This window comes from Chionomys nivalis, chromosome 9 (assembly GCF_950005125.1).
Source record: "Chionomys nivalis chromosome 9, mChiNiv1.1, whole genome shotgun sequence".
NCBI lineage: Eukaryota > Metazoa > Chordata > Mammalia > Rodentia > Cricetidae > Chionomys > Chionomys nivalis.
In genome coordinates this window covers 6,743,556-6,815,644 of record NC_080094.1, presented here as the reverse complement: position 1 = coordinate 6,815,644, position 72,089 = coordinate 6,743,556, and the positions used below count along the sequence as shown (strand labels likewise).

Here is a 72,089-nt window from a genome sequence, read left to right as displayed (position 1 = left end):
CAGGGTGAACGGACAGGGAAATATACCATTTCTACACGAGGGAGTAGTACTCGGCCACGAAGAAAAGCAAAACTACATCATTCGCCAGAAGGCAGAGCTGGAGATTATCATGTTTAGGGAAATAAGACAGGCCCAGAAGATCAACGCTCTGTTCTCTCTCATACATAAAATTTAGTATTAAAAAGGGAAAATATGAAGGTAAAAAGCAACATCATTTAGAAGATGAAGGGGTTCTAGCAAGAGGGAGGAGAAGGGAAAAAAGTTAATGAACAAATATGTTCAGAGTACATTATACACATGTATGCAAATGTCATCACAAAATCCATAATTTTTTATTAATATATGCTAATAAAAAGCTTGAAGTTATATGTACAATTATATATAATATGTAACATTGAGTATATATACTCAATGTAAATGTAGTACATAATATATATTAGTTTTAACAAATGATTCATGGCTTATATTCTTATTATATATCTATCTTGTGTTGATGTAGAACAACTCAGGTCATCAGACTTGGTAGCAGACACCTTTACCCACCGAGCCATCTCACCAGCCCCACTGCCATTACTTTAGTGTGTAAAGAATGTTTACAGTGACTGACAGGCCCTGCCTCTCTGGCTGCAGCCTCGCGCATCTTCTTGGTCACATCTCTTGACTGCGTGAAGAAGCCACGTGCAGCTTTGGAGCTACGCTATAAGGTAGCTGCGCATATGAACTCACGACAATGACAGCACGCACAGGGCCTGCACGAGCTCACGTCAGACAAAATCCCAGCATGGAAGCAGGGGATCACAAAGTCCCACCCCTAGCTGAGGAGGCCTGGGTCACTGAGTGCTTCTGGCTGAGGAAGAAGTCAGTTTTCTCTAAGGGCGTGGCCCCGGGTAGGTCCAGCACAGTCCAATAGAAAGAAGGTTCCACATCCAAGGACACAAAGTTGGGTGGGTGGGGAGCATCTTGGTGGAGTCAGCGGAGAGGGAACAATGATGAAAATACATTGTATGAGATTCTCAAAAAAACTAATTAAAAAGCAACAGATTTGTCGCAGTAAATTACCGAACGCAGGTTTAATTAATCAAAGGTGTGGCACTAGCTGCCTTGAACCGGTTTCTCTGCCTCTTGATTTGATGGAAAAGGACTCTAGAAGAGATTTAATTGTAACAACTAATTAATCTGGGGTTGGTTTCTGGCTTCATCCTTAACTAAAACAAACTCACAACATGCCTTCGCCCAAGCAGCAACTGTCATATTAACAAGAGGATAATTCCGGCAATTTGAGGACGTTGTGCAAACAAGTCAGAATGACTGTTAAACCTCTGCTGATGTTCAAACACACTTCATCAGACTTATCAAAACAGCAAATCAAGCCACCACTTAAAGAAAATGGCTGGGATCAAACAGCGGCTCTCATTGGAATATTCATTCACTTTGAAGAACACTCGGGAAGATTACTTTTAATCAGCTCTAGGACACTCTAACCTCTGGGGGTACTGGGTGAGTGATGTGTGGCGGCGCAAATGAATGTAGACAGATTATATAGATATATACAGCTTTAATAAGGAAATAAACTTACAGGACCACAGGTTCCCGCGGTGTACCGGAAAAGCGGAGCAAAAGAAAAGGGCTGCTGGGCTCACGCCCGGCAGATTTATCCGTAAACATTAGCCCGAGGCGAACACGCCCCCAATGGGTGGGGCTATGTCCCTACAGTGATGTCATCCTGCTAGCATGAGACCAGTGCCTTCACTCATGAGATGCAACATTTGTGGCATAGGTTTGCCCGAGGACCAAATGAGAGGTGTTGTCCTCCACCAAGTACGGATAGCAAACCTGGGTCCTCCTTGCCATTTTTATCAAGAAAATCATTGATCTACATTCAGAAGTATGATTAGCCTGTCATATAAGTGCCCCAAACAAGCAGGAAAAATTCAGTGTGCTCAGAATTCCCTAGGAATGAAACACAAGGGCTGGAGAGGTGGCTCAGTAAGCAGTGCTTGCCAGCAAATGTGAAGGTCTGAGTTCAGATCCCCAAAAGCCACATAAAAAGCTAGACATGGCAGGATGGCACCTGTGATCCCAGAACTGGGGAGGCAGAGACAGGAGGGTTCCTGGTGCCTGCTAACCAATCAGCCCAACCAGGTCAGGGACTCAGGTGCAATGACAGTCCCCACTTCTAAATGTAAGGTATAGAGGGATAGTAGAACACTTGATGGTGACCCCAATATTAACATCTGCTCCCCCACACACACAGAGTGACAGAGAGTGAGAGGCTCATACAAATAAAAGTGAGAATTTGTGACAAGGAACCAGACTCAGCCAACATTTTTTGAGTAAATAAATATTAAGTAGGGTTGTAGAAAAGAATCATGGTGATCAAAACAAAAGTAAATGTATGTATTGATCATTTAAACTAACATGCTGCAGAAATGAAGCTTTGTTCCAGAGCCCGGATGATGCAAGCTGTCTGCTTCTTTTAACTTGACTTTTGAGTGGGAAGAGGAAATCTATTCTATCACTTTATTTGAAAAAAAAATCTAGTCCAGGGATTAATAAACTACAGGTTGTGGTCAAAATCTAACCTCAGTCTCAATTTTCAAATAAAGTTTTATTGACATGCTGTGCCCAGTCATTTATTAGTAGCTGCTTTCCTGAGAGAACACCACTATGGTTTGATGGAAATAGGACTGTTTGCTCTAAAGAGCCTGAAATACCTATCTCCTGGCTCAGTAGAGAAGTTAGCCAGTACCTAGACTAGAGATTGGAGGTTCAGAAATTCAGAAGGCAGGAGTGTCTAATTACAAACTAGCTTTATTTCTATAAAAGAATAAAAATAGACGCTGTGAAATATTAAGACATCAGCTTGCTTAATTGCAAACATCTGTATTCTTAAAGTCAGTGAGCAGGTCCATCCAGAAAGAGACTTTGGATTTTCTAAAGCTGTTTCTCTTCCTGCTTCCTCTTGCACTGTGCTCCTGGAACCCCACCCATATGGATCTGTCTCAACCCCCTCACATCACCAGTGAAACTGCTGCTTCAGCCTGGCTTCCATCCAGGTCCTCTCGCAGACCCTGCTCACAGACTGGAAGCACTAAAAATGTAGATAGTACGTATTTAATGAGAGCAGAGACGTATATGCTCATAGATGTACTGTGTCCATTGGCTAAAATGTTGAAAATCAAGAACTTGGTTTTGTTTTGCTGAAACAAAACTTCACTCTGTAGCCCAAACTTGCCTTGAACTCACAGAAATCTTCCTGATTCTGATTCTGTTGGGATTATAGGCAACTCTACCACGCTCACTATCAAAAGCTATTAATACAAGCTTGGATTTCTCTAGTATTTATGGTATTTGCAGCCAGCCACCCCGGTCTACAAGTCTTGTTTTTATTCATTTGTGTTTTCCAAATTGTTCCTTTATCTGTAGCCTTTTCACCCAATCAGACAATTGTGTACACTGGTAAGGGTAATAATTCAAGTTTGCTATAATGAAATCAGAGAATATTCCTTTGCATTGTGAGACTTTCCCACTAGAGACAGGACATACACTTGTCTACTCAATCCAGAATGGGAAACCACAGCAGACCAAAGTGATGATTATTGTGAAATATTTGTTTAACTGTGTAAATATGCGTTGTATTTATTTATGCTGCAGAATATTTGTTTAATTACATAAAGATGTGTTGCTGTTTCACCTTGCCTGCCTAAGCACTTGATTGGTCTAATAAAAAGCTGAGTGACAAATAGCAAGGGAGGAGGTGGGACTTTTATGCAGGGAGCATATGTAGGAGCAAGGAAGAAGGAAAAACAGACAATCAGGAAGATGCCAGGAGTTAGCCAGATAGGCATGGAGGAAGCACAAAGTAGGACATACAGTGTGAAAGATAGGTAAAAAGCCCCAAGGCAAAATGTAGGTGAATCGAAACAGGTTAAATTAAGTTAAAAGAGCTAGTGAGACAAGCCTAAGCTAAGGCCAAACATTCATAATTAATAAGTAACTGTGCCTTTTGGGAGCTGGTTGGCAGCCCAAAGAAAATTTCAATTACAAATTCCACCCAATGTGGGGCCCAAATTTCCACATAAAGCCTGAGAAATCTTAAAAGAAATAAAAATGGATACGGTTCCTTTAAGAGAAACTGCTGTGCAACAGAGCATTTCAGCAGCCAGCGTGCTGAGCAGAAACAGCAAGATAGGTAAAAATGTCTGCCACAGTGTAGGCACCAACCTCCTAGAACTGGGTCCGTTAAATGCAGCTCCCAGTTAAACTCAGGTCTCAGCCAAGCCCCAGGCTTAATGCTCACCTTCACAGATCTGAGGAAGGGGTGGAAGGAGCAGAGCCAACGACCACAGCTACACAGTGAAGGACCTAGGTGCTGCTTAGCAGTTTAAGGTTTGGTTCACATGGTCAGAAGAAGCTATAGGTGCACAGTAAAAAAGGTCCAGACCAATAAATAAATAAATAAGCTTTTAAAGAGGTTGCAGTGTGTGTAGGTGCTTAAGAAAGAAAAGAAAATGGGTATAGATAGTGATAGGAAAAAGTAAATAGTTTAAAAATAATTAAGTAAAGTATTTAAAGAAAGAGCAAAGCAATATAAAATAAATAAGCCAGATAAAGATGGGAAATACACAGGGAGTCTGGATCCCGTTTGGTGTTTTGTTGACTTTGAATTTTTGAGTGCTGATGAATAAATGCCAGCTGCTGAGAGACATGGGATTGTGCAAGGAATTGCTGAGTTAAATCAGCCTGGATACTTTGAAATGCCATAACTTTAAAAGAGAATTCAGAAAATTCATTGTATTGAAAGAGAAGTTGCGCTTTTGTTACCACAGGAAATAAAAAAAAAAAAACTGTGAATTCTTTCAAAATGTGTAAAGACCAGATTTGATTGGGGGAGACCCCTGAAAATCTTGGCTACTGACGTAAAGAGATAAACCTAGAGAACTACAAGACAGGTGACATATGCTGATCCTTGGCATGGGAACATTTCTGAGATTGGATGAAACATGATCAATCTTGCTAGCTGCAGAATCCTCATGACTTCTTATATGGCATCCTTTCATATGGTATAGATAGAGGTCTGGTTGTAGGATCCCAACAAACTTATCAAGTTAACAGATGTCTTTTACTTGCTCAAACATAAAACAAAAAGGATCATGTACTGGCTTATGTACAATGCACAGTCCATGCTTGTGTTAACGCAGATGTGTATGCTATCTTTGAAAGTTTGTATGATTTCAGAGCAAGGTGATCAGACACCAATGAAAACAGGTGGGCCAGATGATCCAGCCTTTCCAGGTGCCTCTGTTACAGTTTCCTCAGAGTTCTGTGTTCAGAGCAACTTCAAGGCTGCTGGCTGAGATAGTCCAGCCTCACAGACTGTTCTAGCCAGGACTTCAAATAAGCCTTTCTTTCCCAGTACACAGAGACTAAACAACAAATGTTATAGCTAGTTTTCTCAGGACTTGACCATTATCTCAATTTTCTCAGGGTCCTCTAAAGATGCCATCACCCCCAGACAACAGGAAGCAGTCTAGAGAAGACAATGCCCACATTTTCAAGAGGTGGTTTATGGTCATTCAGTGGGCTACTGATGTTTGTCATCATTTAGTGGGGATATAGTAATACAGGATAAAAAGACAACTGTTCATCTCAAATAGTTTACAATGGTATGAGTTTTTGTACATTGATACAAATTTAAAGTTATTTTGCTATACCATATATATGTTTCTATTCTTGTTTAAGCTATTGTACTTATGCAGCACATTTTAAAATGTAATATAAAGTTCTAGACCTTGAAAGTTATTATTACAAACTGTTTAGGATAATTTAAAAATGCAGGTTAGTAGTTAGTCACCTATAACAATCAAACTTGTAGTCATGTTAGGCATGTGTTCAAGATTAAACATATTTTAGATAAATGATCTTCAAATGTTTTAGAGACCACAGAATATGGCATTTAAGATGTTTAATAACCTGAGGCTTTTCATGACAGTGAGATACATCTGCTCCTGGCAATCTACTTCATAAAAGGGTCATGGGCATCAAAGGACCTCCATTTGTTGTTTGCTTTTATTGTTGCAAAGCTAGCTATCTTGGGCAAGAAATTTCCCTTGTCTCAACTGTTGGTGGTATGCTGGACAAACTGAACAATCAGGACACAGAGGAAAAGGACTGCTGAACTTTGCCAAGACACAGTGTGACAGTCCTTCACCTTCCTGCTTCACAGAAAAGTCATAGGCCAAAGATAGATGTCCCAATGTTGCAGATGAACCTTGGGTGACTGTCCAGCTGCTCCTGTCATTTCTATAATTTGGAAGTTGCTCACTTTGTACTTTCTGTTTATCCAGCTAATATTATATTCTTCAATTCTGATAGAGTTGAAGGCAAGGTAATATAGTTATGGTTTTCCTTGTTACCAAATACAGAAAAGAAATTTACATAAGAGATGTAAAGTTTATCAGTTTGAGAAATAAAAAAGCTTAAAATTTTTATCTAAGAAAATGCTTTGAAGTCTAAAAAGATAATTTTGGGTTGATAATGCAAGTTAGGATAAAAAGCAAGTTAGGTACACAACTTTGGACTCACCAAGGTAGGAAAAATGATGGAATATTTTCTCTGAATTTGCCAAATGCAAATGGACTGAATGTTGTAAATATAATTCTTACTTATTGCATATAGTCTTATTATGTTAAAGTTAAAGCCTTCCTTTTTATTCAGACCAAAAGGGAAAAATGTTGCAGAATATTTGCTTAACTACATAAAGATGTGCTGCATTTGTTTAACTATGTAAAGATGTGTTGCTGTTTTACCTTGCCTGCCTAAGACACATGATTGGTCTAATTGTAGACTAAGGCTGCTCTTCATTTCCCAGCTGCCCAGACCTGAATAATCAGACAGAAACTATATTAATTACAACACCATTTGGCCTATTAGCTCATGCTTCTTATTAACTAACTCTTCTGTCTTAAGCTAACCCATTTCTATTAATCTGTGTATCACCACAAGGCTGTGACCTACTGGTAAAGTTGTCCAGCATCTTTCTCCTTTGGCAGCTACATGATGTCTCTCTGACTCCACCTACTCTTTCTATATGTATCCATTCTGGCCTGGCTATATTCTCCCCTGCCATAAGCCAAAGCAGCTTTTTTCATTATTCATTAACAGCAACACGTATACAGAAGGACATCCCATATCGTCTAATAAAAAGCTGAACAACCAATAGCAAGGGAGAAGCTACAGATAGAACTTCCAGGCAGGGAGGGTAAGTAAGAGAGAAGAAAAAAGAAAAAGACATGACCAAGGAGATGCCAGGGGCCAGCCAGACATGGAGGAAGCAGGAAAGTAGGACATACAGAAGGAAAGAAAGGCAAAAAAAAAATCCCAGGGCAAAATGTAGATGAATAGAAAGAGGTTAATTTAAGTTAAAAGAGCTAGCTAATGGGACAATCCTAAGCTAATGCTGAACATTCATAATCAATAAGTGTCTTTATTTGAAAGCTGGTTGGCAGCCCAAAGAAAATTTAACCACAAATGATTGGCCTGAAGCCTGAATAGGTGACCAATGAGTTTATTGGGGTTGCTTAAGTCAGGATGGATGACGCATTACTTACAGCAGTGTGGTAGTTTGAATGAAAATGGCCCCACAGACTTATATGTTTGAATATTTGGTCTCCAATTGGTAGAACTGTTTGGGAAGAAATAGAAGATGTGGCCTTGTTGGAAGAGGTGTGCCACTGGAGGCGGGCTTTGAGGTTTCAAAGCCTCACACTGTGCCCTGCATCCCTCTCTGCTACCTGCCTGAGGATGAAGATGTGATCTCTTAGCTGCTCCAGCTGCCATGCCTTTACTGTAACCTTCTGAAACCACAAGCCCAATTGAAAATTTTGTTCTAAAAGTTGCTTTGATTGTGGCGTCTTATCACATGGTGTTTATCACAGGAATAGGAAAGGAACCTATACAAGCAAGGAAATCAGACACATCACTGGAAAGCCCACCCCAACACAACTGATGGGTCGTGAGCGCTAAAACTCTGTACCCTGGAGCTTCTGTACCTCTCTCCATAGCGTGGGGAATCAGTCTCCTCCCCGGCAGGTGTTTCCTGCTTCTTTAACCTAGAGGAGGGGCCCAGACAGGGAAGTCTGTTTCCTTCCTCAATCATGAGCCTCTCTGCCTTCCTTCCCAGAAGGAGCATTCCAACTGGGAGGAAGTCTCCATATGACACCTTTCTCTTCCCCAAGAACAGATAGAAATGGAACTCTGGGAGGCATATTTTTTCAGAAAATAGACGATATTATCTCGCACAGACTTGACACTATGTGAATTGAGACCATGGGGTCAGAATGCCTGGAAAAAAAGCTTTGATCCATCCAGAAATATCTACCATGTCTGGATTGGACCTCTTTTGTTTTCTATGATCCATATCGAATACTTGCTCTGGTTATGAAAATCTTACACAAATGCCACCTTCTCAATTGATAAACACCATCAGCTTTAAAAGCCACGCACCCTCAGTTCTTTACCATGTTCATCTTCTAGGCCCTGGGCCAAGACATGTACAGGGCAGAAAGTGGGTGCTCCAAGTGGCATCCACAGTGGGGGTGAGGGTCTGAAAGCTAGAAGAGTCGAAATGTGAGGTACTGGCTGCTGAGGGCTGTGAGGGGTGGGTCTGCTGGTTACTTACCAGCTGGGTGGCACTGTGAGTTTCCTGCTTCAAAAGATTAATGCGGTAGAAAGGATGGGAGAGGACAAACAGAAAGCAACCATTTCACGGCTCTCTATTAAAACAGCCCAACCATGACGCGATAAGGGCTCCGACCCGCTTCTGGAGAGAGAAAGCCGGAGTCTGAGATTCTTCAAGGAAGCGCCCCTTTCTCTCATTTTCTCAGTCCAGCCCTTGATGCTGTAAATCTGTGTTTTACCTCCAACAGTGAGTCCAGCTTTTCCTTCAGCCCCTCAGAATGGGGTCCTTTCGAAGCCCCTCCTCCTTCTCCAGGCTTGTGCGTGGCATTTGCTTTCAGAATGGCCATATATTCCAATGCCTGACTAAAAACGCTCTCACGGGCTCCCAAGCCGAAGTGAATTGGCGCTTCCGAGCAGGGAGCATTAAGGTTAATTACCTAATAATTTACTACACTGAGTGCATCTGGAGACATTTTGATTCCCACTAATTGTGCACTGAGCAAAGCAAACAACACTTTGTCCATATTCCAGCTGTGAGAGCATGTCAGGCCAGCCGCTCGTGATGTATAAAGCCTGTTGCCTTCCCTGTGAGCGGAAGGCCACTTGATGGGGCCCTGGAAAGACCAACAGCTTTTCAGTCCCTGTGGATTGGTTTAGTAAAGATTTTCCCTTAATAGGTCCATGAGCCGACTTGCCTCGCCACATCCCTGAGTGTCATTCAGAGGACCTGTGTGATCCAATTGACACTGATGGGTCCACCCAGTCCCAGAGCTCTCTGTGTCCATAACATGCTTGGAGCCTCCGGAGTACCTGCAGGATGGGATGCTGGAGCTGGGGTACAGTAGGCAGAGCTGCTTACAAGAGAGACCAAATCCAGGCACAAAGCCCAGATCATCCAGGGGCTCGCCAGGAGCAATAATCATGCAAAGCACCCACCCTGCATCTAACCTGCAGCAACAGTACTGCTTTATGGAATTACCCTGAGGACCAAATCCAAAACCTCCCTCACCTGGGAGCATTTTCAATTTCCCCTGTTTGTTCCTACAGTGGTGGTTCTCAACCTGTGGGTCTTGGCCCCTTTGGGGGTCATATATCCGCGATCCTCCATATCAGGTCTTAACAGTAGGAAAATCACAGTTATGAACTAGCAATGAAGTCATTTTAATAGCTGTGTTAAAGGACTGCACCATGAGGAGGGTTGAGAACTTCCATTCTGCAGCACTGCCTTCATGTCTAGACGCAGGATGATTCCACTTCTGGCTTCAAGTATGAATGATGGGTCCAGGCATGGTCACAGAATGCAACTTGTCCCTGGGCACGGGATGAAGTTAAAGACAGACGGTTTTCCCAAGCGAGGCCAACAGACTGGCTGACTAATGCTCAACTCGAGTATTTTGTGTTCGCTTTCAGGAAAGCGAGTTACTCCCTTTAAATTCTCAAAAGCATCCGGAGCCAGCTCCTAGTGAGTGGCTTCCATACCACCACAGGAGGGAAGTGCTTTCTGAGAGAGGCCAAGCAGAGGAGCTGAGACCAAACCCTGAAGAGGTTGAGACTCAGTCCATAAGACAGTGTGTGAGTGTCTGGTCACGGCCATACCGACAGTCAGCCATACCGAAAAACCAGTGATTACCTTTCGTTCTTGCCGCAGTTTAGGTGGGGCTGTCGAACCTGGCAATCCAGAATCCTACCTTGCCCTTTACATAGAGTGTTAATATGGTTTATGACACATAGAAGCATTAAATAATAGTTATTGGTTATTTTAATTGGTACTAACTACTGATAATGAAAAACTCCAAAACTCATCCCTACTCAAGCACTGTGTTTAAGATGCATCTTATTTTTATTATTATTTATGCGTATGTCTCTGTATGAGTGTGCAGTGCACTTAGAGGACAGAAGAGGGCGTCAGATCTCTTAGAACTGGAGTCACATGTAAGCCATCTTACCTGGGTGCTGGGCCCTGAATTCTGATCTTCAACACATGCCTTAACTGTTGAGCCATCCCTCTGGCCCCCAAAACCCATTTTTAATTGGGCAAATTACTTCAAGATCTTTGAAAGTGGATCGAATTTTTATTTTCTAAAAAGATTCAAAATAATGCAGATGTCTCTAATTTAGAACGTCTCTATAAAAATGCATTCTATAAAAATGGAGAATTATATGTAGCAGCAGCAATGGGGGATCAGAAGAGGGGGAGTATATACAGAGGACCATGACCTTCTGGCTAGGCACTGGGGCTCAGAAAGACTGTCTCTCCGGGTTCTAGTCTTTTATTTTTCAACATAATATTGATTCTTTGGAGATCACATCATGTACCCTAAACATTGAGTTCCACAGTGTGCTGGGCCAATGCTGGTCACCTGCCTGGCCACTGTGTTACCACTTATTCTTGAGACAACTATGTGACCTTGAGGAGTATCTGGTCTTTCTCTGTGACATTACCAGGACAGCAGACCCCACCTTACAAATGATAGGTGTATTCAATGACATAATAAATGTAAACACTTCTGACACTATAGCCTGAGCCAATAGTGAAGTCTGGCAAATGCTTGCTAGGATTGAACCCATAATCCCAGCACAAAGGAGACTCGGGCAGTAGGACCATGAGTCTGAGGGCAGCCAGAACTACATAGTTTGAAACCCTATAAGTGAGAAGAAGCAGAAGCATAGAGAATGATTCAGTGCACAGAAATAAAACTCATCTGAGGAAAATAAAATACACAAAACAGAGCAGAATATACCCTTGGAAATTTCTTGTGGAAGATAGGAGACGCTGAGAGATGGTCCAGCAGTCTGGCTATAGTGGTTAAAGACTAGGAAACCCATCACCACAGAGTGACAAAGTCACTTAATTCTGTAAAGTACAGACTGCTGTGAGGAACAGGGAAAGAATGTCCTGCAGCTCAGTGCGCTCTGATGCAGCAGGATCTGGGGGACACACTTTAAGCAGAAAACTCAAATGACAGTAACATGTGTAAAAGAATACACACCATTTTGTCTCCTTCCAAAAGCTACAAGAATATGTACTTTTAAAATGTCTTGTGAGAGCTGGGAGATGACTTAGTAGGTAAAGTGCTTGCCTTGCAAACACGAGAACCAGAGTTTGGTCCCCAGAACCCACATAAAAACACTGATATGGTGGCATGTGCCTATAATCACCATGCCGAGGAGCTGAGGAGGTGAGACCAGAACACCCCAATACCTCTGGCCTCTGCAGGCCCCTAGACATACCTGTACAAGGCACAATTAAAAATAATTTTTGAAGTCTGAAATAATAAACGAGGTAGCCAGTAACTGAGGGAAACACTGAAGGTTGACCTCCATACACTTACAGACACAGAGGAACATGAAACATACATCACACACACACACACACACACAAGCTTTGTGGGGACACACATACCACCACCTATGGTCTAAGCCCTAAATGGAGTGTGGAGTAGAAAAAGCAGCTGCACACACTTCTGTTTTAATTTTTTAACAATAAAATCCAAGTGCTGGTCATGAATTACTTATGCAATTAAACACTGACAACAGGGAAACATTGAAGGCAGCTAAGAGTACCTGTGCACTGTGCACCATGCTAAGGCAAGCAGCAGTAAAGAGAAAAAGAAGCTCAAGATTTACCCACAGCATAAAACAAAGGAGAAGAAACAAGTTGATAGACTGAATTATTTTTTTGCTGATGTAATTTTTACTTTTTTAATCTTACTGCATTTAGCTGGTGGTGTCCCACACACAGAGCAATTATCTTTCCTCAAAACACCATCACTCTGCTGAATGATCTCCTCATGCACAAATAATGCCTGCTGGAATTATTGTGTCTTGTGAAGAAATTATCATCAACTTTCTTTTCTCTTTATAAAAAAACTCTTCACAATGACACTGATGAGTGCTGTTGTTTTATGTGTAACACCTTCGCCCAGATGGAATCCACAGTCTACATCAAACCCTTGAAGCATGACCTTCGTGCTGGAAACACCTTGAATGAGACAGCATGACATGCAACACAGGAGTTTTCTGGGTTCATGCCGTGTAGACAGCTGTACATGCCCAGACATTTTGTGTGTGCTTAGTGTTGGCTCCACCCCATACGTTGCCTCCTTTATTTTTTTCAAAGTTTGGTTCACTTTTTATTTCTTCAGGTTTTTTTAAAATGTGTATTTGAGTGGTGCAAGCATGTGTGAACACATGTGTGCCCATAAGCTTGCCTCTTAGTGCATGTGTGGAGGTCAGAGGTCAACTTTAGGTGGCTTGCTCTGTTACTCTCCATATTTTTTTTAGATGGGGTCTCTCACTAAGCAAGGAGCGCACTGTCTTGGCTAGATTAGCTGGCCAGTAGCTCCCAGCAGCCATCTGTCTCCATCACCCACCCACCCACTAGTGGGGTTACAGACACCCACTGCCACAGCTGGTATTTTATGTAAGTTCTGGAGCTCTGAACTCGGGTCCTCATGCTTATTCAGAAAGTGCTTTAGCCAATGAGCCATCTCCCCCACTCTCCTCGTTTTTAACAAGCAAGCAAAATAGTTTATTTCAGCTTTGTGTATGCAGACCTTCTACTCTGCTCTGACCACCCCATTAAACCCTCACTTATCCCCCTAGCTCCCATTCTTTCCCAATGGCTGTCCCTTCTACCTTCATGCCCCACGTTTATAATATATCTAATATAATAACATATATTAAACCAACTGGGGAAGCGTTGTGATGTGTGCCTTTGAGGCTAGCTTATTTCTCTTAGCTTAATATTCTCCAGTTCCATTATCTCCTGCTATTCCCTTGTGGGAATCACATGAGGCCTCACCCCTCTTCCAAGCCCTAGTTCCAGATCCCTGAAGCACAGTTCAGCTTGTACCCACATAGGTGACTTTGGACCCATAGACACAGACCCTTAGTAGAAATGGCTTCTGTCTCCTGGATGGTCTTGCCCTGCTCATGCCCTTAGGTGCCAGAGCTGGACAGCAAAAGCTCCCTCTTTAGATCAGATCCTCTTTTATGGGTTCTGATGACACCTGCACCTGCAGCATCCTCCCTGTAATGAAGCCTGTCGATCACAGAGTGCTCCCATGCAGCCTCCTCACTGTGGTGAAGCCTGCCATTCACAGAGTGCTCCCAAGCAGTCTCCTTACTGTGGTCAAGTCTGCCCATCACAGAGTGCTCCCATGCAGCCTCCTCACTGTGGTGAAGCCTGCCATCGCAGAGTGCTCCCTTGCAGTCTCCTTACTGTGGGGAAGCCTGCCCATCTCAGAGTGCTCCCATGCAGCCTCCTTACTGTGGGGAAGCCTGCCCATCTCAGAGTGCTCCCTTGCAGTCTCCTTACTGTGGGGAAGCCTGCCCATCTCAGAGTGCTCCCATGCAGCCTCCTCACTGTGGTCAAGTCTGCCCATCACAGAATGCTCCCATGCAGCCTCCTCACTGTGGTGAAACCTACCTATCTCAGAATGTACCCATGAGTCTTTGTTTTTTCTCTCTCTCCCAACCTTTCTCTTCCATTTCCCCAAGCTCAGTAAATGACACTAATGTCCTAAAGGTGGCAGCGTGAGAGTTATTCCTGACAGGTGTCTCCCTATTATCTCTACAATTCCTTGTACTCACAGACCCTATTGGTATGACCCCTAACATTTTCTCCAATCTACCTCTTCTTTTATCTACACTGCCCCCCAGCGGCCACCATCACGTCTCACCTGGTCCAGGGTAGGACCTCCTCATCAATTTCCCCTTCCATCCTTGCCTCCTATCCACTTAAGTGCCACTTGTAGATTTAAGCCTTTGATGGCATCTTGCTATACTCAGGTTAAATCCCCTCAGGCCCTGTAAGATCGGGACCAATGTAACCCCAAACCATGTTCAAATCCCTGCACCACTCAGCAGCGTATGGCAACCACAGGAGTTTCCTGCTTTTCACCCTTTCCTGCCAGAGCCTCATTCTCCTGAAGTGTTCGTATATTTGGCCCCTTTCAATCTTATACCATTCCTCACTTCAGCATCAGCTCCGAGTGCAGCCTGCCTTGGCCACACCCTCTTAATGAGGCTCCTCACACTAGAGAAAAGCTTCATTATCTTGGTATGACATATCACAAGCACAAAATCCATGACTTATGCATTAAAAGAGAATGGAAACTTCTGGGTCTTAGTTATAGCTGTTGACCCAGATGATCTCACTACCTAATGCTCGGGTAAGATGCAAGAACATTGTGGAACAGATCAGAAATGTATTTATGAATTTCCATGATGACATTTAGCATTTTAATGGGATGGTAGGAGTGATTTGTAAAAGGCACAGAATTAGACACCATCCACTTGACCTCGAACACCATTCACTGACCTTGAAGAAGCTGTTTTATGAAAGAGAAAAAAAATCAATAGAATAAACAAAAGCAAATACCATAAGCCAAGGTATTTGCAGGCTGGTTTAAGTATTAAATCATGTCCTTTAGTTATGATGGGTTGACCAGATGGACTTCTCATGAGTAATTCAAGCAAATGGCTTGATGCTCTGAGTTTGAAAGCAGTGGCATGACCTAAGTTACAGAAGTAGACATAGTAAGCTCTTGAAAGTTTATGACTAGTTTCGTGGACATCTGCTACACTAAGAGCAGAATTCAGCAAAAATTACTCAAAACTACTTCCACAGTAGAGTTTACGGCACTGAAGTATTGTTAAAAAGGAAAAGTCCCTCCCCGGGAATGGAGGTCCATGTCTATAATCCCAGCACTTGACAGATGGAGACAAGGGAGTAATAAGTTCAAGATCATCCTTGACTGCATGAAGAAACTGAGACCTGGGCTGCATGAGATCACTTCAAATAAACAAAAGAAAAGGAAAGAGCCCACTTGTCTACCAAAAATCAAGGCATTTTATTCCCTCTTTAGTGTCTTTGCTACCCAAGAGCACTGATCACTTCCTAGGTCAGCCTGAACTTGGACTGAGACATGGCTCACTTGACTCTTCTCGAGGCTGCAGAGAAGGAAGGAAACTCTTTCCTCAGACCAAAAGACTGCAACTCTCTCTACCTCCTATCCAAAGGGTTCTTCTTCCAGCTTATCCTTTTCAGACTTGGTCAATTTGAGATCATTAAATTCTTTCCCTAAGTAATGACAAACTGAGACCTTGGGAGACAGCTGGTACTCCCCACCAAACCTCAGAAGTCTTACCAGTCAGTGGCAAACAAATGTTGTTTGCCTTTCTACCTTTTTTACTAAGGCCCAAGACCTCAGGCATGCTTGATTGACAGATGCATCCTAATGCAAATTAACTGGGAGAGGGGAGGGAAGCAGACCACAGAAGAAGCAAAAAACACAATTGCAACTATTTAGCTGCTCAAATTTTTTTTTACCTTAAAATAAGTTTCTACATACAGGTAAAGGAGGAAGCAATGCTCCGACATTCCTGGCCTCTTATGCATTTACAACTGACTATTTTTTTCCACACTAGACCATCATCCGATTCATAAGAACTCAGATGAATGAACAGAACATTCCAAATGCATAGAAGGAAGTGAATTTGATCCAGAGAGAAAACACTATTTATTCTCAGTGTGCTCAAAGGTGAAGGGTGGGGCTGACTCTTCTTGTGGTCTCAGTGTGAAATGTCTCCCCCATAGGCTTATGTCTTTGAACACTTGAGCACCAGCTAGTGGTCCTGTTTGGGAAAGTTGCGGAAGCTGGAGGAAGTGGAGCCACACGAGAGAAAGAAGGTCGCTAGGGCTGGGTCTTGATGTTTTAGAGCCTGGCTCCACTTCCTATTACTTGTCTGTTTCCTGGCTATAGATGCAATGTGACTAATCAACTTCCTCTGTCTCCACCGCCATGGCTACCTAACCAAAGCACCATGCCTTCCATGATGAATAGTGTCACCTCAAACTGTAAACCAAAAGAAACCCTTTTCCCTAAGTTGTTTCTTGGTAGGTGTTTCATCACAACAGTGAGAATAACAAAAGTCCAAACTTTCTACATAGGAAAAGAGAGACCGCCATTGGGAAGTATGCTTGAGAGAATGGGGCTTGTGTTGCCTCTGCATGCAGTTGCTCTGCTTTGACTGAGATGGTTTTCTTATTTAAGCCCACGAAGTTATCAGAAATTATAAAGGGATAATTGGTTCCCCTTCCCATCCACCTCTTTGCAGGATTGATAGGAAAGAGGCAACAGATAGATGTGTCTGGATTGAAGACGTACATTGGAGAGGCATGAAGGGAGGAGGGAGAATAGAAGGCTATAGACAGAGGACCACATGAGGTGAAAGCCTAGGGTAATATGGCCACCATAGGGAGGGAGGGAGGGGAGATACCAGACGCTCTCCGGGAAGCAATTTAGTAAGACATTCATGTAGAATGAATGAAACTAGGTTCAGTTAGAAGGTGATGGAGATGAGGGAGTCAGAATTCTCCAAATCAGTGGCCAGCAAGCTAAGAGTGCTGTCCAGCAAGTCAGGAGGAGGTCCTGGCTCGAGGGGGGAAGTCAGCAAAGAATCTGTTTCTCTACCTGCCTCTTTAGAGGTTCCAGAAGGACACACAAGTGGGAACTCCCAGGAGGGTACTGGAGATGTAGGAACACATCCAAATAGAGGGAAGGGCCTAGTGGTTGTTAAAATAGCCTTGGCTGGGACCTCCCTGAAGTGTTGGCACCTCCTAAATGTACTGTTCTCTCTCCTTTCTCTGCAAGGAACTGGCCAAAGTTCAGCACTCAGAGGCTTCCGTGCCTATCAAATGAAGACAAATGCAGAGAGACAGAGTGGGGCTGGCAATGCTGGTGATGGAACTCTCCCATTCAGCTCAGGCTGGACACTTGCCTCCCACCTCTGTGATCTCCCCGCCACTCAAGCACATCCATAGGACTGCAGTAGTCTATACAGACTGTCCATTTCTCCGCAGTCTGTAAACCCAAACTTAACTCACAAAGCAATGCTACTTTAAGTAAACATAAATAGAATCACTGATTATAAGTAGACAATAATGGTACAAAATAGAGCTCATGGGGTAAAGATATTAAACTGATCTGACTCCTACACTCAGTAGACACTGGTCATTTTTATAAATATTTGACTTATGCAAAATCCTTTGCCTTGGCGTCCTGCGTTCCTCATCACCAGAGCCCTCCCGAACTGAGAGGAATCCCCTCGAGGCATATTTTCAAATGCAGAAAACTGAAACCAAATCCATATACTCATGAATCTCCTGTGCCAACCATCCCCAGGCCACATCGTTCCAGGGCCAGGTTTCAGACACAGGGCCTGCTGAGGTTGCTCAAGCTAGCTGCTGCCAAACCTGGGTCTTCCAGGAGCTCCCATGGCCCATTGTGAACTCCTTGGAGTGGCATCTCCTTGGAGTGGCATCTGAAGTCTTCCTTGACCCATCTGAATGGGATCAGCGTCATCACCCACCATTCTGGGCACCGTTCTAAGGACTCCATGACACTCCCTGCTGCTCGGAAGCTCTCAGGGTCTTCTGTAGCAAGAACTTCAAGGCTACTTCGGCTAAAGGCACCCACGTTTACTTTGGTGGCAGCTGCAACAGATGCCTGGGGGTAACTGAAAGGAGGCTAACATTAGTTAGCTTGTCTGCCTCCATTTCTACCTGTCTTCTCCTCTCCTTGGAGCTGAGTCATTCTGTCCTGCAGTTACCACAGTTTTCAGAAACATTAGGCGTAACCATACAGTGAAAGCAAAACCTACCCCCCTATGCAGACCCCTCTAGGCAACAACCGCAGCCCCTGGCATGCTAGACAAGCCCTCTCCCATCCAAGAAACCTTCCAGGCACAGAGAGTGGCTCTACCTGGAGTTCAACTCTCCAGTAGCTTTCTCCGTTCCCGTACTCACATCCAGCAGGGACCAAATGCCCATGTGGCTACTCCCAATGTCCCTACCTTGCTTTGTGTCATTCTTCCCTGCTCTGTCTACCCCAGCGACGCACAATGACTCCGTAACTCATAGGGGCTCTCTAGCTCCATGCTGGCTTCTACCTACCAGGCACATAATTTGTGTTTGCTGGGTCACCCATCCAACTAATGAACCACCATGATAGCATATTGCTTGTGTGGTAATTAGGCCTGTGTCACCGCCTCCCCGGGGAGGTTCTGCACTGTATCACATCTGAATGTCCTTTAGGCTTCCTAATGGCTTACATCTGGCAGAGGCTTAATAATTTATTTCACCAAGCAAACACCCTTCTCCTTCATCACCATTTATTAAGTTCCTACTCCATACCATTTGACAGGCCTGCTTGAATCAGGAGCATAGGAGATGCAAAACTGAACCCCCTGGGTGCCCTTGGACATCCCAAACCATCACCTCACCCACCTGCTAAAATTTCACTTCAGAATGCCCGTGATGCACATCCTCTTGGCGTCTCAGCAAAAGAAAACAGAGGGTAAGTTCCTGGATGGTTCTCATGATTTGTTTGTGCTTCATACAGGAGAGCACAGGTCCTGTCACTTGAGCTGCAGAGGTCTGGGTGACCACAAACCAGTACTCAACCCACTTCCCCTGAGAAGCCCCAGGTACTCACTATGCTCCCAAGCGGTAATAGTTTAACACCCTGGTCTGAACAGGAAAGTTATTTTCCTGAAACATTTTAAGTCGATGTTACACAAACACGATTCCTTCTTGGCTGGAACGCCTGGGTGTGTTTTGGGAGGATGTTTTATCAAGTGTGTTTACAGCAAAGGTCTCTCTCCAAGCCTGAGATGGCCCTTCATATGATAAAAGGAATTCCACCCATGAGAGCATGTGGGTAGAGGCTCTTCGCCGTGGGTGAAGCAAAATGAACTTGAGTGTGGACAGGGCGGAGGGCTCCAGGGTCACTTGTCTTGACCCTGCTGACAGCTCTGCCAGCCTGCGCTCTCTTTGAGCTGCCTCTCATAGGAAACCAGCCATGAGGAGACCCTGGGAGGTAGAGTTGCTTTTTGGTCTGTGTGTGTTTGTTTTTGTTTTTGTTTTGTTTTGTTTTTACTGTTTGTAATTATTATACACAGTACTAGGTTTCACTCTGGCAGTTTGTGTTGGCTTTGAGCTCCTCCCTCTTCTTCCTCACAAACCCTTCCCCCAGCACCTGTACACCCCACACACCACCCCTTTTGCTCTCCTGGCACACGGATTCACCACCCTCTCTCACTCGCTCAGCCTGTCTTCCCCACCTTACCCCCCTCAGGGACGGTCCCTATTACTTTCTAGTTCCATGACTTAAAGCCACAGGCATACATGCCTAAATATTAAAGCTGGCATCCAAGTGTGAAAGAGGGTTTATCTTTCTGGTCTGGATTACATCACTTAATACAATAATTTCCAGATCTACACATTTCCCCCCCAAAAAAAAATCATAATCAAGATACAGAAGGAGGAAGAAGAGAGCCAGAAAACTCTAGCATACCAGCCAAACCCTGCCCCCCACCCGCTGCCTCTCTTTTACATAATCCCTCCAGGAAGGCAGCTACACAGTTTGTTTGTGTGTTGTTTGTCTGCAGCTTGGCAAGAGTTTCCTGTGGCTTCCAGACACCCACACAGACACTTTGAAACAACAAAGTCTATTCCCAGATCAGGGCTTCCAGTTAACCGCCCCTTCGGCCTACAGCATCGCCTAGACCCCCACCCTCACCCCTTCCACCTACAGCATCTCCTAGGCCCCCTACAATCCTGGCCCTGTTGAAATGTTGCTTCCATAATGGGATTTTCCAGACTGGTCTCCATAAAAAACGCAGTTTCCCTAACCTTTCTGACTTCCAGTATGGCCTTATTTTTACTGGGAACACGCCTCCCCGCTGACATATGTCTACCTATTGCCTATAATATGCACACGTGTTCTGCAGCTGCTTGCCATGTGACCCACAGCAGAGTCTAGGCTAGAGTGTCAACAATTATTTCCCAGGCACCCAGCAGGGAGTGTGAACCTTTGAGACCCTCAAATGGGCAAGGGAATGGTGGAATGTTTTGGTCGAGCTACATCCCTAAGGCCTAGAAAAGAATTCGGTATGAAAGAAAAGCCTTTTATAAATAAGAAAGGAAGGAAGGGAGGAAGGGGGCTGGGAGGGAACGAAGAGACTGTCGATATTTCCCCAAGTTCAGAATTTAGGAAGAATAAGAATAGAACAACATGAAAAGAAGCGTAAGTTGATCCCGAATTTCCTGAGAAACCGCCATATTGCTTTCCAAAGTGGTTGCACAAGTTTGCATTCCCACCAGCAATGGATGAGTGTACCCCTTTCTCCACAACCTCTCCAGCAAAGGCTATCATTGGTGTTTTTTATTTTAGCCATTCTGACAGGTGTAAGATGGTATCTTAAAGTTGTCTTGATTTGCATTTCCCTGGTCGCTAAGGAAGTTGAGCATGATCTTAAGTGTATTTTGGCCATTTGAACTTCTTCTTTTGAGAATTTTCTGTTCAGCTCAGTGCCCCATTTTATAATTGGGTTGATTAGCCTTTTATGGTCTAGTTTCTTGAGTTCTTTATATATTTTGGAGATCAGACCTTTGTCAGTTGCAGGGTTGGTGAAGATCTTCTCCCAGTCAGTGGGTTGCCTTTTTGTCATAGTGACAGCGTCCTTTGCTTTACAGAAGCTTCTCAGTCTCAGGAGGTCCCATTTATTCAATGATGTCCTTAGTGTCTGTGCTGCTGGGGTTATACGTAGGAAGTGTTCTCCTGTGCCCAGGTGTTGTAGAGTACTTCCCACTTTCTCTTCTATCAGGTTCAGTGTGTTCGGACTCATATTGAGGTCTTTAATCCATTTGGACTTGATTTTTGTGCATGGTGATAGATATGGATCTATTTTCATTCTTCTACAGATTGACATCCAGTTTTGCCAGCACAATTTGCTGAAAATGCTCTCTTTTTTCCATTGTATACTTTTAGCTCCTTTATCGAAAATCAGCTGTTCATAGGTTTGTGAGCTAAAGTCAGGGTCTTCTATTCGATTCCATTGGTCGACTTCTCTGTTTTTATGCCAGTACCAAGCTGTTTTCAATACTGTAGCTCTGTAATAGAGTTTGAAGTCAGGGATGGTAATGCCTCCAGGCAGTCCTTATTGTATAAGATTGCTTTGGCTATCCTGGGTTTTTTGTTTTTCCATATAAAAATTGGTTATTGTCTTCTCCAGATCTGTGAAGAATTTTGATGGGATATTGATGGGGATTGCATTGAATCTATAGATTGGACCCAGCAATACCACTCTTGGGAATATACCGAAGAGATGCCCTATCATACAACAAAAGTATGTGCTCAACTATGTTCATAGCAGCATTGTTTGTAATAACCAGAACCTGGAAACAACCTAGATGCCCTTCAATGGAAGAATGGATGAAGAAAGTATGGAGTATATACATATTAGAGTACTACTCAGCAGTAAAAAACAATGACTTCTTGAATTTTGCATACAAATGGATGGAAATAGAAAGCACTATCCTGAGTGATGTAAGCCAGACCCAAAAAGAGGAACATGGGATGTACTCACTCATATTTTGTTTCTAGCCATAAGTAAAGGACACTGAGCCTCTAATTAATGATCCTAGAGAAGCTAAATAAGAAGGTGAACCCAAAGAAAAACTTATAAGCATCCTCCTGAATATTAACCTTCATCAGGTGATGAAAGGAGACAGAGACAGAGATCCACATTGGTGCACCGGACTGAAATCTCAAGGTCCAAATTAGGAGCATAAGGAGAGAGAGCACGAGCAAGGAACTCAGGACCACGAGGGGTGCACCCACACACTGAGACAATGGGGATGTTCTATCAGGAACTCACCAAGGCCAGCTGGCCAGGGTCTGAAAAAGCATGGGATAAAACCGGACTCCCTGAACATAGCGGACAATGAGGACTACTGAGAACTCAAGAACAATGGCAATGGGTTTTTGATCCTACTGCACGTACTGGCTTTGTGGGAGCCTAGGCAGTTTGGATGCTCACCTTACTAGACCTGGATGGAGGTGGGTGGTCCTTGGACTTCCCACAGGGCATGGAACCCTGATTGCTCTTTGGGCTGACAAGGGAGGAGAATTTGATCGGGGGAAGGGGAGGGAAATGGGAGGCGGTGGGGGGGAGGAGGCACAAATCTTTAATAAATAAATAAATAGAAAAAAAAAAGAAGCATAAGAGTTACCCTCCCCTTCCCTTCCCCGGAGCCTCTGGAGTCAGCACTGATGATGCTGGCTGGCCAGGGTCCCTACTTCCCTATAAAGCAGGGCTCATCTTGAGATATCTGCTCTATGCTCGTCACTCTGGTTGATCTTGGCAGAGCCCCACGAGATAGTAAGATTCCCCAGGGATAAAGAAGTCACAGACATGAAAACACTTTGCCGGAAGGCACACAGCCAATGGGCCTCAAAGCTGCTGCTTACTCTAACTGGGGTCTGACAGTAGATCAGTGGATCTGTAAGTAAGAGAACCCACAGACCCCAGCAAAGCAACACAGCGGTAAAATACAGCGAGATTCCCAGAATCCATGTAACAGAAACCGGTGGGTTGTAATCCCCACATTAGGGACAGTGGAGATGGACAGATACTTAGAGCTTAATAGTTAACCAGCCTATATTACAAGATGAGCTCCAGGATAGGCCAATGAGAGGCTTTGTCTTAAAAATCCAAAATAGGGGCTGGAGAGATGGCTCAGAGGTTAAGAGCACTGCCTGCTCTTCCAAAGGTCCTGAGTTCAATTCCCAGCAACCACATGGTGGCTCACAACCATCTGAAGTGAGATCTGATGCTCTCTTCTGGCTGCAGACACACAGAATATTGTATACATAATAAATAAATAAATATTTAAAAAAATCCAAAATAGACAGAGCTTGAGAAGTGACATGTGAGGTTGGCCCCGGCATAGCCTTGGATACCACACCACACAAGCGCTCACACACGCATGCACACACGCATGCACACACACACACACCTCAAAGTTTCCAAAGGCACACATTTTGGAAAATATTCCCCAGGCCACATTAGCTTACCCTGTTCACTTCCTCAGTTAGGACTCAATCAAAGACCTAATCAGGATATTAAATGCTGACATGCCTCCTTTTGCTGACTGTGCACAGCCTGCTGGGAGTGGGGGGCAGGTGGAGGGTGTCAGAGGCTGCAGTGCCCTACATAAAGGGAGGAAATGCTAAGAAAGGAAGGTCAAGCCCAGCCCATGCTCACCAATAATGGCTGATTTATTAGAAGAAAACTGAAACAACTGCCTCCAAGAGACAGCCCTTGAAACCCGATCCGCAATTAAAGCTGAACTGTGCAATCTTTGCATTTAAAGGGAAATCGATGTCATTGATCGAATCAAATAAGAACAGCCACATATGAACGCATGACGGTTCTGACTGCTGCAAAACATTGTTTTGAAATAAAACCTTAAAAATAAAATCAATGTGGGTGTCTTCAAGCCATAGGGAGGAGATGCCCAGCAGTGAAGATTGGAAGTTCTTATTGCAGCTAGACATGGGGTACGATTGCTGTGAGTGGGGGGTCTTGGCTGGTGACCCAGGCTTGTCTAAGCCCTCGGCAGCCAGTCATTTGTCAGTGGATTTTATTTAACAGTGAGGACTTCAATGGATTTCTTACTGCCTTTCCTGGGGTTCCACACAGCAGTCAATTAAATTAGTCCCAAATCTTAGAGGACACCAAAGTAATCAGTCTAGGGGGATTTAGTTCACATGGGCTCAGAGCCTGGTTTTGGGAAGGCAATCTTAAGCCTCCAGGCAACTGGGCTTCGGCATTACAGTCTCCTTCCTCGGACGCCAACTTAAAGGGCAGTGAGGCTGGCAGGGATGCACATTATCTTCAATGTTAGGAGTGTCATTCCGCACCTGCTCCATCCACATTCCAGTCTAGTGATCTGCGGCTCAGAGGAGCCGGTGGTGAACACCAAAGACCTCCCCACCTCTTCCCCCTTCCCCCCTCTCACACACACACACACACACACACACACACCAATAGACATTCTATGGCATGTCCATGTATGTAAGTCATTATAAACTACGCAGACACAAAAGCATCAAAGCCAAACTGAGAAGGAGACAGAAGATTTGGTTTCTAAAAGTAACTTTTTAAAAAGTGTGGTTGAGGTCTGAGCACGTGGCTCCGTGTGTGAAGAGATTGCCCTATGCTCGCAAAAACCCGAGTTTGTTCCCCAACACTGTGTAAGCCAGATGTGGTGGTGCACATCTATAGTCCCAGCGCTGGAAAGGTGGAGGCAGGAGGATCAGAAGTCTAAGGTCATTTACTGGCTGCAGAGTGAGTTACAGGTTATCTTGAAACAATAAGACCCTGTCTAAAAATAACTAATAAAAATGAAAAGCCATGAATAAATACTTTATAATTGGAAAAGCAAACCAGGCCAGGCATCGAAAACTGGGAAATAATTATTGCCAAGCAATGATGTTCTCCTCAAACTGAAACTTAAGAGGACGCCCTCAGGAGATGTGATTTTCCACATGAGGCTCTGAGATAGAGTTTCAGGTTTATCTAAGTTACATAGAGGTGTGGAGCTTTTATGTTGCTTCTATCCTAATAAAATAACCCGGAGATATTTTCATCCCTTTATTAGCGTTTCCGTTCAATCTGATGCAGGGAGAGGAGAGCGGCCTTGAGAGAAGAATTGAAGAAAAGCCTCAGCCAATTTCCATATCTCTAAATGAAAGTGAAGTGGGATGAACACCATAATGCAGCGAATAAATCCCGGGATCCTGGTGAATTTATCTCAAGAGCTGAATAGCTAAGCTACAAATAAAAACTAAACTAAATAAGGAGGGAAAAAAAGGCCGTAAAAGTCAAGAGCCACCGCTTTGGATTTGTAGTTGGATTTATACAGATGCAAGCACACACAGGAAGAGGCCAGAGGTCAGCCTCAGGTGTTATTCCCAAGAACTGGCCACCTCCTGTTATGAGACAGACTTGCACTGGGCGAGGCTGGGTGTGTAGTGAGCCCCTGGTATCTGCCTGGCCCTGCCCACCTACCCAGGGAGTGCTGGACACTCAGCTTTTGACTTGAAGATCAAACTCAGGTTCCCCGCTGAGCACATCACCGACTGAACCATCTCCCCAGCCCCTAATACTTGAAAGCACCTACTGTGTGTCAGGAGCCACTCTGTGTGCTGCAGAGAACAACACGGGCAGAAATCCTGTCGTTACCATCCAGCTGACACTCTGCAGGAAATGTAACATGCTCATCACAGACGCGGATCGGTATGCAGATAAAGTCATGGACTGCAGAGGTTCTGAGAGCACCTCTGGTCTGTGATGGTCCCCTCTCTCCTGCCATATGGACCCATCAGAGATTGGTCCCCAGCCTCACCTCATCACCAAAGCAGCATGAAGGGTAGAGGGAGCCGAGGCATCGACCTCCCTCCCCGACACCTGCACAGATGGCAGTGCTGGCATAATCATACCTGACTACACAGAGGTTACACCAGTCAGGAAAGCATGGGGCAGCCAGGGAGAGGGTGTCAGATCTGCACTGGGGAAGAAGCCAGGTCTTGGTTGATACCTGAGAGAAAGAAGAAGGAATAGCAAGTAAACTAGGCATTGTGGTTGTTTTCTGTTGCAATGATAAACATCAGGGCCCAAACGCAACTTGGAGAGGAAAGGGTTTTTTTGACTTCAGGTCCCAGTTTATCAACCATGGATCCCCCCTCCCCCAGGCAGGAAGCTGGGACTAAAGCAGAGGCAATGGAGAAATGTTGCTTACTGGCATGATTTTATGGCTTGTTGATTCTGCCTTTTTACACAGCCCAGGACTACCTAGACAAGGAAAGCCCTGCCCAGAGTAGGCAGAGTTCTCCCACATCAATCATTAATCAATAAAATGTACCCCACAGACATGCCCACAAGCCAAATCTGAAAGAGTCAATTCCTCAACTGAGGCTCCTCCTTCCCAGGTGCCTCTAGTTTGAGTGAGGTTGATGAGACTAACAACATAGAAGTACGCCAAGGGATAACTGTAGCACCTGCAGGAGATCTTGGCTAAGTCAATAAAGGAGCATGACTAAGGCAACATTCTGAACCTGGTTCTTTAGATTTTAATAAAGTAATATATAATCAGAAATTTGCCTTGACACTTCCTGCCTCCTCAACTATCAAGTTAAAATGTCAGTTCATCATCTTCTAAGTGGCCCCCTGACATTCTGCTCCAGAAGAGAATAACAGAGATAGACTTTCATAGTTTGGGCCCCTGTATGCTCTGTGTGTAGATTAGGCTGGCCACTTACCCAGCCCCAACCCAGGCTCCACAGACAGCTCCTGTTCCTCTGCTCGTAGGAAACACAGGGGTACCATTTCAGACTTGCCTTCGTCTCACTATTCCTGCCTTTTTTTATGAGTTTAAAAGAAAACTAAGAAGTACTCCGCCAGGTTCAGAGAATTAAATTGACTTGACTTGTGAGTATTCCTTTGCAGTGACTGACAGGTGTGGAAGTGACCAGGCAAATGTTATGCAAATCTCAGTCAAGGAGTTACTTCCAAAATGAATGAATAACTATGTAAAATGTATACTGAATATGAAAATTCAAAATTTAAAATACTTGATGACAAAAAAATAAAGGGATATGATTCTTGTAGGGTTGAGAGCTCACGTGGGCTCTTCTTTGCTCCATGAGAGCTGGCGTGTGCATTCAGTGGTAGAACCAACCCACTGTTAAACAATGGTGTCAGATCCCAGAGCCAGAGACTCAGATCTGCCTGCCTACCATTGTCATTCTCCACTAGTGACTCCCACTTGCTGGGATTTCTTCTGGTTCCTAACAGTGGGGAATCTGGAGGGAAACATCAGAATCTATGAGCCTGGGCTGAGATCTGTTAGGATCCCCTCACCTAGAGCTGTGAGTTTCTGTCCAATGCTCTTGACTGATTGCAGTCCCCTGTAGAGTGTAAAAAAAGCAAGATCAGAAAGCATCATGGATCCTCGGTGTCCCCATGACCACATAGTTGAGCAGAACTCTGTCCCAGAGTGCCCCAGGCCTGCCTTTCTTGAATGGTTTCTGGAGGATTTCAAAATTTAAATGCAAGGTTGAAAATTGAAACATACATTGGACCAGGAATGAGATCTGGATCCTAGACATAGAAACAAGGTTGAATAAAATGAGTGACCCGACCACAGCATCCTTATCTGTCACGGTGGAGCCAGTCAGGGGTCCATCCACAGATGGATGGATGAAGATGTGGTCCACAGAGAGGGTGGAACCAGCCAGAGATTCATCCACAGATGGATGGATGAAGATGTGGTCCACAGACACAATGGGAGTTTATCCCCAAAGAGAAGCATGTCACATCATTTGCAGTAAAATAGATGGAACAAGAAGTCACTGTGGAATGGAAACACACAAGACTCAGAAAGATAAACATTGCCCAGTAGAGTGTAGATTTAGATTTACATGTGTGTCTTGAGGGGCAGGGCATGAAAGCAGAAAGTAACAGAGAGGGGGGTACGATATCAGGGTAGGTTAGTGGAACACAGTTGACATGAAATCAAGAGAGACTACCTGAGGAAAGGAAGGGGATGGGCAAGAAGGTGACAGGGAGAAGTGCAGAAGGCAGTGGCTGAGTACAAAATGTATATGAATGTGAGTGCCATAGTGAGACATGTTACTCTACATAAATTCAAAAATTTAAATTATAAGGAAAATAATTAAGGCATGTAGAAATGGCCTCTGGGCAGAGAGACCTAGGCGAGAATTAACAACATCTGGAATCTCAGGCTGTGGTCCCCACCAGCAATCACAGCACACAAGAGGCTGAGGTGGGAAGATTATCAATCTGAGGCCTGGCCAGGCATATAATGAGTAAGTGCCAGGAAAAAAAATAAAATTAAGATACTTATTTGCATCATTTAGCTTTTAAAGAGCATGCTCTGGTAGCCATGTCCCTCTATAACTTACAACATTAACAGGTTAAGTACACAGTGTTTAGCATTGACCACATGCATGTCACTCATCCTCAAGGGGGCATGAAACCTGTGTGTAAGTGTATGTATGTCTCTGTGTATGTGTGAATGTGTGTGTATGTGAAAGTGTATGTGTGTGTAAGAGTGTGTGTGTATATGTAGGTATAAGTGTGTAGGGGTATATATATGTCTCTGTGTATGTGTGAGTGTGTATGTCTGTGTGTGTGTAAGGCAGACTATCCTTTTACAAAGAGTATAATACTGTCTATAATTTCTCTGGGGATTCTTTCTTTCTTTCTTTATTTATTTTATTCTTTTTTTAATTGAAATTTCCACCTCCTCCCCGTTTCCCATTTCCCTCCCCCTCCTCCCACACATTGCCCCCTCCCCCCCACTCCCCTCCCCACACTCCATTCCCCCTCCCTCTTGATACTGAAGAGCAGTCCAAATTCCCTGCCCTGCGGGAAGTCCAAGGTCCTCCCACTTCTATCTAGGTCCAGGAAGGTGAGCATCCAAACAGGCTAGGCTCCCACAAAGCCAGTTCCTGAAATGACCCTATCCTATACTGATGAATATCTTGCATATCACCTTAGAACCTTCATCTGGCGATGGATCGAGATAGAGACAGAGACCCAATTTGGAGCAACAGACTGAGCTCTTAAGGTCCAAATGAGGAGCAGAAGGAGGGAGAACATGAGCAAGGAAGTCAGGAACACGAGGGGTGCACCCACCCACTGTGACAGTGGAACTGATCTATTGGGAGCTCACCAAGGCCAGCTGGACTGGGACTGAATAAGCATGGGATGAAACCGGACTCTCTGAACATGGTGGACAATGAAGGCTGATGAGAAGCCAAGGACAATGGCACTAGGTTTCGACCTGGGGATTATTTCTAAAACCTCTATTGAAAATGGCCTGTGTCCCATCCTAAGAGAGCCTCAATCACATTGGGAAAGTACAGAGAGCACACAGGACATCATGTGGATGCTTCATGGTTCTCTTCCTTATTTCCCAGCTGTGGGGAGAACTTGAAGACCAGAAAGCTCAGGTTCCTGCATACAGTAACCTTCCCAGTGCTGAGGACAGACTATCTTCCTCCCAGTCTTAGCTCTTCCCGCACCTCTGTGTCCCCCTGCCCTTGAAGCTGCCATATGTAGAATTTTGCTGACAGCTCAGCTCTTGTGCCAGTGATAATGGCTTCTCACTTGTTCTTCTTAAAATGTTTAATATTGGCACATCACATGATAAACAAGAATAGGCTGAGAGGGGCAGATGAGAAGTAAAATCCGTGTTTTCTCTCAGTGGCTTTCCAGTATGCTCTATATCATCTGTCATATAACACTCTGTGTGTGTGTACATGTGTGTGAGAGTATGTGTGTGTATGTATGTATGTATGTATGTATGTATGTATGTATATGTGTGTACATGTGTATAGGTGTGTGAGAGTGTAGGTGTATGTATGTCTGGGTGTATGTGTGAGTACGTGTATGTCTGTGTGAATGTGTATGTGTTATGTGTGCATGTGTGCTTTTGTAAACAATTGAACCTCATCATAGTCACAACTTTCATTTATCTTAAAGACCATGATGAAGCTAAGATGTGGGAAATTCTATTTTTTGTTTTTGGTGTTGAAAAACTTAAATATTTATTCATTTACACAGTGTGAGTGAGTGTGTGTGCACAAGTGTGCATTGGTGTCCTCCTCGCTCTCTCTGTCCACCTATTTGTTTGGAGCAGAGTCTCCCCCTGAATGCAGGCTCACATTTTCTTGGCTGTGCTGCAAGTCAGCAAGAGGCAGCCATCCCTTTTCTCACCTCCTCCTGCAAGCTTGTCTTACAGGTGTTTGCCATATGTCCTCCTGTTACACAGCAGTGGGCTCAACGCTCCGCTCTTCAAGCCTATGATGTAAGCGCTCTTACCCACTGAGCCATCTCTCAGCTCCTGACATACTCTCTGCCAGGCTTTCCAGAGTCTGATTCGTATGTAAACAGCACAGTGCTCCCATGATCATAGATATAGTTTCTGCTTTCCTTGCCCTTTACAGTTCAAGTTAACTCACGGAGTTTCATGCCGTCTTCCCTTCATCTTTCCCCGACAAACTATGAGCTTCATTTATTCATTCAAGAACTTATTGATCTCTGCTCCTGCCCCAGCCTGCATAGTATCCTGGGGATCTATAAGTGAGTCAGACAGGCACACATCCTGCCCTTTATGGAACCAGGAGTCTCAGTGGCAAAGACAAATATAATAAAGAGGGATTCATAAATCATCACCTAATTAAATTTGCGATATATTCCGCTCTAGTGAGCATCCACTGCTTCACACGCCCAGTGCCTATTAGCTCTGCACCTCCTTGTCTTTTTCTTTCACTCTACAAACCCACCTGAGGGGCATGATTTAGAAGTCAGCCCCACCCTATGGATGATGAGTATTCCGAGCATTGTCCTAGGCCTCTCGGAAGGTTCTGAGATGAGCAGGGGACAAGTATTTATCAGGTGATGAGACTTGCATGGAGATGGTCAGTGCCAAACAGCTGTTAAAGCCAGCTAGGCCAGCATGATGGCTCTGTGGATAAAGGGGCTTCCCACCAAGTCTGATGACCGGAGTTTGATTCCTGTCACCCACACATTACAAGGAAAGAACCAGTTCCCACAAGTTGTCCCTCTGATCTACACACACACACACACACACACACACACACAATGCAATTTTAACTGAGCCAGGCAGATAGTAACAGCAGGCCCAAGAGAAACTGTGTAGATAGGACCTTCATGACCCTGGAATCAAGGTCCACCTCAGACTACCCACATTACGTAAATCTCCCCAATAACGTGAGTCAGACGGGGTTTAGTTTTTTGTAAGTGTGTGTGTGTGTATGTGTTGTATGTGTGAAGCGTATGTGATATAAACATGAGTGTGCGTACACATGTGGAGGCTGAAGGACAATTTTCAGGAGTCAGTTCTTGCCTTCTGCCCTTGTTTTGAGGCAGTCTCTCTAGTTGTTTCTGCCGTGTTGTGTCCTTCACACTCCCTGGCCCGTGAACTTCCAAGCGGTTCTCCCACCTATACCTCCCATCCCCCATAGCAGTGTTATGATTTCAGGGCTATGCCACTGTTGTTTACGTGGGCTCCCAAGATTCAAACTCGGGTCCTTGGGCTTGTACAGCAAATGCCCTATTCAAGAGGGCACTGAGGATAGAGTCCAGTCACCAGTAATGCAGGAGTTGGGGGTACATACCAGCTCACAGCCAACAGATACAAGATCTTCCAACAACCTCAGCGCCTGGGAGCAAGTCCTTCCCCAGACGAACCTTCATGTGAAAACCCAGCCCTCAACCGTGTCTTAGTCACTGCTTCACAGAGAACCTAAAACCTACAGGAAACGTCAGGTTTGCAGAGAACCTAGAACCTACAGGAAGTGTCGGGTTTACAGAGAACCTAGAACCTGTAGGAAGCATCAGGTTGTAGCTGTATGCACTTTTCAGCTGCAAGCCTTGCTATGATTGGTTACAGGTGAGTCGTCGGTAGCTCAGCCAACACAGCCACTCAGGGATAGGCATCCTCAAACACCCTCACAATGAGCCTGAGAGGCAGGCACTGTTATTTTCTCATTCATTTTGTAGACTAGGACTTGAAACTTCATGATACAGTCTGCCTACCCATGACCACACAGCCAGGAAGTGGCAGCATCTGAATTCTGGCCAGGCTGACTCTAACTCCCTCTCTCTTGTCCATCCTGTGCTATCTTCCCACACTGTCCCCTTCTATCTTCCTGTTCACAAAGCTCAGTGACTCCCCTTGCTGAAAGCATTGGGTTCTAAAACCTCATGAGTTACAAACTTAGGTAGTTCCTGTGTTTATAATTTATGCCAAGTGTGTAATATACAATACCTGATTTTACTCTCTTAATTCCTTTCTGATGTAGGAAATATGACCTTCCCTATTTGAAATGTGAGGGCATGGAGCCAAAGAAGGATTTGATGATGTGTCCAAGGTTATCAGGAGTCAGGACTCAAACCCTGGGGTCATCTCCAGAACCACAATATAATCTGTATGTGGTGATTATGGTCTCCATGTTTGGAGAGGAGGAACATGTCCATAAAGAACCAGGTGAGATCCATCACAATGGAAATGCCATATCAATCCTTTGTCTTCCAGTCTTAACCCTTCTATAGAACAGAAAGGATGGAATTTCACAGGATCATGCCACGTACTGGCTGTCCCCACAGAGACAGCTGTGTATATGAATACCATCCATCAGACATGTCATCACAGAAAAAGATTATCAACCACTGACCCAGGAACTCAACCCAGTGTTTCTCCATTTTGAATTCAAGATTCTCCGTGGCTCAGTCATGACCCACAACTCCCACATCAATACCTGCTTTGTGGAATCAGCACTCCAGCCAAGACAGACTTCTGACACACTCCCCACAAGGCTGGTGCTCAGACTGGCTTCTTTGGCTTCCTCTTTATCACAGGTTTGAATATTGCATAAACCCAAGAGTCACTTGAAATCCTACTCCTCAACTGCAGTCCCAGAGCCTTGCCATGAGCACTCCAGCTGAAAGCAAGCCCCCTCCCTCCACACCCCACCCCTAGTCTTCACCATGTGTCTTGGTGGCCAAGGTATCAGTGACGATGTCAACAGTAATTACAAGAACGGCATAAGAGCCCAACTCACGGTTCCTGCATGCGTATGCTGCACCAGGCAGAGCACCGGTGTCTTTAGTGTTCTCTCTGGCTTTTTTGTTTGAGGACATCTCTGGGCATCCATACTGCTATCATTCCCCAACGCAGAGGCACCCTCAAAGTTGTAACATGAAAGGAATGATATTTGAAAAGAGGAGGAAATACAAACAGTTTCCTGAAATTCCATCCTTAGACCATAAACTCTTTTCTTTGTGTAGGAATGGTTTGGGGAGTGTTCTTTCAGTTCCAGCCCGAGCTGACCCTCTCTGTGTGAGTCAGGCTGTCCCTCTCTTCTCTCTCGCTGCTTTGAGTACAAGCATGGATTCCAGTCAAGAGAGAACGTGCATCCCTATTTTTCACTCTGACAGTGCTATTTGTGGGAAGTGAACCTCAACATCTCCGGGGAACTAGATGCTCTTCCATCCTGAACTAGGGCGCGTGTGTTCTTTCCAGACACAAAACTGATCTCTAGTAGATAGTCATTGCAGTGGCGGTCCACTAGTGAGCTGAGCACATTCTGTGAACTTTTTAATGGTTTTTGGAAAACAGCTTCCCAGCTAGTGAAGGGCCACGGGCTCCAAATCCATATTTGCAACCACAACGTTACATACAGAACATTTATAAAGTAAAGCCAAAGAGATGGCTGTTCAATTTCTTCTGTACATCACCACCGAAGAAAATAAGAACAAAAATGGGATTTATCAAGAATATATTGTCACTTGTCACCACACGGATGGCTGGTAACCTCACCTACAAAATTTCACTTACCCTCACCGTAAATCCCACGAGCTAGATACTCACTGTGGCCACAGGGTATGGGGAAAGTAGAATCCCAACAGGTGATGGATGCTGGTCAGGGTTGGAGAGTGAACAAGAAATGGTGGGAGAGCCAGGGACTCCCTCATCTACCCTTCTTCAAGCCTGTGTGCATATTTTCTCCACTATATTATCCAAAGTTACACACGTGCGCGAGCGCGCACACACACACACATGCATGCACATGCATAGAGGGAGGTTGGAGAGAGAAAGAGAGAAGAGAAGAGAGGGGCAAGGGCATGTTGGTGCAGCCTGCTTCCCCCTGCCCTGCTCTGTGGTCCCTGCAGGCCGAGCCTAGGACCTTGCCTTCAGTACTGATGGAAGCTGGAGGATGGACCGAGGGATGAAAGAACTTGGTGTTGAGCCCTCAGGAAATTCCACTTGTTGCAAAGAGTCAAAAACTGCGGACGACCCACCTTACTTTTCAATTAATTATTAAAATAATGTATTGAAGCAACAACAATGAAAGTACATGTGCAGTAAGAAAAAAATTATTGTTAGAGATACAATTATCATCTTTAAAATACCTTGAAGAGAATCTTTATATTTTATAGAGGGGGACAAAGCTTGAATACATGTAAGCAAAATAGGATTCTCTTGAAACATGATGGGGATATTTGTGAGGACGAGCAGAATGCAGGCTTGGCTATGAGTTTCTACTGCTAAAGCTAGCTCCAACCATGCTTGCAAATTCATAATACTTTGATTTTTATGTGTACTTAATATTTTTCATATAACCTAGCCTCTAAAAATAAAGATTGAACAACTAAAATCTGCATTATTATCTGACCCCAGATCAGTTCCTTATCTCTGCTGTCCCTCCCCACACACTGAGAAACAACCTCTATAGATTTCTAGTACACTGGTCCAGAAATTTTCCATTTGTTTACCAATGAATGTACCCAGCTGCCCTCATATAACCGCACAGTCCAGGCTCCTTCCCAGTCCCTATGTATGTGGGAAACTCTCTGCCCCATGCCATTCTTCTTGCTGTCATGATACCTGGTCTATTCCCTACACAATGCTGGACATTCATATTTTAAATGAAGTCAAATTTATACGATGCAAAACTAGTAAATTGAAAGCAGATAACATAGTGTCAGCGAGCAGATTCTCAATTCTGTGAAAGCCTCACTTCTACCTAGATCCCAAGTGCTTCCCCAAAGGTAATCAAGCACCCATCAGTGATACACAGATTCACTGATTCGCTTCTTGCCCAGCCCCAGGCGATGGCGTGTGTTCTGTCCATGAGGAGTTCCCTCTTCGGGCCAGTTCCCATCAGTGTAGTCATGCAGCATGTGGCCCTTCTGTCTAGTTTTGCAGGTCAGTCCACATCAGCTTATCATATCCGTCACATTGAGCGAACAGACCACATTTCCCTTCCCCACTCATCAGCACTGACAACCGGGATGTTCCTGCCCATTGACTACTGCAAAGAGCGTTGCTATGAGCTTCCTCATACACGAATTTACATGGATGCTTGCTGTTACTGGTATACGTGCGTAGGAGTGAATTTCTGAGTTAGTTAAGTGACAGTGCTGTGTGTCTTAGCCTTTGCAGGTGACACCAAGTTCTACAGCAGTGACTATCCCACTTGCATTTCCACCAGCAACATGCAAAGGTTCAGCCTTTCCCAGGGTTCATCACTGGTTACTATGTCACCAGGGTTTGTTTGCTGTTTGTTTTTATAGCATGCTTATTTTCCTCTGCCTCATCCCCTAATTGCAGACCGAAGGAGCCCAGGACTGGAGTGCTTCCGTTACTGTATCCTCATCCAGAAGCACAGCTTTCACACAAGAGGTGCTATGCACATTTTGGTCAATGAACAAGAGTCAGTCACCAGAGCAAATCCGCAAGAAGCCACAATAGACGAAGCTGCATGGTGAATTCATCTCATACACTCACTCCCAACTGGACCACTGCTGAGCCCCCAGTCTACCAGTAACTCCCCTTCCTTCTGAATGGCAGATGAGGTCTTCCCAGAGGCTAGCTGAGTGCTGCCCTGTCTACTTCCCTGCAATCTTAGGCAGTTCTCTGATCTGCTGGTGGTTCCTGCCTGCCCTCCACGTACTACTGTTCTCCAGTCTATCCAAGATCACCCCACCCCTACCTCAAGGCCTTTTCACACTCCTTAGCCCTTCCTCCTTCTCAGGGAACTCTTCTACCAAACATCCAGGGGACTCCATCCCCTCCCTTCCTTTGTTCATATTTTCTCTACTATATTAACCCAAAGATACAGAGACAGAGAGACGGGGACAGAGAGGGAGGAGAAGGGAGGGAGGGAGGTGAGGGGATTGGTACAGCCTGCGTTTTCCTGCTCTCTATTTTCCACAGCATGCAACCCCAGTTTCTTCTTACTTTTGTTCCTATCTTTCTCACGTGAAGACTTTGCATCATTTCTGCATCCTAGCCCTGCAGGGAACAAGCCCTCCACACACACACAGGTGCCTGAAGGAGCAGTGTACTGACTCCCCTCCAGTTCTTTGTCCTGTTGAGTGGGGATCAACTGTGGGCAGGCCTCTTCATCCCTCTACTGATGCATCAGATTGATGGACATTTGGCTTTCTGAATTCTAAGCTGGGCTGTCACCTCCCAGGAATCCCAGAAGGGGCTTGTCCTCCTGTTCTCCTTGCATGGGGTTCAAAGAATCTCTGACCTCCACTGATTAGTTCTGCCTCAGCCAGCCTGGCTTAGCATGGTCAGTAAGCAAGGCTTCTGCCATTCTACCTACTGGGTGGGATACACTGATGGTAAATAGCATGTCTCTGTTTGCACTGGGGGTGTCTCAGCCCAGGGCCTAGATCTGGGGGAACCTACAGAAGAGAGTGGAACTATTGGAACTTCCAGGGAATGAGGAGCAAATCAAAGCCTGTAGCACCCTTCCAGGGGGTCAGTCATAGTGCATGGCCCCACTATGAAGCACTGAATTCAGTCAAAAATTTAATTTTTAAAAATAAATAGAACAGAAAGGTTGAAATATCACAGGCATAAATGAGGGTCCAAATGGGAAACCTCTCAGGAATGCCTTTTATTTTCTCTCTGATTCATTAATAACTTTTCCAAACTCTGTCTGTCTTAGATGCCATCCTAGTTACTTTCTGTTGCTGTGATACAACACACTGACTTGGGGGAGGAAAGGGTTAATCTGACCATCTGTGTCACAGTCCTTCATGGAGAGAAGTCAAGTCAGAAACTCCAATTGGAACTTAAAGCAGAAACCATAGAAGAATGCAACATTTTGATTTGCCCTCTGGCTTACTTCCAGGTTCCTGCTCATCTAGTGTTCTCACATAGCCCAGACTTGCCTGCCTAGGGACAGTGCCACCCACTGTGGGCTGGACCCTCCTACATTAGTTAGTAAACAAACACACACACACACACACACACACAGAGAGAGAGAGAGAGAGAGAGAGAGAGAGAGAGAGAGAGAGAGAGATTTGGTGGCAATATCACGACAAAATTTCAAAAAGTAGGCACCTCTGATTTTCTGAGACTGTCCCTCATAGGTTCATGTATTTGAACCCATTCTTGATCCCCAGATGGTGGTGCTTTTATAGATGGAAGTTTCTGTCCCACCAGGTCCCACAGCTGTTCAGTCCCAAAGAAACACACAGAGACTTATATTAATTATAAAATGTTTGGCCTATTAGCTTAGGCTTATTATTAACTAACTCTTATATCTTACATTAATCCATCATTGTCTGTGGTAGCCATGTGTCTTGGTATCTTTTCTCAGTAAGGCGTTCTCATCTTGCTTCCCCTGTATCTTTCTGGTGGCTGCATCTCTACCTTTCCTCTTCCCAGAATTCTCCTAGTCTGGTTGCCCCTCCTATACTTCCTGCCAGACTACTGACCAATCAGTGTTTTATTAAACCAATACAAGTGACAAATTTTTACAGCGAACAAAAGCATTATTCCCACAGCACAGTAGAACTGCAAACATCCTTTTTGCCTCTCTACACTAGAGGCTGCAAATGACTTCTGTGGGCATCTGTGTCACCTGCATTATTAGTTCTTGCTCCTGAGCTTGCTATGAACCGGATTCTAAATGAATACACGATGTTTTGGTTAGTTTGTTTTGTTTTTGTTTGTTTTTGTCAGTTTGACACAGGCCAGGATCATCTGAGAAGAGGAACGCCAATTGAGAAAATGCTCCCATATGACTGACCTACAAGCAAGGCTGTGGTGCATTTTCCAGACTGATTGCTGAAGTGGGAGGACCCTGCTCACTGTGGGCGGCACTATCTCTTAGAAAGTGGTCCTGAGTACATAAGAAAGAAAACCAAGCAAGCCAGTAAGCAGCACTCCTCCATGGTCTCTGCTTCAGTGCCTACCCCCCGGGTTCCTGCCCTCCACTTCCCTCCGTGATGGAGACCTGAGAGCTGTATGAAGAAATAGTTCCTTTCCTCCCCTCATTGACTTTGGTCGTGGCATTTTACCACAGCAATAGGAAGCAGGCAAAGCACGAACCATATATCTGATGACGACTCATTGGTGCTTCCCTCTGAAGCACTGGATTACCAGAAGTGCTTTCTCAGAATACCTGATGTCATTTGATTCCCCCAACACACAACTCTATGAAGATGGCATAGCCATTGAGCACACTGAGAAACTGGTCATCCAGGGTCCAAGAATCTGTGTGGTACTGAATAGCAGGTATGGGTTCAAGTCCAGAGTGAGGCTTCCCCCTTCTAGCTTCCTGCCAGCAGCTCATAAAGAACTGAGGCAGAAGGGACCACAAGCAGTGACATGAGGAATCCTGGCTTGTTCTTTCATTGCACTGAGAAGAGAATTGTGCCTAGTGTTCCCCCTTCTTAGGGCTAGAATGAAAGCCACAGCCTCTTCTGAATTCTGAACTCTGTCTGCCCTGAGAAAACACTATTTGCTGCTAATGATCCCAAGTCAGGTTTAATAGGTAATCGAAGCCCTTTCCAATCACCCATGCAGCACAGTGATGAGCAGGAGGAAGACACATGGACCTGTACTTGGTGAGCAAATGAGGCAATGACATAGCCATGAGGCAAACATAATGGCTGTTTGGGGTGAAGGTTTCCTTCAGAGGACACCTCTCTAATACAGGCTGTTCCAAGGCCACTGACCAACCTGGGGAGTCCTTGAAGGATAGGGAGCCAGCTACACAAGAAAAGGCTGAGTGAATCAGAGACACCAGCACACCAGGTTGACAGGTAGTTAGAGCAGAACCCAGGGAATGCTGGGACAATGGTACAGAGAAGCAATATGTATCTGACCAGCCACCTGGGAGAGGTAGTTTCTGCTGCACAGTCACAGCCAGCACCAAGTGAGGGCCCAGCCTGCCGCCAGGTGGCATTTGATCTAACTGCTGAGTGTGTTCTCTATGAATTATCTAACCAGGCTACCAAACACAGGTCTGGCCTTTGCACCAGCTTCTGAGCCTGCCACAGGCCAATCCCAACTAGGTTCCTAAAGCAACAATAAATTCCAGAGGCCCCTCCTGACCCCTCGCAGGTCACGTGGGTGTTGCTGTACCTCGGGGAGAAGCCAAGACTGGATGGTGTCTTCTCTAAGCTGATGCCAGGAAACAAACGCATGTGGCCCATCCTCAGCTTTGTGTGTGAGCATGCATCTGTGTGAGCTGGACTATTTGTGATGGATAAACTTCTATTTATATTGATAATTTTTAATTACCAATGCAGAGAGGGATTTTTAAATCCCCTATGAGAAGGGCTCTGTAATGGCTCCTGAGTGGGGAAGAGCCACTTTTCTTGGTGGGAGTGGCCATTGGGAGGTTACCCATGCCCCAGTGTGTGATCCCACATACGTGGGGATATGAGCAGCGGTAATTGAACTCAGTGGATTATTTCTTTTAAAGACATGAAATTGAAAGTGAGATCAGAGGTATGTTGGGAGGGGTAGGGGAGATGAAGAGTGGAAAGGACCAACATACATTGTGTACATGTATGAAGTCTTCAAAAATTAAATCAAGAAACAAAGAAAGATTGATTCCTGTGAGAGACCACAGAGTAGTACTTAGAATTAGTAAGAATCCATGGCTTATTCCTTAACTGGCTGGGCGAATCCAACTTCATTTGTGCCCCAAGAGCCCTGTACTGTTTTCTGAGAGAGGAGATGAGAACAATGCATACCCATAAGGCTTTATGATAACTGCAGGTACTGCACACAAGAGTTCAGGACAAGGTCAGAGATGGTCACAAGGCAATCCCTCTGGGCTGCCTACGTGCCAAGCATGACTCCCCTCCCCAGGACTGACAGTCAGAGCATTCTCCCGCCATCCTGCCTCCATGGTCCCACTCGGTCAGGTTTCAAGGGTCTGGTCCCTAGCTTCTGGCATTGTTTTGACATTGTGGAGCCTTTAGGAAGCATAGCCTGGCAGGCAGATGAAAGTCACAAGGGATGGGACTTTTGAAGGTTATCTTGCCCCTGTTCTTGCTTCCTGCTCTGCAGTGACTTGAACAGCTGTTGCAGAAAAGCCTCTGCCAGACAGAGACTGCACAGACTCACCACAGCGACTCCCCACGGTGCTCAGAAATCATGAGCCCAAATAGACCCACCTCCCCTAAGAAGTTACTAACAGGATTAAACAGGGGTCTCAGCCCAGAAGTGTGAATGCCAAGCTTGCTCATCACCCACTGAATGTATTCTCACATATCAAATCACTGAGTGAGGACCAGCAAGATGATTCAGCAGGTAAGAGGACTTGCTACCAAGTCTGATGACCTGAGTCTGACCTCTGAAAATCACGGTGGAAAGAGAGGATCAACCTCTGAAAGGTTGTCCTTTGACCTCCACACACTGTGGCATGCGTGTGTACACACACACACACACACACCACCACACATATAATCATGAGTACACACAGACCACAAATACACCATACACACAGACCACACACACACTACACATATACAGTCATAAGTATACATACACACACCACAATCATGAGCACACATATACAGACCACACATATACACAGACCACACACACCACATACATACAATCATAAGCACATACACACACAAGATAAATAAGTATGAATGTAAAAAAAAAATCTGACCATTAAATTACCCACTTCTAAAATGTTGTACTTCTTGCAGGAATGAGTCACACGCACAGCAATCTGCCAGTCACTGTTAAACAGGTGAAGAGAGAGAAATGATGAACATAAAAGGGATGGAAATAAAGTGCCCAAAATTTATATCTATCATCTTCACCCCTGTAGAAGGAAATTTCTGTCCCACCCAGTCCCACAGCCATTCAGGCCCAAAGAAACACACAGAGACTTATATTAATTATAACTGTTTGGCCTATTAGCTCAGGCTTATTATTAACTAGCTTTTACCACTTAAATTCACCCGTAATTCTTATCTATGTTTAGCCATGTGGCTTGGTAAAGGCATTCTCATCTTGCTTCCTCTGCATTGGGCTGGTAACTGTGTCTCTCTACTTTTCCTCTTCCCAGAATTCTCCTAGTCTGGTTGCCCCACCTATGCTTCCTGCCTGGCTACTGGCCAATCAGTGTTTTATTAAACTCATACAAGGGATAAATCTTTACAGTGTACAAGAGCATTCTCCCGCATCACAGCCTCTTAACAGACCATTACTGACTGGCATTCCTAAGGAAGGGCCGCTTCTCCAGCCTCAGTCCAGGAGGCTGGAGTTGGGCTGAGCCTGTAACCACTCACCACAGACTGGTCACAAAAACCAGTGTTACCTACAAATGAGCTAAATTAACCCAGCTGCAATGGCTCCCTTGTTGTAATAAGAGCGGTGGGCTACGTTCCTGGCACCTGGCCACCCGCACGGCTAGCTTTATATGAAATAATTACACAGAAACTGTATTCTTTTAAACACTGCTTGGCCCATAGTTCTAGCCTCTTATTGGCTAGTTCTTACATATTGATCTAACCCATTTCTAATATTCTGTGTAGCACCACGAGCTAGCTTACCAGGAAAGATCTTAACCTGCATCAGTCTGGAGTGAGAGAATCATGGCTACTCACTGACTCGGCTTCTTTCTCCCAGCATTCTGTTCTGTTTACTCCACCCACCTAAGGGTTGGCCTATCAAATGGGCCAAGGCAGTTTTCTTTATTAATTAACCAATGAAAGCAACAGATAAGATACAAGACCCACCTCCATCACTCCCTAAAACTCCTGGGCTGTTAAAAAAGTGTAAATCGAGATGATGAACCCTAAAATCATTTGAGGATAGACCCCAAGAGACTTCAGATGAGGGGAACAAAGCTATAGAAAATGCGATGAGAGTCAGGAGACATTGTTGGAGTTGGATTCCTGTCACCACCATTAAGCCCCTGGACCCTGCTTTACCTGAAGCTGACAGGCCATGAACTCTTCAATTCTTCAGCCAACTTCTTTTCAATGAAGCCAACCTAAAGCGGGTTCCCACCTTTGCACTTGAAATGACCCTAACTTATGCCTTTGCTTCAGGCAAGAACATAAAACAAAGTCAAAAGCGTGAACCAGAAATTACACAGAAATGGTTATCAGGGTTCCGAAACACCAGCTGTGTGGCCAGCATCAGGTCAGGCTGCAGCACACACCAGTGTGTGCCTCGTGTTGAACTTGGCATAACCACTCTGCCTATCCAGGCACCGCTCAGAACTTCTATATTTTTTTTTAAGTAAGATAAATAAAGCACCCAAATTTCCAATACCCAACTCTTTCTCTTGGTCTTTTTAAATGAATTCTGTGTCTTGGTTACCATTCCTTGTGTCAGAAGGAAGAAAAACAGACACACAGGAGAACTTCCCCATAAATCAATCTTGATTCCATTTCAAAGCCAGCAAGCTTTCCCAAGCATTCCAAAGGTCTCCTTTCTTGAGTGAAATACTACATTTATTTAATAAAGCAGGCAGGATTTACTATCTGGGCACGGGTAAGCACTTTTCATTTTCCACAAGATAGATGGCGGCTGCTGAAGGCTTTCTCTCTCTTTTCAGTTTTTTTTTTTTTTCGTCTTCCCGTCTCTCTTTTGCTATGACTGCACAACCTTCCCATCACAATTGAATTACTGAGCAGAGCCAAGGGGAGATTGTCCCTGTGGGGGTGCTGCGCAGGCTACAGGCTCTATTTCCTTTTAAAGATGGCTTTAAAGAATTAGAGATAAATATTATCAGCTGTGCCTTTAAATGATGCGGACTTACTACTGTGGCGGAGCTGTACCACTGCCCTCAAATGTGTGTGTGTGTGTTTGTATGTGTGTGATTGTGTGTATGTGTGCTTGTGTGTGTGTGAGATGCGAGAGTTACACTCATAGAGGACAAAGAAGGATGTTAGCTGTCTTGCTCCATCACTCTCTGCCTCACTCCCTTGAGGCAGCGTCTCTCACCGAACCTGGAGGTTGCCTGATGGCCAACCAAGGAGCCAGTCTGCCCCCCTCCCCGCCCCCCTGCCAGGGTTGTGGTTACAGGTGCCTATACCTGGCTTTTTAGGGAGCCACAGTAGTCTTCCTGTCCCCTCTCTGTCACAGTGCTGTGGTTCCGGGCACCTATGCCCGGCTTTTCAGAATCCCTTTCTTTCCTCCTGCGTGTGGAAACTAGGGCTCGAACTCAGGTTGCCGGGGTTCTGGTAGCAAGCCCTGTTTTTGCTGAGCTCTATTGCTGCCCAGGGATTTTGAACTCAGGTGATTATGGTTACACAGCAGGCAATCTTACCACTCAGCTAGCTCCACAGCCTTTAAAGTGCAAATGTACTGTTTGGGGGTAACTAAACCATTTCCTCTCCCAGTGTGCTCCCATTGTGCATGTGAGAAACACACACACACACATACATACACACACACACATACACACACACACACCTATACAGACACAGACACACACATACACACACACATACATACATACACACACACATACACACACACACCTATACAGACACAGACACACACATACACACACACATACACACCTCTTTCAGTTTAACTTGCTGGAGACCAGAGATGGGAAACAGACTGGCGAGAAACTGGACAGTCTGAAGATCTCCAGCCAGAGGAAGACAAAATGCTAAGCCAGATCTGGGTCCCTTGGTTTAAAGCGAGTTAAGGAGCCAGTGGTGCTTTAAATAGAGTGGCCATGGAGGAGAGAAAGCAGCTGCGAGGGCGAGAAAAGCCGTTTGTTTTCATTAGCTGCCAGCAGGACAGAAGGTGAGGGTTTCTCTCTCGACATCTTCACCCATAAGTTGGGCGGCAAGCCAGTTTGCTCTTTGGCAGAAAAACTCCAATTAAAAATGTATGACTTCCATCTTCCAGAGGAGGAGGGGACAAAAGTCAGTGCTGGGCTGTGCAAACACTGGAGGCTGAGGAAGCAAACAGAGGGACTCTCCTTACCTCACTTGCCACCTGCTGTCTGGGAAGCAGTACCGCTAATGGTGGGCGGAGTGTGGGCGAGGATCCAAAGTCACACTGGGCAGTCCTTACAGATGACCCTGTCATGAACCCCACACTGTAATTCCAATGGGCTGCATCGGGTGTTCAACAAATAACCCAAATCGTCCCTCCAGTAGCGTGCATGCAAGTACTTATGTACACACACACAAACCACACACACGTTTGTGTGTGCATGCACTCATGCACACAGACTTGCACAGTCCTTAATAACACTTCTGCCAATTCTTGTGCCAGGTCCTGGATTGTCAGTGCCCATGGAAATACTTCCTTCATCTCCTTCGGTCCCTTGGGCCTTTGTTCACTCTGCTCATGTTCCTCTGTATCCCCGGCTCTCTGTGGATGGTAAATGTTCATTTGTTTAGTGAAAGAATCTGTAATAACAATACCCAATTTCCTATTATATCCTCTCTGTGAATGTCTACCCTGACGGCCTTCCTTCCACATCCTCCTTAGCTCCACTGGAAGATTCCATATCCACCGAGTCATCGAGTGATCCATGCAAGAGTTCCCTGCTGATTTTATCAGGTGGAGCCTCCTAAGGCAAAGTGAATCTCCTGGGCCCCCCTTCCCCGAAGCTCAGAGGTTTTAGCTTCCATCAGAACAAAAAGACCATTCCGTGTGATCTCAGGCCTGTGATCACAGTGCTTGGGAGGCAGAAGACTGAGGCACAAGTGTTGCCCCAAGGTTGAGGCTGTGCAGGGCTACATAGCAAGTTCCAGGCCAGCCTGAACTAGAATTTAATACCTGTCTCAAGGAAGAAAGGAAAGAAGGAAGGAAGGAAGGAAGGAAGGAAGGAAGGAAGGAAGGAAGGAAGGAAGGAAAAAAGACAGAATTGACTTGAATTAGCAAGAACCTACTGGAAATTCATGGACCATTCACAACCCATGAATCTGATCTCTTTCACACCAAATACTTAATAAAAACCTCTCCTCCTGATCTCTGTGATCTCTTTCTGAGTGAGAGTCCTGGTCAGTGAGATTTCATTAGTAATAAATACATGTAAGCTGTATTGTCCAAGCTTGTCCTGCTAACATCTCAGATATTTTTGATTTTCCCTAGTGACTTGGTGTTAAGACTAGGTAACTCTGTGTACATTTGTTTTTAGTCCAGTTGTCACCACCGTTGGATCAATGTCTCTTGTGACAGTTTACCTTGGGAGTCTATTTTCTTATAGTGTTTGTTTTCTTTGTTTACCTTATTCACCAGTGAGTTTTCCTTTACTAACCCCTCCCCACAGTGACTCCCAGCTCCTTACATTTTCTTTTGTGATAGCATCCTTACAGTGACAGCTGCACCAAGTGACTTGCTCCTAATGACTAGAATATGATTTAAAAGTAATGTTTAGCTAGCATTTTACTTGCTGGACATCCACTGTGGCTGGCACATGTTGACAAAGAAAGCCGCTGTAGTGGAGAAGTTCCACGTAACTGGAGCCAACTTTATGTCAACCATTGGAGAAGAACTGAGGCTTCTGGTTCACAGGTATACATCAAGGGGGTTGATTTGGCCACAGCCGCACAGGTTTGGAAAATGATTCCTCCTTGGTGGAGCCTTCAGACAAAACTGTGGCTTTGGTGGACGACTTGACTACAGTCTAGTGTGAGACCTTGCGCCATAGACAAATAAATGAATCTGCCTACCCAAAGGAACTGGTCTGTAAGTGAGTATCCACAGGTGTGACCTTTGGCCTTGTCCAAGTCACATGAACAAAGATTTGGGCATTAGTCACCAAGACCCAGCACGGAGACAAAGCTGTTGAAGAAGCACAGGTCACCTTTTAAAGAGGGACTTTAATGAACTGAACATCCTTCCTCATTTTGGTAATCACAGAAATTAGTGAAGGCACTGAGGCTTGGCGAGTCATGTAGCCTGTCACCCGCTGTGTAGAACATGGGTCTTAGTGTGCATTATGTAAGGATCCCTTATGTGTCTGCAGAAAATTCACAACCCGTTCACACTTGGTCCTTTGTTCCTCTCTCCTAGAAAGACCTCAATGCGAGTTACCATGCTCCTCTGCAAGGTGTTTCCTGTGGCCAAAGGGAATGAAGTGTTACTCTGAAATAATATGTCATCCCCATTTGAAGTCGTGTGTCACCTGGATGGGTTAGGGCTTGGACACAACACCAGCAGTAGCAGTAACAAAATGGGGTCCCTCTGCTGATCACATCAAGTGTTTATTTTGGCTCCGAATTATAGCACAATTAATAAAAACCCAGACAACTCTTTTTTTTTTTTTTTTTTTTTTTTTTTTTTACTCGTGCTATACAGAAAGGACACCCAACACAAGTCAGCAATGAGGGTATGTGTTGTGGGACAATTGTTTTGTACTTTGTAAAGATTTGTCACTTGTATTTTAATAAAACGTTGATTGGCCAGTAGCCAGGCATGAAGTCTAGGCTGGACGAGAAGGCAGGAAATAGAGGTGGGACAATGAGAACAGAAGAATTCTGGGAAGAGAAAAGCTCAGTCTGCAGTTGTCAAGCAGATGCAGAGGAAGCAAGATGTGACTGCCTCGCTGATAAAGGTACCAAGCCATGTGGCTAACACAGACAAGAATTATGGGCTAATTTAAGATGTAAGAAAGAATTAATAAGAAGCTTGAGTTATTAGGCCAACCAGTTTATGATTAATGTAGACATCTGTGTATTTGTATGGGACTGAACGGCTGCAGGACTGGGTGGGACAGAAAGCTCTGTCAACAGGTATGCTTATTAGCACTCAGATATTTCAGAATATGTTTACCATGGTCTTCAGAGAAAAATGATGAGACAACATAAATGAATCCTTAGATGTTTTCCTGGAAGTGGCACAGATGACTTCTCCTCCTGTTTTACTGCCCTGCTATGTGGCCGTATTCTTCTCCTGTGTCCTACCTGTATCTGGCAGGGAGAGAGTCTGATATATTGGTGGACAGCATGAATGATTTTCACAAGTGCTAAATGCTACAACAGATACCAAATGGTCTACATCATTCTCGAAGGGCCCCTGCTGATAAGAACGGAAGTCTGTTCGCTGAGCTAATGGCTTTAGCATACCTTCCTTCAATCAGAGGTTGTTGACTGACCCCTGTGGGGCTTCATCCTCTGAATGAACGTGAGAAGGACACAGGGTACTCAGATCTCGGGCTTAGACAGATGAGGCTCAGGATTCCTGGACTGAGTAAAGCAGAGGACCCCTCCCAGTGAGACAGGCAGGCAGTATCCAAGCCCTTGAGGACCTGAACAGGAAGATAGAATGGAGAAAGATTGGCTTCACTCTTGCCTGGCTGCTGAGACAGAAGGCTGATCTTATGCTGCTCCCCATGTGCTAATGTCCCCCGTGTCCTGCTGCCCTCTGTGTCCCACTACGCCCCCGTGTCCTGTGTGTCCCACTGCCCTCCGTGTCCCACTGCCCTCTGTGTCCCACTGCCCTCCATATCCTGGTCCTCAGGCCTGAAGACTCAGATGGGACTCTGGCCTATCAGCTCCTCATTTTGTCTCCTTCTACCTACCCAGTGGTTTTCCAAGCTCCAGCTCACAGATGGCATGTCATCAGACTTTTCAGCTTCCACAATCGTGTCCTCCAAGATCTAGAGTTAATCCTTTTAGAGGTCCATTTCCTGTTGGTTCTTTTCCTCTGGAGAGCCCTAATTTATATAACCCCCCCTTTTTTTTTGCCAAGGCTTGTGTTGACAGAGAAAGAAAAAAAGCCACCTGATGATGGAGACCATGTTTAAAAGATGGAGGTACATCAACAAAAACACATTCACAGATAAATCAGATAATAAAGCTGTATGAAGCACATACCCATGGCAGGTGTGCAGGGTTGTTGTGTGTGTGCGTGTATGTTTGTGAGTTGTGTGTATGTGTGATAGCCCACTGTAATGTTGGTGCCAACATAGGTTAGCAAGAAATCCACTAGGAATGACACCCCAGGAGGCTGAAGCCCAACAGTGAGAAGGGCATTTGCATAGGGGAAGAAACCCCACGTCAAGGTTGCATCCAGAAGGTAAGGAAAGCCTTCAGAAGCCCCTGGTGGTAACAAAGACAGGAGACTGACCACATCATTGGGCATAATTCTTTATTTCCAAGAAATAGAGTGTAGATGTCAAAAGAAAAACAGCAATGATGGCCTGGAATTGGAGAACAGCAGAATAAATTTAGTTTGGATGGAGAGATGGGCAGAAGGGTATCATTATTCTCCCTAGATTGTGCACAGAGAGTTCTCATGGGCACCAATACCAGTAGCAAGAAGCACACCTATCTTCCATGTCTTAGCTTCTGATTACCCATCCCACAAAATTGGACCAGTGCTTTGGAGAAACACTTCCTGGGCTAAGAAAGAGGATGTACAAGCTGGGCATAGCACATGCTCAGGGATGAAAATGTGCTGGGTAAACTAAACTAAAGGGTTCCTCTGATCAAGCTGGAACAATTTGAAAATCTAAGCAAACAATGGTAGTAATGGATTATAGCCAATGAATAAACTCAGACACCAGAAGACCACAAATACAAGCAGGCAGGTAAGTGCATGGTTTGGTGGGAAATGGGACATTCGTGTAGCCAAAAAGACCTGCCGTCAGATTTATCCTAATTCCAGGTGGGGTGGGGGAGTGGGACCTATGGCAGTACACAAGCCCGGAGGTTCCACCTTGACCATCAGAGGTGTATCACAAGGAATGGGGATAAGATTAAATTGTGTCACCCATGAGGCTGCAAACAGCTGCGTTTCTGTAAGTCCCTGGTGAAGACACCTAGCTGGAATCTAATCAGGAGGAGTCAGGAAACAAATTCAAAGTGAGAGATACAGCACGAAATAAGCACCTGGCCTGTCATCCACAGAGAAGCCAAGACCAGTGCTGGGGAAATGCCCAGCTGGTAAAATGGCTGTCACATGAATGCGGAGCCCACATTCAGATCCCCAGAACCTATGCAGAGCCAGACAGAGCAGTGGGCAGCTGCACACTAGCAGCAGGGACAGAGGCAGTGGCTTCCTAGAAGAATCAGTGAGCTAGGTTCAGTGAGGAAGGGACCCTTCCTCAAAAGCTACAGTGGAGGGGCTGAGGAAGATGTCCGACACCAGCTCTGAGCTCCATATGTGCATGCCCTGCATGGGCACACATATGACCACACATCCACAGGAAGAGTCAGGGTCACTGGAGGTGGATGGTGACCATGGAAACCTCTGGTGCGAGGGACACGATTCCAGTGCAGAGGATTTCGCTACAGGGAACACTGTTGAGACAGTTGTTGAAACCCACTGGAGTATGGGAACCAAGGAATTGGTATCAATTTCCTGTTGTTGATGATCTCAGGATAACACTATAGATTTTCCTTGTTTGTTAGAAATACACACTTAAGCATTTGTGGACAAGGGGTCTTCAGAGGGTTCATATGCAAAACATGGTTCTGTGGTACATTTCTTTTTTTTTCTTTTTTTTCTTTTTTTTTTTTTTTTTTTGATTTTTGAGACAGGGTTTCTCTGTAGCTTTTGGTTCCTGTCCTGGAACTAGCTCTTGTAGACCAGGCTGGTCTCGAACTCACAGAGATTCACCTGCCTCTGCCTCCCAAGTGCTGGGATTAAAGGCGTGCACCACCACCGCCCGACTGTGGTACATTTCTTAAATACTTCAAAATAACACAAAGAAGTTACACTGAAAATGTGCTGATGGTAGGTTGACAGGAAGAGATAGTTACAAAGTGGTGTGAACCCAATTTTGTTCTTTAAAATGGAACACACAGGTACATACACAGATGCCTTAAAACACACTCGTGCACACAAGTTGTTAGGAATATTTCCTAGTGCGAGCTCCCTGCCGATGCAAAAATTCCAATCAAGCCAAATCAAAACAAGCCAAATTAAGAAATATTCAGGTTTAATGGGGGGGTGGCCCTGAGGGGGAACCAGGAAGCCATGGGAACACGACCTCCAGGAGGAAGAAAGGGAGACCACGTGTTCCTCTTTTGGGAGATCACTTAAGTACCCTGGGGAATGGTACTGACCTGCTGGGATTATAAATCCAGACCCGGCCTGGGGGCTGGGGTAGATGCAAGGGGCTGGGGCATACTCTCCCAACTTGACACAAGTGTGTACCAATGAACTCACATGTACACAAGCCTACAACATCCTGCTTGTGACTCCATCAGAACAGAATGGCTTTTGTTGACTTTACTACAGCAGACTCCTCGTGAGTCATCTCGGGAATTTCGCACAGACTTTTTTTTTAGTGGATCTTATGTGAAAAGATGGGTTAAATTCAATTTCATTTTCCAACAACTGTGCAGCTCTAAGCCAGGATCCTTGTACATGCTAGGTTGGCAAAGGTACAACCAGTGACCTTCATTGCCACCCACAGTCAGGGTCTTACCTGAGATTGAATGATGGTGGTACCCAAAAGGTCTCTTAGTTGGTCACTTGGGTCATCTGAAGAATGTGTAGGAAACTCAGGATGGACCTGTGACCCTCTTCCCCACTCCAGACTTAACAAGTCACAGACCCCTGAAGGGAGACTGGAGAAGAGATTAATCTTTCTTGGGCTTGTCCCATATGTGGCAGCATGATTTGTTATGTTTGAAGTGAAGAAGTGATAATTTGATTGCTCAGAAAACATAAGGAGGAATAAATAAACCACCTGGGAATGGTCCAAGCTGATGTAATTTATGCAGTTGAGAATTCAAAGAGCCCCTCCTCACTTATAGTCTCCTCTGCTTGTCTCAAACTTAATGACTGCATTAAGAAAAATAATAGGAGAGCAGGCAAGGTGGCTCAGCAGGTAAAGGAGCTCACCCTCAAGCCTGAGGACCCGAGTTCAGTTCCCAAGACCTACAATGGTCAAAGGAAAGAGCAGTCTCCTGCAAGCTCTCCTTAGGACTTCACATATGCTGTGGCACATGGATACACACACACACACACATACATGCACACACATGCATGCACACATACATCTATAGACAATTCATTAATTTAAAAAATGTTTAATTAAAAACATTTTTTTTAAAAGGAAACAATGCGCAATAAAGACACAATCATTCCTCATTATAATATTAAAAGCAGTCTTCACACCAGGGTGGCCCTCTGTGGCTTGCAGAGCCAAGCATGTATTTTTATTTAAAGGCTCATTTTCATGCTGTAGCCCAGGAGCAACAGATATTAGCCTTGCCTGGCCTGTTGGTTGGCATCTGTAGTCCCAGCACCCACATGTGGCAGGCCCATAAGTTAGAGGCTAGCCTCCCTGCGATGCTAAGGGGACCTGCAGCTGCTTCGGCGTGCACCCTAGAATTATGGATTCAGAATTAGGGAAGGGGGAGTGTGTGTAGAAACAATATAGCATTTGTACTGAACATCCCCAGAGGTCTTAGGTGAAGGGAAGTTTAAAAATAATTAGAGAGTCTAAAACCCTCTTGGGGAAGCAAGGAAGAAAATAGCAGTGCCATTTACCTGCCCAAGGTCATTTAGGGGTTGACTGGGGGACTTTCAGTCCTGGTAGCTTTCCACAGCCTTCATAGTCACTGGGCACCTGGTCAGGTCCTGGAAGGACTCCTACCCCCTCTCTACTTCATCTAAGTAACATCCTTTGCAAAGGGCAGAAGGAAGCTAGGTCTTAGTGACTCACCAAGAGTCGGGTTGCTCCAGAATCCACACCCCTCCTGGGCATTAAAAGAGCCGTCCTATCCACTCGGCACCCACTGGCATGCAGGCTTCCTCATCTCTCCTTGTTCATCTCAGCTCACACCTGAATTCTAGCAGGAGGAAGTCTGGGGCTCCTGAGGACCAGTCCTCATCTTCGGGGACAAGCTCACAGTCTTGCCAAGTATGGCCAGGACTGTGGACATTTGCTGCAGTGTGAACTGGTCACACCACGGGGTGGAAGGAGAGCTTGATGAAGTCAGCAGATTCCTTCTGTCCGCCCCGGTCTCTCCTTCACCTTCCCAAGCGGCAGCTCTCCATGGACTCTTCTCTTTGTTCTTGAGGGAAAAATGTAACAAAATGCAAATAGTTTGGAAAATTTCCAGCCATCTCAGGCACAATTCACCTAGAGCCATGACCCCCTCATGCTCGGCCACAGTTTGTTGGGAAAACTCATGGAATGAGATGCTGGGCATGAAAACAAACGAGAAGGAAACTTTCATTAACGTCATTCTAACTATGACGTCGGCAAGGGAGCCTCGGAGACAAAAAGGAAGTGCAACCATACAAGATTCTTAAGGAGTTGCTTTCCTTACAAACCTGAGTGCACAGGTTCACACTTTACCTATTCACACTCCCCCTATTCACACTTTCCCCATTCACACCTCACCTAGTCACACTTTCCCTATGCTTTAAAGGAAGCCATGTGTTGGCTCAGAGGAATGGGCTGATTCACAAGGGATAACCCCTGCCCCAAGTTACAAGTACCAACATAGGTTTCCTGTGGACTATAACCCTCCAGAGACTGGCTGTCGATAGGGCGCCAAGTGAGCTTCAAAGGGCCTTGAATCACCTAAGACAGGCTGAGGCCAAGGTCTGCAATGCTCACTTCCTAGAACCAAAGATGCTCTTTAAAAATCAGACAATGACATGCAATAAAGAGCTTCCCTTCTGAAGCACTCAACCCCCACCGCTGTACCAGGAGGCCTTGCAGTCACACTCCAGCCTTTGCCCAAGCCTTAGCCCTGAAAGAACACGTGGTAAAAACAGTGAGGGGCCGGGTTGCAGTCGGTGTCCACTTTACAACCCTCAGCTCCTTGAGTTCAGCCTATGCTAACACGACGCTCTGCCTTCACATGCAAAGCTCCCATCTACAAACTGCAGAGGCATTTGCCAAGAGTATGGCAATGTGTAGCAAGCCTGAGAGGCCAGGTTCAGAGTGCAGCATACACAGTAGGCAGACAGAGCATACAGTAGGCACACGGTGTATACGGGGTACACAGTGGGCAAACAGAGCATACAGTAGGCACATGGTGTATAAGGGGTACACAGTGGGCAGACAGAGCATACAGTAGGCACACGGTGTATGATGTTTCTCCACTTTCTCCAGCACTTGGCAAAATGCTTGCCTTATAAACGTAAAGATCTGCATCCTGTCCCCAGAACCCATGGGCAAAGCTCAGGGTGGCAGAGCATACCTTAGTCTCAGTGCTGAGGAGAGGAAGACAGGAAGTCCTGGAGTTCTCATAATGGTCAGTCTAGCCAAATCACTTAGTTCTGAGTTCAATGAGAAACACTGTCTCCAAAAACTAGTATGGAGATTGACTGATGAAGCCACCCCACCTTGGCCTCTGGCCTCCACATGCATGCACACAGGTGCACACAGATGACCATGGGCACATACATACACAGAGTCAAATAGTAAGTTCCTTTTTAGAATATTTTGCTTTTAAAAATAGATTCTTCTCTGATACAATACATCCCAATCACCATTTCTCCTCCCTCCACCCCCATCCCGGTTCCCCTCATCCCCAGATCCACTCCCTCTCCATTTCCATTCAAAAGAGAACAGGCCTCCTAGAGACAACAACGAAACACGATAAAACAAGATACAAGAAATAATACAAGAAAAGACCCTCATATTGAGGCTGGACAAGGCAACCCAATAGGAGGGAAAGAGCCCCAAGAGCTGGCAAAAGAGTCATAGGTAGATCTGTTCCCGCTGTTAGGAGTCCCACAGAAACACTAAGTCAACAGCCGTGACATCACAGAGGACCTGGTGCAGACCTGTGTCGGCCCCATGTTGCTGCTACAGTGTCCATGATTCCATGTGAGCCCTGCTTATCTGTGTACTCATGGGGTTCTCCATGCCCTCTGACTCCTATGATCTTTCCACCCCTCTTCTGCTGGGTTCCCCAAGTTCCAAGGGGAGGGACCCTAGAGAAACTTCCAATTTAAACTGTCTCTTCAAATGATGTCTGTCTGTCTCTGCACCTGCTCCCATCTGCTGCCAGAGGAAGCCTCTCTGATGATGACTGGATAAGGCACCAATCTGAAAGTAGCAGAATATCAGTAGGAATCATTTCAATAACTTTTCTTTTCTTTCTTTCTTTTTTTTTTTTTTTTTTTTTTTTGGCTAGTGTTGTACCAGAGTCTGGATAGCCCAGAGACCTAGGGTAGAAGAAATAATTTCTTAAAAGTCTGCCTAGGGTGGGAGGGGGATTGAAAGAAAACAAAAGAGCACCCCAAACCTCAAGAGAAAGTTCCTTCCTTCCTTCTTTCTCTTCTTCCTTCTTTCTTTCTTTTCTTCCTTCCTTCCTAGCATATATTAGTCTTGAAGTCTCAAATGCCATGGACAACCTTATGGTTTCAATGCCACCTCAGCTCATAGCATTGTACCAACGAGCATCATAAAGGGGGGACTTGAATCTTTTTCTTTTCTTCTTAATAGTTCAGAAGTCGAGGAATCTCATACTGCAGGACTTTTTCATGGTTCTTATGGATTCCATGGTCCCTTTACAGGCGTTTATAGAATATTGTCTTACCGTCTTCCAAGAGGAAAAAAAAATGGGTAAAATCCTCTGGCCCCTGAGGCCAGCACAGGGGCTTCTGATATCAGTCATCTGAAATCCTGCAGCCTTGGAAGTCTAAGCTCAAGACAGGCTCCCAGGCCAAGGAGAGCAAAATGTGACTTTCTGCCAAGTTCTGAAAGAGTCCCCTTGAATTGCTAAATTGTGGGGTGATCCACTGCCCTAGAGACATTACCAGACTCTCAGCAGCCCAGCCCCTAAAATGAAAGGGTAGATGGAGATGTGGCCTTGGTTCAGAAGTCACCTCTAAGTAGCAGGAGCTGAGGCCTCACTGGAGGGCCAGCATCCATCCACCTGCAGAGAACTGACCTCACCTCTCTGGAAAAGAAGAGGGAAAAATAACACTGAATCTGCAGAGTATGGGCCCTTAACGCTCAAAATAGGATGGTAACAACTTATTGGCATCAAAATTTCAATCTCCCTTTTTTCCACTGAGTTGTCAAATCAGATACTAGCAAAGATTTAATGGTTGCTTTCCTGCTTATATTTTTTTTGAGATTAACTTTTTTCTCTGAATGCTGCTATTTTGATCAAACACTCCCTTTGTTAGCATTCCCTCCATTTTCTTTTTTGTTTTTGTTTCTTTTGCAATGGGGCAAAATCCTGACAGTGCTTGACTGTGGTGTTAAAAATACTAACAGTAAAAGCTAAGATATTTTAGAAGAAGCACGTGTGACTGTTTATGCATTTTTAAACAACAAAGGAGAAGGATCTTAGGAGAAAATAGTCTCCTTCTACCTACAAAGAGGAACACAGAAAACCAGAGTCCCCAGCTCCATCATGAAGGTTCTATCACTCAGTCTGGGCGTCCTGATCGTGAACTAATGTGATGGTCTTTGAGATGGGGGCTGCAGAGCATAAAGCATGCTCCATGTTTTGTTAGAAGCTGCAGACGCGGTTCAGTCATCTCGGCACTTGGCTTGCCATAAAATCATGAGGGTCTGAGTTTGATCCCCAGAGCCTCTATATAAATGCTGGGCATGGCAGCCTATACTTATAACACAACCCTGCAGAGAGATGGATACAGGATCCCTGGAGCTCACTGACCAACCAGCCTAGCTGAATTAGCGACCCTAGATCCCAAAGAGAGACTCTGTCTCAAAAATGATGTGGCTGATTGTGGTGACACACGGCAGTAAGATTTGCCTAAGGACGCAGGAGCAGCAGGATGACAAGTTCAAGGCCAGCCTGGGTTATACATTTTGTTGGGTGTAATGGCATGCGCCTTTAATACCAGTACTCAGAAGGCAGATGCAGGAGGATCTCTGTAGGTTTGATTCCAGCCTGATCTACATAGCAAGTTCTAAGACACAGAGGGCTATATAGAGAGATCCTGTCTTAGAAAACCAAGCAGACAGCTCTTGAGGACAAACGTCTGAAATTTATCTCTGGCCTCCACTTATACAAATGCACATATACACACATGCACTGTCCATATGCACACACACATGCACTACCAACTACCCCCTCACAGACACACATACATCCACACATATCCACCACACATACACCTCCACCATCACCATCACACAGAGAACAGGGGTTTTGTGTAACTCAGAGCCTGGACACATTTTCTAACCTGCTAGAACATTGTAAAGGTGATCTTTTGACTGCCTGGACAGCAGCAACCAGCCCTTCTGGCCATACAGTGATACAGGAATGCCCAGCACTGTCCTGCAGCTGGGCAGTCATTCCCACAGTCTGCACAGCTTGTCTGTCAGCGGGTGGGTGATGGCCACCCTGTACTCCCACCTCAAGGCAGGCCCAACCATGGCTTCTTGGATTTCATTGTCTTTCTCTCTGGAAAGCTGTGGAAGAAAACTGGGAAACGACTCCCTGATGGGCAGGTCAGTCAAGTCATTACACAGACACACACACACACACACACACACACTTGTCATAAAGATAAGGGGGAAAGAGAATGTTGAAATAGTTGGCCACTCCACTTTAATTTTCCACATATTTTCTGTCTGTTATTGATTATGGTTTGACAGGAAAGTTTAAACACGACAAAAACAGAGAAGCATTAGAGAGGAGCTGGAGAGAGAGAAAAATCTATCCTTATCCAGAGAGAGGCACCGCCACCTCAGAGGGCAGCACTTTGTCTACAGAGGAAAGCAAGCTGTAGCTCCCCATGCTTCAGAACAAAGGCTGGTCTGGGGAGGAAGGTTTCCCAGACGCCACGTGGTGTGACTTACCTGTGTCTTCAGGCCAGAGGTCCAGCATCTTTCTCCCACTCGGAGCCATCCTCCAACCCTTGCTTGCTGTATTCCAGATGGTCCCTGGTTCTCTTCCCTCACAGAATGAGGTGCCAGACTGAGCCTCCTCGAAGCCTGGACATGAGCGAGCGTCGCTGCTCACAGAGAGCAAAGCAGCCTCTACACATTGAGTCACACGTAGACTCACATGCCTCTGTCACTGCAAAGGAAATACCCCAAACCTGCATGAACTTGTAAGACTTTGTTAGGCTGAGGCAGCTTGTTGTCCCATGTGGTTCCAAAGCAGGCAGTCTCCCTTAAGACAAGGCTTCTAGATCCTGGCGGTGCTTAAAACCCCTCACGTGGGGTTGGAGATGCAGATCAGCTGTTAAAAGCACTCGCTGCTCTTCTAGAGGACCCAGGTTCACTTCCCAGCGCCATCTGTCCATAAATCCAGTTCCAGGGGATCTGACGCTGTCTTCTGACCTCCGAGTGTACTGCATCCATGCGGTGTACAGACAGACGTGCAGACACCCATGCACATAAAACAAAATGAATAAATCCAAAAAAAAACCAAACCGCTTGACAAGAACATAAATCCTTCTTAAAATACAGATTGCAACTGGGCAGGTCCGGGGTGAGTCTTGGGTCCACCACCGGGGTTTCTAGCAAGCCCCAGAAGCCGTAGGTGCTATAGTAGGTAGAATGTATGAGTAAGTACGCTGTAGAAATGATGAAGTCTGTTCTCCTGTAGCAAGCACCCAAGCCAGCAGCAGCAGCTGAGGATTCAGGACCCAGCTGTTACCATTGTAGAGGCACAAGCCCCTCCCAGATCTACTCCATCCAAGTCAACATCTGACCAAAGTCCCCAGGTGAATCTTACACGTGTTAACTTGAAAAGGAGAAGAAAGAGTTTAAGGTCAAGGTCACAGAACTGTTATTGCCTCTCAGAAAGGTTGGGGGTAGCAAGATTGTGTGTGTGTGCATGTGCACATGCACATGAGTGGTTTTAATCTCAAAAGCCACACTAATTAGAAAGAGAATAAAACCCACCTAGCGAGGTACCAACCTTTTCAGTCCTCCACTCTCCTCCTCTGCTAGTCACTAGGGACCAGAACTGAGCCAAGGCTTTGTGTGAGGACCAAGGTGCCACACATCACTTTGGGTAGCACCAGGCAAACTGCTATGTGGGCCTTGCTAAGCCCAACGAATGCTGCTGCTCAAGAGACAGGTGATTTATACAGTACAGGTGGATCAATCAAGCCTAGGGCCCTCAGTGGGGTGGGACCACGTCTGCAGATTACTGTGGCTTCAGGTGACAAGTCTAGCTTTTGCTGGTGTTTAGGGATAACAGAAAAGCAGGGAAAGGGGGTTATTACTCATGCTACAACCTCGGGATCTTGCAGCCCACAATCTATCGTGAGGATAATTTCATCCATGTTAGCTGACAACGATGGGGGCTGAGAAGATGGCTCAGTGGGTAAAGTGCATCCCACACTAGCGTGAGGGTCTAAGTCCAAACCCTCAGGACTCAGTCACTGGTAAGCTCCATGGTTAGTGAGAGACCCTGTCTCATAATTAAGGTCAGAATGATCGAAGAAGACACCTGATATTGACCTTTGACCTCCATAAACATGCACGTACAGGTATATACATACATATATATATATATATATCAAACATGCACACACAGGTGTACACACATGACAAACATACACACAGGTAAACACACATGACAAACATGCACACAGGTGTACACACATGACAAACATGCACATATACAATTTAAAGCAATTATTTGCTAAAAGGTAGAGGCTAGGAGCTAAAAGAATACAATAAAGTATCACTAAAAAAATCAAAAGGAAGAGGGGATCAAACTTAAGTAGACAACAATAATAATTCAAAAATTTTTAAATATAATCCAATTGGTGGACCAGGGGCAGCTTCCCCAAAACACCTGGAATCAGGCCAGTTCCCTACACCCCTGCTTGTTCCTTCAGCTTAGTTTCCTTGAGTTTCTTTCAGGAGGAAACTGCTGGCTGCAGAGGATGGTTTGCATTGGATGTGGGGGACGGGCACAGGAGCTAGGAAGTGTCTAGGAGGGAGGGGCTCCTGTTGCAAGTGTTGAGGGGCCAAGACAATGCAGGGTTCTACTAGCGTGCATCTTTCACACACATCAGCTTCTGAAAACAATTTTTCACACTATAGAATATGCAGAGAGTACCTGGTGCCATTTGAGGAAATATTTGTGACAACATCACTTCTGCTCTTCGTCCTGCTCATCCCAGCTCAGCTTCCACTCTTAGTGAGGACCCTGTACTCTCCACAGAGAGCATTGTTGTCCTACCCATTTTAAGGCCTTAAATGTTGGGGATCACAAGATTCAGTGGTCAGACTGGAGAGTCCAGCTCCCACCATTCCCCAAGCACTTCCTGTGTCTTACAGCAATGTACACAGTCCTCCACAGTCCACTACATTTTGCAAATGCAGTAACTCAAGCTCAGAAAGACAAAGAACCTGTGGGAGAGATAGGGAGAGCAAACAGAGGCCACAGGACCACATCCTGTTCTACCCAAAGTCAGGGCTTTCTGGACTATGTAGCAAGATTAATAAAAACTCAGAGACAGAAATTAGGGTTCAACCTGAAGGTCAGAAAAGTAAAACAGCTAGTCTTTGGTTCTACCTCTACCTCAGTCTGAAATGGTGATCCAGGAATCTCAGAATGAGACTGTGTCTGAGAGCTGTCTCCTCCCATTTTATGATCTTTTCTAGGGCTGGGATTAAAGGCATGCACAGCCCAGTTTCTATGGCAAACTAGTGTGGCTCCTGGGATTAAAGGTGTGTGTCACCACTGCCTGGTCTGTAAGGCTGATCAGTGAGGCTGTTTTACTCTCTGATCTTCAGGCAGGCTTTATTTATTAAAATACAAATGAAATATGATGACAGGACTAGGTCATCCCACCTCTTGCTTATGCTCTCTCTTGCCATTCTTAAGTTCTGAGCCGTGGATTTGTGATAGCTCTCACCCTCCTAGAGGCTCGTTGAGTGGGACCTCCATGGCTCTCATCCTGGCCTCATCTCTTCACTCCAGCTCTAGCATCACAGACCTCCACATCCGATAGCCACTGTCTCAGATCTTCCCCCGGTACATGATGGATCCTGAATCCCAAGATGCACACGTTAGAACTCAGGAGTCAAAGCTCAGAGCTCCCCCAATGGATCTTTATGTTCATAAGAATCAAGAAAGATGAGGACAAGCACTCAATGTTGGCTACAAGTCCATTCGTGAAATACATTGATGCACTGACCTATTTTGATAATAGCCTCACTTTCTCCATCCTGCCATAGGTGACAATTGGTCATTCAATACTTTTGACTCATGTTGCCAAAATAATGACTAACCGATCTATTCACTTATGATTCTCTTGCTGGATGCCCGGATGCAGACTCAGTATGCATAGATGGGGTGGGATTATCTGCTAGGCAGAGTTGTTGCTTGGTTAGAGGCTTGCACCAGCCTGGGGACTAAAGCCCCCTTTGTTGTCTCTCTATGAAATGCTGTTTTGTTTTGTTTGTTTTATATTTTCTTCATTATAAAATCAGGGCTGTTAACAGAAAGCCAGTAGGGATTGTTGCCAGTGTCTGCAGAGAGTTCTTTCTAGGAAACAGAGATGTCTTCTAGAGCTGACTGAACATCCTAACTTGGAGATTAATCATAGACTCTGGAAGTTGTACGTGTGTGGATCTCTTTGAGACATGTTCCTGTGGCCCCAGCTACCAGAGGACCCTTGCCACCAGCAGGCCACAGATCTGGAAATGGAGCCACCACTATCACCACCACTCAGAGTCATAGAAATATTGTCTCCCACTTCGAGATTGGATGCTGTAAGGGTGGAACCTTTGTCAAAGTCCTCTGGAGATACCAGCCTGATACTGGCCACCAGTCACCCATACATGGCGCATGGAGATTTCAAGATATCTTTTTAACTTAACTTTCCTCACAAGTCCTTATGAAGAAAGAATTTGCTAAATTCATTGATTCCCTTTTGGCAAGCTTGCCACTCCCGGATTTGGACAGATTAAATACAGTAAAGATTTCCTATACCAACTCAAAGAACATTACCTGAAAACTCAGGAAGGGATTTTTTTTAACTCATGGAAGAAACTAGAAAAAGGGAAGAAAGGGAAGAAGGAATGAAATGGAGAAAGAGGTAAGGATATAGGATGGAAGGGATGTTGGAAGGGTGGACGAACTACATGGAAGACAGACACATTGTCAAACCAAAAGGACCAAACCAACCATCCCACTAACATATAATAATCTTTATTCTGCAACAGAGACATAAATAATTTTATGAATTCATATGACCTATACAAAAGACAAAATAAGATATTGCACTAAATTTTGTTATGGAGTATCTGGATTTAATATTAGCTGAACAGATAAATATATATATATATATATATACAAGTTAAGGAATTAAGGCAAAACCAGATGATATTTCAAACACAACAGGAGATTTGAAAAATAGATATAATTAAAAACAAGGGCGTACCATCTCCAGTTAATAACATGGTCATGTTGAAGGGGAAAATAATCCCTTATGGTTTTAACAAAGTGGTTATTATCAATCACGTTAATTAAAGCTGAGCAATAAAGTATAAGATTTTCCACCAAGGGGAGCTATTTTGCCAAGGTTTGGGGACTGAGCATTTAGAATTGGGATAAGTAACTTTTTCTTTGTCAGATTATGATCTATTTTTCCTATTAGAAAATATAATTTGGGAAAATATGACTCTTTCACATATATAATTAAAATACAACTATGGAGCATTCATTTTTAGGGAACAAGAGGGAGGTCATGTGGGTGAGCTCAGAGTCAAGTTACATTTTGAGGCAAGCCATTTGTTTGTTACCTTACGGGTAGAGAAAACACAATGACACTCACTAAAATACAATTCCAGTTACCTTAAGAGAACAAAACAAACCAATGCCAAAGTAATTATAATTCCAAACAAAGGAAAAGAACACAAGTGTAATCGATGTACCCACACGATATACGAGTCTTTGGCAGTTCCATAATAAGCACTGAAGTCAGAACTTCCAAGGTTTCTAACTTTCAGACAAGCTTGCCGGCGTTTCAAAACCAAAGAACTGAAAACCCCAATGCAGTAACCACAGGAAACTAAATAGAACGAACCTTGAGACAACTTCTGACCGTTAACCTGTAAGCAGATTTAGGGATTTCCGGCTTTGGAGTCCTGACTGACACATAAGGAAACTGGCACACACGTGAAGATAATCTGTGACATGTATGTTTCTCCAGAGGGGTCTAGAATCCTTAAAGAGAATCCATAGTCACTCATGAGCGAAACAAAAGGGACATCGATCCAAGGGTAAAACGTGGTCTTCTGGTAACCCAGGGGTGGGCGCCCTCACTCACGGGCATCACGGAGAAGTCAAGGGAACTATAGAGGGAACACCAGAAAGCCAGAAAACGTGGAATACTGCCAGCCGCCAAGTAAGTTACCTTTCTCCAGTTTTAGGTAAACCTTATCTTCTTTGTCCAGGTACAGTAGTACTCCGTTGGTGGCGGCTTCCCGAGTCACGTCTTTATCCCCAGCAAAAGCAGATATGACTGGTTTCCCATTCAACATCAAATTAACCTGAAAGGAAAGAGATGACCAATGAAAAGCTCCCTTTAAAATCAAAACATGCGCTAGGAAATAGTCCAAGACAGCTGAGCTGGCCAAACATTTGCTTTCCGGGAAATAGCCTCCTTCCCTTCAAACTGAGGGTCAGTATGGATATTGTGAGTATATTTAATGTATGTGTTTGTTCCTATAGAAATCTTCTTAACTACCTACCAAAACAATGCCATCTAGAGAGCCACCTGATCACGTGAAAACCAGCTTTCCTTCAGTGTGTAAACAAAGCTAACTACTCTACTGGCCCCACATACTCAACATCAACTCTTTAGGGAATAAAGTCAGACACAGCCAGATGCTGCCAGCGTCGGAGTAGGTGTCTCCTTTTCTGAAATTTGAGCAGCAACAGAAGTCATTTGAAACACCATAGTTTCCAGGGAAGCAGATGTGATCTTTATATACTCTCTTTTTCCTAGGTTAAAATTAATCTGGAAAAGATTCAATCTAAGGCTGGTCAATTTATTGAGTCACTAGGATATAAAAAAGTGACAGGCGACCATGCCATCTATTAATCATAGAGACATGAAATGTAATATAGATGCTAAACATTCAATATAGGATATCTTAGAATTCCATAGACATGTACTATATTGTTTATTATATTGTTACTATATTGTTTATTATGTAGGCACTGTATTGCTTATTATATTGTTTATTATGTATGCTCTATATTGTTGATTTATTATATATTATTATTGACATATTTTAATGCTATAATATCTCTATGTCTGCTCTAGTGTAAAACCAAGCTCGTGTGAGCAAGCACCAGACAAGACACATGACTAACTATGCAACTGCAGCTGAGAAAAAGCTCCTGGGATGGAGGTATCAAAAATAAACCATAGCATGATATGCTCTGCACATCCTTTCTCAAAAGAATTATTAATGGCCGTTCCCTGATTGCTTGGTTTCCATGGCTAAATTGCATCTCATAATTTTTAAATGATTGTAAATTTGTTTTGCTTATTTAATGTCCATTTGTAAAGTTTTATAAGATTTTTTTCCTTATAAGTTTGAATAACTTTTGTTCAGAAATGAGATAAAATCAAGATCTTCTACAGAGCTTGGTGTCAAGGTTTTGCCAAGCTATGTTTTATTTTGTTTTGGGTTTTTTGTTTGTTTGCTTGTTTTGTTTTACATTGGGCTGTAATCGGAGTAATACCTCATTTGCTTCTTTTTCTAGGTGCCTTATCACATACTCAAATGGATGTTATGAGGAAAGCATGCAAATTAAATCTTTAAAAATACATTAAAGGGGTGGACAGCTATCTTTACTATGCAAGCGTATGTCTGAATGAAGACTTAAACGCAGCAGCAGAGAGCACATAAGTCGATGCACATACCTGGATTGTTTGGCTCTGGTACACTTTAATCACGTGAAAAGTGAAACTGTAGATTCCTTTCCTAGGTGCCACAAAAACAGACTCCAGTGTGAAAAAATTGCCCACATTAACCAGGATCTACAAATAAAAACAACAAATAAAGATAAATTATTATAGTTTTTGACTGAGTAAATTCCTTCTTCCTTCCCTCCCTCTTCCTTCCCCCTCTTTCTCCTCTTCCTTTTTCTTCCCCCCTTCCTCCCCTTCCTCTTCCTCCTCCCTCCCTCTTCTTTCCTTTATATCTTCCTTCTCTTCTCTTCTCTCCTTCCGTTCCTCTTTTTATCAATTACTAACACTTCAGAAATAATAGAGAATAAAACAGCTAATCCTATTTCTTTCCTTTTAAGAGACTTGGAAAATGGATGCGCGTAATGAAAGGTTCTTCTACCTTATAAAGAGCACAGGCAAAAATAAAAACAAAGCAATGGTGTTATATTTATGCCTCAATTTCCAGGCCAGATATCTCTAGGGTCATCAAAGTAACGTATGAAGGCTTGTGTTATCTTTACACAGAGAATCAGATGGAAGGCATCTACCATACAGTTAAGTCTCCACAGTCTATAAGCCTTCCCAATGTCCAGAAGTGACGTTACCCAGCCAGCCAATGGACATCCATGGGCTCTCTGCAGTCATCCCTTGACACCTCACAGAGGCAGACCCCCTCTACCATGAGGTGCCATCCTCGACACCAACAGTTGGTATAACAGAGATGGGAAAGCCAGGTCCTTTTCCCGGCCTCTGCCAGGGCTCTCCTCAGGTCCACAGCCATTTATTTGGTTTATGCACCATCTAAGCCTTAACATAATACATTGGCGATGAATCAGCCCTGGCTAGATGCCAAGAGAAGGGCATGGATGCAGCAGACAGTAAACTGAGTGGCCTTTCTGTGTTCTTCAGTGTCCTGTTTGATCCTATCAATCACCTAAAATCCATTTGGTGTCCAAGGGTCAAAAGTGAAAAGTGAAGTTAAGCACTGTTTCTAAGAAAGCCGTAACACACCTTGTAATGCCTGGTTAAGACATTAACTCTGAATTTCAGTGAGTCCTCAGCTAAATTTCAGTGTCTCAGGGGTAGGTCCCTTCCTGAGAGATCAGAAGATAGATAGGAGGCTTTCTTTCATGTTTCACCAAGAAGTAAATCCATAAAAGTCAGATGTGTCTCTAAACACCTATTTTCTGTTTGCCAGAGCTGGTCTGTTGATAACTGTGTTAAGCATCGCCTTCTCGCCAAAATGAATACACACACACTTCCTGCATTCTTCCTCAGAGTGTGCTACTGCCTCTCCACAGCACACCAGAACGTCAGAGCACTTAGAACGTTTAGGTAAATACACCAGCTTCAGCTCTGCTTGAAATACGAATGTGTGTGCGATTGGACTGAGATCCAAGCCTTTTCCCTGGAAGCACCAGCTCTCTGTACTCTGACCTGAGATCCGACACCAGCTGTGTAAGATTCTCTGACAAAACATTGGCAAAAACATCCTTTCCCAGCACATTGAAAATAAAGTAAGGCACTTAGCCAATGTCCTGATTCAGATACAAAAGTCATCCTTCATTAACAAAATAGAGGTGTCTGATTAGCGTCGGTTAGTAAACACAAAGCCGGATGCGGACTCCAGAGGGTAATTGAAGCATCCAAGCACATCAAGATTTATAACTGAACGTGTCTTGTTGTCTCTAAGATGCATGGCTCCACGAACAAAAGAAATATCCCTTTCCTCTTCTAATTGATGGGAAGGTCATTGAAAAGAATGTTCCAAAGAACTGTAGCACAGTGTCCACAAGGTTCCAACATTTAGATGGGGCACTAAAACAGCAACCGGGGTGGTGCCACGCTCCCTTCTCATCACTTTGCTAAATACTGCACCAAAATCTCCAAAAGGACTACTTAATTCATTTTTTAAAAAAATTTATAGCTATCCCATACTAAACCTCTAGGGAGACATCTCTGTCCCTGACCGGCTGGCAATTGCATCACTTAGAACTAAGGAGCACAAAACCAGTCTATTCTGGCACATCCTGCAGCCCCACTTGACCTGCCCACAGGGCTCTGCATACAGCTGTGAACTGTGACTTGGGAATTAGGCAGTCTCCAGGTACTGTTGGGGTTGGGCACAACATGCTGGAGTTGGGCTTTTGTCCTAGGGGGCTTTGCGAAAGCTCATCACTCCAGTCCACAGAGCACTGAGCAGCTCAACAGAACCTTCGGCTTCCATCAGTTCAGCCCCATCCCGTCACTGCAACCTCAAAATCTGTGCCTCTTCAGCACCTTGCAATGCCCTGGAGGAACCAAACCAAGCCCAGGAAGGGGAACCCAGCTCCCCAGCGCTTACCCACCTAACCTCTGCACAATTACTCAATCCCCTTTCTTCCTGCCTGGGCAACTTTTCTAAGTCAAGTGGTGGTGAGAAGGGCTTTTGGTCTACACCAGGCAGGGTAGTGTTGATCCAGCCACCCTGGACCCTGCACAGCTTCTAGCCCTGAGAACCCCACCCTCAATCCTCTGCATCCACCTAGTAGGGTCTCTGCACTTTCTGGAGTCCCAGAGCTCCTTGGAGAGATGAGTTTCCCACCTGGAAACACAACTGAAACATTTATGGGCTCTCTTTTAGGGCCCCTCAGGAACACCTCCAGGGCACCTGCTGCTAAGTCTGAGCTAGAGGGCCAAGTTCTCTACCGATAGATCTCAGCATCCAGGGACAGTATTCCCTTCAGCCCCCATGACCTGTTGCTGCTAAACTTGTTTTGATCTCCAGGTGTCTGCCTCTGCGCTCCCAAGCCACCCCACCGCGCAGGCCTCCGCCAGACACCAAGGGGGTATGGAGGTTGCGGTTGTTGGGGAAAGGAAGCAGTTCAAGTTTCTGATTGATACCTTCAGGGAGGTAGCTGCTTAAATGATCTCGCCACATCCTAATCATACTAGCTTAATCTGGGCAGGCAGCTCTCGGTACTCAGAGACCACCCACCCGCTGGGCGCCCTGCATCCCGCGGGGGTCTGACCTGATCAAAGTAAATGATGCGTGTCTTGTTGCTCATCTCGGATGGCTCGTGGTTGGTGCTCCGAACCGCCGAAAAGGCCACCTTGGAGTTTGCTGCTCGGACCGATATCCCCAGCGGAGAAGATGATGATCCCTTGGAGTCTGTGGCTGGGTTCGAGTCGCACACCACCAGACACTTGCCCTCCAGCACGATCGGTTCAGTGTCATTCTGTGCCCAGACAGGCAGCCCAGGCAGCGCGAGAACCAGCAGAATAGCCGGTACCACGGACAGCGCCCGGCGCGCGGAGCCCATGGTGTGCGGCGTGCGCAAGCCGCAGCCTGGCGCTTCTGCTCCGGGGCGGCGCCTGCTACCCCGGGATCCCGGAGCTCGGGAAGATGCCAGTGGCTAGATCGACAGCGCTGCAGGAAAGGCGGCGGCGGCGCGCGCACTTCCACCAATTCTCTGGGCTGAAGTCTCCCTTGGAGCTGTCTGGTTGGTTCTGTTACCTTTGTCCTTTAAGCAGCTCATGCAGAACTCCCTACCCTAACCTCCTCCGCCCCAAAGTCAGTTTTGCCTGGGGCCCCTGAAGTCACACTTATACATTGAAATCTAAAAAGTCTCCAGACCCTCTCGATCACACCTCAAAGGAACAAAATAAATTCTCACCCCAAACCCAAGTACTTCCCGATGGAGCACAGAGCTGAAGACAGGAGACTCAGCGAGGAAACGCCAGGGTGGCGGGTGCCAAGCGATGTGGGTGACGGTCCTGTCCGAGGTACTCTGGCTGGCGCAGGAAAAATTACAGAGGCAGGAGGTGTTTCCGGGGATGAGAAGAACGCCAGGTTGTGTTCATGGCCAGAATGCCAGCGACTCCCACTCGCACTTGGTCAAAAATTTCCCCAAAGCCCAGTTTCACTACAACGCAGGTAGGCGGCTCAACTGAGTCCCCCGCCGAAAGCACGATATTTCCGGTTCAGTTCTAAGGTGCAGGGCGCCTACTGCCCTGGGTTCCCGTGTCCTTCCGTACAACTTTGTGTCTTGGCGCGCAGCGCAACCGCCTGGAGGGACAGCACCGAGAGGGCACCCGAGCGCTATTTATAGGAGCTCAGCGTGCAGCAGATGGCTTTGGCTCGCTCTCTCAGCCCGTGGGTCCCCGGAAAGCAAAAACGGCGTCCTGTGACCCCAGCAGAGCAGCGCCTGTATGACGTGGAACGCACCCTGACTGAGCCTGGCGCACCGCACTGCCGGCTGCCAAGGTCCGAGGCCACTCCGCCCTGAAAACTCATGTGGTGTGGACAGAGGAGGAAGCCCTCGGGCCCGTACTTTCCAGGGTTCTGTGGCTTCTCGCCCCCTGCTTCACCTGTACCCGCGAAGGACCTGCCCAGAGTAGGACTCTCAGAGCCGAACGCGGCCGGCGCTGCCCACACAGTTGCAGAGATTTCTGGAAGGGCCGTGGCGGTTCTGCGGGGCTTGCTGCCTGGACTCTAAAGCGGATCCACCGGCGTCCTCAACTGCGCCTGGTCCGGAGCTCGTCTCCAGCCTGGGGAGCTCAGGAAAGCCTTGGGGCAGCCCTGTGCCCTGGGAGAGGAGGGGTGCGGAGGAGGCGCCTGATTCCTTTCTTCCGCTCCGAAGGTTGAGCCTCGGAAGCGGCGGGGACGCCGCATTTGCACTCACACAGTGCACTCACCTCAAGCAAGACCAGAAAAAGTCTTAGTGAACGGGGTCCCCTTAAATGTAACAGTTAAAATACAGCACCTGGGAGTACTGCCCCTCTGCCCCTGCACTCCACTGCCATTTTGGCCTCTTATTGTCAACTTATTTTCCTCTTCCGCAGCCACCAAAGGGAAGCGGGAAGCGGGGCTTGGCTCTGGAGATGACTGCAAGAACTTGGTCAAGACACAGACCTTGATGACACACTCCCCTAAGGAATGGCCCTGGTTTTCTGGTTTTGTATTCTTTGAGGTCAAGACACTCCAAAATTCCTTCTTGACTTCTGGCTGCAGGAGAGCGGTTGCAGCACCTACCTCTCCAATCAAAACAACATCCCCCTTGGAAGGTGCAGACACTAGGACCTGCTGATTAGTATATACTGATTGCTTATTGTTTAGCGGTTGAGCCATGTCCTTGGGACAAAGCAAGCTTCCCAGCTGGCCATGAGCATTCTTGGAATGGCATTCAAGCTCCTCCCCAGCAGAATCCAGACCTTCATCTTTAACCTGGTCTCCTCCTAAAGTTTTCCAGGGGAACCTGCACAGTAAACCTACGCTGAAATTCCAAGTGTTAAGATACAAGATGCCCCCACCCCCCGCCACACACACCATGGTTGATCCCTAGCCATCTTCCTATAATGACACAAGTAAAGATGTGTGTCTGGAACCATAGTTGAGAGAGGTAGGCAGTGCCACCACTAAATGGTAGGTGCCCTAGAGAGATGCTCTCTGTAACAATGTTGGCTGCCCTTCATCTAAGCTGGAAAGGAACAAGAGAGCTAGCCGGCCCTTTAAGGGAGGACCGCCTTTAACTTCCCACAGTTTCCCACCTGACCCTTTCAGACTTCCTTATTTAACCACCATCACCAGCAGCTGCAGGTGCCTCCATGGGGAGTGTGTGTGTGTGTGTGTGTGTGTGTGTATGTGTGTGTGTGTGTGTGTGTGTAGAAGCTGGAGAATGAGTTCACTCTATGTCTCTTGCCTTCCTGCTCAACCTTGAGAAGACAGGGTCAGCCAGCAAGCCCCAATGACCCCCCTGTTGCCCCCTCCCCCAGCATTGGTGTCACAAGCCTGTGCCACCATACTTGGCTTTGCATGTAGGCTCTGGGAATCTGGCAGGTCCTCATGTTGGAGCTCTTACTGGCTGCACCATCTCCCCAGCGCCAGAGCTCCTTTTTGAGACCAGATACTGATGAGATTTGATTCCACTTTTCTTCTGTAGGGAAAAGACTGCCTTCCCATCCAAGCTGGAGATGGAGCAGCTAAGCCTTGTTGTTTGTTTGTTTGTTTGTTTTTGTTTTGTTTGTTTGGATTTTTTTTTCAGTTCCAGGCTGGGAGAAGTTTGAGAAAGAACTCTATTGACAGTATTGGTAACTATTCAGTATTTCTCTTCCCCACAAGCCCCAACATATTCTCTCTGTGTTCTGTTCTTCTCTTAAAATTTCTTTTCTAAAAGAGCTTATATTTAAACCAATGTCTTCCTTCTGTCACTGACAGTAATCTTGTAGGCCCCAAATCCAACAGGGTGACCACATTAGGGACCCAATGGCTAAATGAACAGTGACTGAACACTTCTAAGTAGGATATAAAGTATCGGGCATTCATCCTACAGCACAAGCTAATTGGAGTGAGGATCCTTTGGCGAAATGTGAATTCAAATCCTGAATCTTCAGTCTTGGTTCCGTATTAAAAGAAGTCCTACTATTCCAGGTGACCTGTGGGTGTGGAGCAGGGCATTTCCTGTGGTTGCCTGCTAAGAGAGTCACATGGCAGTGTGAGCCAGTAAGTCCTATGGTTCTAGGGGTGACAATCCATTTGATATTAGAAGTCCATTGGCTATCGGGCCCGAAACAGATAGCTGAGAAGAGACCCCCAGACTTCCTTTGTCTGGTACTAGACTGCATAGCTGGGACAGCTCTGGAGAGCTATAGCAGCCAGGTCAGAACCCCTGCAGACCAGTCCTGCAGACCCAAAGCCGGGGGATCTCCACAGTACAGGAGCACAACAGCAGGATGCCCAAGAGGAGCCCCAGTGAGGGCCCAGCATCAATAGTGTAGCAGAAACCAGAGGCCTCGAACCAGACCAATGACTCTTTGCAATGAACACTTGCAGCTAAAGATACATGAACAGAAAGTTTACTGCGTAACTTACTGCATCACAGTGCAACTTCCATGACAAGATTAATTTTTTCTTCTCTGTTTTTTTTCTCTTAAATTTTATTTTATTTGCAGGGGCGCATTGCAAGGGCAGAGGGCAGATACGAAGGGACAGGGAAATGAATGAGATGGAGATGCATGATGCAAAAGACACAAAGAATAAACAAAAAGAATGTTAAACACACAAAAAAGCTACTTAAAGCCATGTGGTAATTAACATAACTGCACTTAGATGTCATTCATAACTAATAATTTCAACACCTTGTTGGGAAAAAGTTGTATACTGTAAATAATATAAACATATTCAAGTAAGCTTTTAAAAAAGCATAAGCTCTACAGGTCCCAGCTTCCTATGGGAGAGATGAGTAGCCCTCCAACCTGGGGCTTCCTGGGCCCTTCCTATATCCTGCTCCGTGTCACAAGCATCCTAGGTGAAACTGTGGCTGTTGAATCAGACCACAAAAGACTAGGGAAAGCTATGAGAAAGAACTGTCGCCTGGAAACTGACAACTGTGCAATGCTTGGCTCCTGCCAAGAGGCCATTGTCTGCCTGGGGAAAGTTTTCTGAGTAAGTCTCCCCCATCTCAGTCCCAGCTCTACTGCACCTCTGCTGCTTCAGGAGAAAAGAATTCAAGTCAAGTCCAAGTTTCTTTCCAGCTGAGGCACCAGTCTGTTTCCCTCCCTCCCTCCCTTTCTTCCTCCTTTTCTTCCTTCTTTTCTTCTTTTCTTTTCAATTAAAAATATGGTATCAAAGATGGGGGAAAGTTCATAAGAACCAGAGGCAGTGGATGACTCCAAGGCAATGGTGTCCCCAGCTACAATCGAGCAGTGTCACAGTGAACTCACAGCAGCTGGGACAGAATGCACAAGAGCTCATGCCCAACAGAACCCCAGCATGGAGTGGTGAGGTGAGCATGAAGCCCTCGTGTATTTAGCATTTAATACCTGCTGAGAGCGGCACAGTTAGTTTTCTATGAGGAGGTGACCTGTAATAGATGGGCCCTACTCCAGGGCAGGTCCCACACCCAAGAGTATTTGAGAA

General features: G+C 45.3%; 1 protein-coding gene across 1 annotated transcript; it reads right to left on the bottom strand.

Moving 5' to 3' along the window:
- Nucleotides 1-61,415: 61,415 nt before the first annotated feature.
- Cbln4 (cerebellin 4 precursor) lies at nucleotides 61,416-68,680 on the bottom strand. The gene is made up of 3 exons (XM_057781212.1): nucleotides 67,204-68,680; nucleotides 64,166-64,282; nucleotides 61,416-62,780 (listed from the first exon to the last, which is right to left on the bottom strand). Exons 1-3 carry the CDS (start codon nucleotides 67,492-67,494, stop codon nucleotides 62,583-62,585), a joined length of 606 nt encoding a protein of 201 aa, XP_057637195.1. The 5' UTR covers nucleotides 67,495-68,680; the 3' UTR covers nucleotides 61,416-62,582.
- Between the last annotated feature and the right edge of the window lie 3,409 nt (nucleotides 68,681-72,089).

What these genes read in the sequence shown, in the direction of transcription:
- Cbln4 (XM_057781212.1), bottom strand. Translation starts at nt 67,494, where the DNA reads ATGGGCTCCGCGCGCCGGGCGCTGTCCGTGGTACCGGCTATTCTGCTG. An exon ending in GCATCATTTACTTTGATCAG is followed by an intron (nt 64,283 to 67,203) that starts GTCAGACCCCCG and finishes TTTTATTTGTAG; the next exon opens with ATCCTGGTTAATGTGGGCAA. An exon ending in ACCAGAGCCAAACAATCCAG is followed by an intron (nt 62,781 to 64,165) that starts GTATGTGCATCG and finishes CTTTCCTTTCAG; the next exon opens with GTTAATTTGATGTTGAATGG.